The following is a 70,188-nucleotide window of genomic DNA, read 5'->3' on the forward strand; positions in this document are numbered from 1 at the left end:
GGGGTTACGGTTAGAGTTAGGGTTAGTGGTTAGGTTTAGGGGTGAAGGTTTAGGGGTGAAGGTTAGAGTTAGGTTTAGGTTTAGAGTTAAGGTTAGAATTAGAGTTAGTGGTTAGGTTTAGGGGTGAAGGTTAGAGTTAGGGTTAGGTTTAGAGTTAAGGTTAGAATTAGGGTTAGTGGTTAGGTTTAGGGGTGAAGGTTAGAGTTAGGGGTTAGGGATGCTGGTCTCCATAAAGTTCTCACAAGTATAGTAAGACTTTGCTGATTCAGATGGGTTGGGTCTCTGCTGTTCTGTAAAGAATGTATTAAATTTAGCTCATTTCTCATTTTCTAATGTTGGAAAATCCCCCCTCCCCCGCTCCGCTGCCACCATCCTCCTGCTGTTGCACAAGCAGAATCTACTGACACCTAGCGGTAGTATGAGTAATAACACACGGGTTACTTTCTAAGTTGTATGTCGTCTCTCACGGTCAGGGAAGGGTTCAATTAGACTGTTTCTCAAGTAGGCCTACAACGCTGATGTTAGCAGCAGAACAAACTCCAATCACAGGTAAAGAGTAGTTCAATAGTTACAACAGCAAAGCTAGCAGTTAGTTAACTAACTAGTTAGCTGATTTAGCCTACATCCTCTACGCTCAGCTGATAGCCCATATACTGCCCTCTCTGTGAGCAGTAGCTTAGGCTAGGTAGCTTGCTGACAGTGGGATGAGTGTCTTTGAACACCTGCCTCTCCAAAGGTATGTGCACAGCCCTGTATCCAGTATATGTACGCACCCACACACACACACGTGTATGGTACATGCTTTAAGCCAGACATCCCAATCATGGGACATTACATTACAGTGGTTGGTTGGGCACTCTCAGTGTTAACAGACCTGGTTCAATCTGTAGCCATGTTCTGTTCTGTTCCAACAGACATGGTTCAATCTGTAGCCAATGCCTGGAGCGGTTTGGCAGGTGACAACACATAGCGGGTCTGAGCATGTTACTAGAATTACTGACAATCTCTGGAATTAGGCTAGTCTATAACACTACATAAACATTGCATTTATTTACACTTCCAGATGATAACTATCTACGATAATCAAGCCAGAGAGATACAACTGTTTCATGTGTTCTGTCTCCCATGAAACAGGCATCATAATAAATAATCAAATGAGTATTCGACTATAGAATCCAGCCATATGTTCTGTGGGTAAATTATATGAATTATATTTCTATGGCCCCAAAAAATTCAAGGAACCACAATACTAAAAATCTTCGACAATATGCTTTTCTCTTGCCTCCTCACTTTTCCCTGCGTGTACTGCTTGTCCCTGTATTTTGAAAGTTGAATTGAGTCCCAAAACATCAATGGTTAATGTGTAGAGAGAGGAGAGAGAGAGAGAGACAGAGAGAGGAGAGAGAGAGAGAGAGAGAGGGGAGACGGAGAGAGGAGAGAGATTGGGCTAAAACCAACCCCCCTGGATTTTTCAGTTAGGTTCTGCTGCTCCGGTGTCTTGCTTGTCAGTTCTCTCTTGTGCGGTGGTTAGTGTGGATTCTCTTCAACGCATTGATAAGATCTCTACAAATAATATTCAAGGTAGGTTTATTTCACATCTGTATGCAATGTCGCAGTGCTAATCTATGTTAATAGAAAGAGTTTTACCAAATACGCAGTCATTGGATGCGTTGCTTTTACGCGCTAGAATTGCGTCTTACTTTATATCTGTTGTAAAAGATAAGGGTGTCTGTCTGCAGTGTGCTGAATCTCTTCTCAGAACATGTTTGAATTCGGTTGAATCCAATTTCACTTTCTGTTTATTAGATTTCGTTTGACATGTATGTAGCCTGTTGTGTGGAATGCACAAGCCGGTAACTTATTTTTGGTCTGTGGACCGTGGGAACTTTACAGACCATGCCCATCGCAATGAGACGTTATTGGGGTAATCAGCGTACGGCAATTAGGCTGAATTTAGACAGGCAGTCTTTTGACCAATTAGATCAGTTCTGATAAAGATCTGATGTGATTGGGGTAATTACCAGTCAATGGGCTGAATTGGAAATTTAGGCATATGAGCACAAGACGTTGAAAAAACGTCTGAACCAATTTTGCTTAGTGGGATGTGATTCCATGGAAATGTGCAGTGAGATACAACAACGGTCACTATCATATTTTTAAGAACAGTTAGACTTCTCTATATGTATCCTATTATATCCAGGCTATATTGTGGAATTTGTGTTGGCTATGCATTTTTTTTTTTTTAAACATATACATCCTATTAAATTGAGCATTCTAATTCCTAGCAATTCTATAGTTTGAACCTTGAAACGTCAAGTTTGTTGCCCTAATTTCATTGGCTACAGATTAGATTCGAGTTAACGTTTCCAGACAAGGCCATTTTTAAAAATCTTACCATATGACTCAAGGCAAGAAGAAAAAAAAATCCATTCTCAAAACACAAGACTCAAAGGAATGCGACCCGGTTGACACTTAATGGGTTTCTTACATAAACATTATCTGATCAAAGACATTCTCCACTCTGGTTTCGATTTCTTTTGACAAGGCATTATTTATGAAAGTATCTGCATTCCAGATTAAATTCCATACATTTTACATTGATTTCCTTCTGGAAACTTGAGCAACTCAAATTTACTCCAACCTACTGACATTTCACCCCGACTGTGCTATGACGAAGCTGGCAGGTGAAAGTGTCCGCGTGTGCCAACTTTACGCACGCACTGTTATGACGCTGAATGTCTAATATCGTTAACGTGATTAACTCACTCTTTAAACAGAATTAAGGTAGTTAAGGAAAGAGCTTGAAACATTTCACATGGCCTCTTTAGGTACTCGCTAACTCAGTCAAAACCTTTACCCCAAGTGGTCACTATGTGTTTTAAACTAAGCGCATGTGTCGCTATCTCAATGTCGACTCTGCTCCACACTTCCATAAGCCCAATGTTTTAATAAAAAATAAATCACTATAGCAAACGTTTTAGGGCAACGAATTAAAGATTGCCTTCAATAGGCTCATTTAATTAAAATTAAAATGTAGATACATGTTTTTAGTTATTTTTTAAAAATGTGTTTGTTTATTTGTTTTTCATGATGTGTTTGTAATTAGTCATACTGTACTGTTCTCACCATAATGTCCTCTGTATTATTTAATTCACAGGAGTTGGACAATAAGCGGCTCAGTCAAGACCCCTGGTGGCATTGACAAGCATAACACCTGTGATCAGAAACGTGGGGAAAGAAAACCACTACCTGACTCAGCTGCAACTAACACCTATTGGATTATAGTTCTGTCATTCTATGGAGCGAAACTCACAGAGATCCCCCATACCAACTGGTATTGATCGGTAACTGAAGCAAGACAAGTTAAACTATGCGTTAATTAATACCTAGAATAAGGTATTAAAAAGTCAACCAAAGAGTTCACTAAAGAAGACTTAACAAACAACAGAAACATGGAGATGGAAGCCTCCCGTGCTGCTTACGCTGGGACCTTCCCCACTGAATCTATAGGCTCTCTACCCACCAACACCTCTCCAAGCCTGCTCCAATTCTTCTGGGATTACCAGAACAATGATGTCATTGTGACGCACTACAACTACACAGGCAAGCTCCAGACAGACAGGTATCGTGAAGGGTTAAAACCTGAAGCCATAGCCTTCCTGGTAGTGTGTCTTCTTATCGTCCTGGAGAATGCTGTGGTTCTAATAGCCATCTGGACCAATAAGAAGTTCCACCTGCCCATGTACTATCTCCTAGGTAACCGTTGTTGTTTTTGTCCTACACCCACCCCCCTTTCTTCAGAGGACAACTTGACTATACTATATTGACTATACTTGACTATACGTTATATAACTTTTAATTTTTTTTATGTTACAATATAATTTTAAAAAATCCACCATATGCAATTCCATTAATTTTCTATATTTTCTTCCTAGGTAACCTGACTCTGTCAGACCTCCTGGCCGGTGTCACCTACATGGCTAATATCATCATGTCTGGTCCTAATACACTGAGACTAACTCCAATACTCTGGTTTCTGAGGGAAGGAGGCGTCTTTATCACATTAGCCGCCTCCGTCATCAGCCTATTGGCCATCGCTATAGAACGCCACGTTACCATGGTGACAATGAAACCATACCACGGGGCAAAGAAGGGTCGGCTGCTGGCTCTGATCGGGGGGAGCTGGGCGTTAGCAGGGCTGCTGGGGGTGCTCCCCGTCCTGGGCTGGAACTGTATGGGTCATCTGGACCACTGTTCCACGGTTCTCCCGCTCTACGCCAAGTCTTACATCCTGTGCTGCGTGTCCGTGTTCAGCGGCGTGCTCCTCGCCATCGTCGTTCTCTACGCCCGCGTCTTCCGTATCGTGCGCACTAACACCCAGCGCCAACGCCTCGGAGGAGCAAAGGGAAGCCTTCGCAAAGGCCTCGCCAGGAAATCCCAGAAGTACATGGCGCTCCTCAAGACAGTCACTATTGTACTCGGCGTCTTCATCGCTTGTTGGTTGCCGCTCTTCCTCCTCCTCGGCCTAGACTCATTCTGCCCTGCCCGCCGCTGCCGACTGCTCCTCAAGGCGGACTACTTCCTGGGCGTTGCCATGGTGAACTCGCTCCTCAACCCCATAATATACACCCTGACCAGCAAAGACATGCGTCGCGCTATTTTAAAACTGCTCTGCCGCCCGTGTCTCATGACCAAGGACGGGCAGGTGAAGAGGATGGGGGTGCCGTTCCTGGAGTGTAGCTTCAGTAAGACGGAGGTGGCATCGAAGAAGCTGGAAGGCCTGGAGACGACGATCTCCTCTGGGAACATCGTCACGGCTCAGTCACCCATAAAGACTCTCTACCCCAAGCTCTTCAAGGTTTAAAGAGCCTAATGTGGATAGCTCTGTGATGGACAGGGAACTAACTCCCTATAGAAGATGGACAACATAAGTGCTCCATATGGCCTCCTGAAAAGACAAGACCTGAGGGACCCTTTGGGCAGCTCTGTGTTTGAGAGAGTAAACCATAGAATTAGGGGCTTTGTCCCTTCCAGTAATTGTATTTCTATGGAGTGAACTTCATATTGACGTGGTGGACAACAGGAGTGCTCAATATGGCCATCTGAAAACTGCATCACTTCCTGTTTGGCAACTCAACTCCGATGGCCTCCGGCAGACTAGCCTACATCTATAGCTCTCTTCTGGCGAATGAACTAAATCTAAGAGCAAACCCTCAAAAAGACAGGTGAATGATCTATGATTGCGACAGATATATCTACAGGTGTTTTTGATGAGAGCATCAAGTTCAGACATATCTCTCTTCAGCAAGTCTGTAGTGGTGCACTTGCAGCAATATCACCACATCAAAAGACTGATGTTGTAAGAATGATGACTAAACATCAAGCCAGGTGGAAGAAATGAAAATGTGAATTAAGCAACTCTTCTGGTATTCACAAAACCTTCCAGAACTGATTTGCACTAAATTAACTCTGCATTGAGAGAGCATTGAAAGCCATGGATTAAGATTGGACATTCTGTTCTAGAACTAAGACTGTAAACTGGACATTCCAACCATGTTGAGTTGTTGTGGCGTGTGCGCCTCGGTTTACTTCACCCAACATTTTCTATGTTTTTGTTGTTGTTGTTTGAAATGCATTAAAGAAGGCATAATATGGACATAATAATAATATGCCTGTGGACACCTGGACTTCGCTGGCTCGAAGGTCCATGTTGTGCCTGTCTGTGTCCCAAATGACACCCTATTCCCTATACAGTGCACTACTTTTGACATTTGGGGTACACTCCGAGACGCCGGTTGTGATAACCCCATACAGCTACACAGTGTGCCCAAACAGAAGCCTATACAGGAAGTGGATGCTGTGTTCTTCACCCACCAGTTGCTCTTTGAAACACAAACACACAATGGAAACCTACGCATGCACCTAAACATTATGGTACCTGGATGTGGAGGGAGATGTCAAACAATATTAAGATCACAGGATGCTGGTGAGGGGAGGACGGCTCATAATAATGGCTGGAATGGAATAAATGGAATGGTGTTAAAAGTCATATAAACCAAGTGTTTTCTACCGTTCCATTAATTATGTTCCAGCCATCACTATAAGCCCCTCCTCCCCAATTAAGGTGCCACCAGCCACCCGTGACTAAGATTATAATTTGAGTAGAAAATCGCCCCACTGTTTTAGTGGCATTTTAGCTGTTGTTCTGGGCTTACTCAGTCAAGTGGAAACTACCTGTTGGTTCCTGATTGGAATTCATATTTTAAATGCCATCACACACACTACAATACAAAAACACTACTATAAGAATGTCACTATGAACCCAACTACCTGCAGCTCTAATCAGTGATGGACTTCTTCCCCAAGCAAAGGACTTCATGCAGTCCTTCGTGTTCCTCTTGTGTTATTGTATCGATAAGAACCGTCTGTTGCACTTGGGGGTCTCTGTTTTGAAGACCGTGTTATAACCGATGAAACAACAGATCACCAGGTAACAGGTTACCATCCTAACCTGCTAGTCGGCATCATCCAGCTGCATTGGCTGTTTGGTAACGTTAGACTAGAACGTGCTTGTCAGCTATAAATCAAGATCAAAGAAGGAAGATACACAGATGTATACAGTGCAATTCTAAGTTACAAACCCATTGACACATCTGTTATTTCTGGCTTTAGAGAGGCTTTTCCTATACAGTCTATGGACCTGAATGTATATTTTTCAACATTTAAACTGGTAATGTCATCTAGCAATTCCAAAATAAATCGTGTTCTGTATTTGGATGGATGAGAAGGTGCACCATACTTTTGTACTGTGTGGTGTGTATTGAGCAATTTATTTTTGTATTTCTAAAGGAATTTGTTAGGGCTTGTACTTTGTACTGTAAAGTATATGCTTTTTGTACTACCAAGGTTCTACCATTATTAAAACAACTGTTTTCTGAAAAATCTGATTATAAAGTTGGTGTTCACTCTGCAGGATTATGCACAGGTGTACAGAGCCTTCAGAAAGTATTCCAACTCCTTTTCCATATGTTGTTGTTGCAGACTGGATTTGTCACTGGCCTACAGACAATACCCCATAATGTCAAAGTGGAATTATGTTTTACTAATTAATTCCAAATGAAAAGCTGAAATGTCTTAAGTCAATAAGTATTTTACTCCTTTGTTCTGGCAAGCCTAAATAGGTTCAGGAGTAAAATTGAGCTCAACAAGTCACAGAAGTTGCATGGACTCTCCAATAAAAGTGTTAAACATGATTTTTGAATGATGCCCTTATTTCTGTACCCCACACATCTGGAAGGTCCCTCAGTCCAGCAGTGAATTTCAAACACAGATTCAACCACAAAGACCAGGGAGGTTTTACAAAACCTCACAAAGAAGGGCACCTGTTGGTAGATGGGTAAAAATAAAAAAACAGAGGAAAACCTGGTTGTCTGATTCCAACAGACACTGGGAGACACATTCACCTTTCAGCAGGACAATAACCTAAAACACAGAGAGTTGCTTACCAAGAAAACAGTCAATGTTCCTTAGTGGACTAGTTACGGTTTTGAATTAAATCAACTTGAAAACCTATGGCAAGACTTGAAGATGGCTGTCTAGCAGTGATCAACAACCAACTTGACAGAGCTTTTAATTGTTTAAAAAAATATATGTAACCTTTATTTAACTAGGCAAGTCAGTTAAGAACAAATGTTTATTTACAATGACGGCCTACACCAGCCAAACCCGGACGACACTGGGCTAATTTTGCTCCGGCCTATGGGACTCCTAATTACAGCCGGTTGTGATACAGCCGGCCGTAAAATATTGTACTATCCAGTTATTCAAAGCTCTTAGAGTCTTACCCAGAATGACTCACAGCTGTAATCACTGCCAAATGCGATTCTAACAGGGGTGTGAATGCTTATGTGACTGAGATATTTATGTATTTAATTTTCAATTAAATTTGCTAAAATGTTTGAAAACATGTTTTCACTTTGTCCTTAAGGGGTATTGTGTGTAGATGGGTGAGAAAAACAACAATTGAATACATTTTGAATTCAGGCTGTAACACAAACCGTAGAGTAAGTCAAGGGGTATGAATACTTTCTGAAGGCACTGTATGTGTGTGTGTGCAAACCTGCGTGTACTTGTGCATACGTGCGTTGGCGTGCATGTCCTCCCCTCGTGGAGGAGCTGAGTGAGTGAAATAGCATTTCTTAGAGAACTGTGGCAGGAAACAGTCTCAGACCCCCCCTCTCCAACATCTGTTAATAACATTGGTCTGGATACTGTATAGCTTCTGACATGATTCAAATATTTCCGTCGTCCAGCTCCTGTCTGACTGACTGCGAACACACAAAGAGCCTATTCTTCAAAGCCAGGCCCCTGACACATGGCCTTCCTGTCTCTCTTAACCTGTTATACCAGGGTCGTATTAATACAGTATCAAACAGGAAGAAAAAAGACTGTAACAGGAAGGGATGACCACCTGAGCTTGTCCAATAAGAAAGGCTTGTTTTCATGATCCTTGGCAAAAAAAAAGTGTGGTGCACTAATGAATACATTAGTTACATGTAGACATAATGAGGTGTTGTTTCACCAGGCCATAATCCCAGCTCGTAACTCATCCAAGGTACACTAGTCTTGTCCTCTGGTTGTGCGTCATAGATACGGTCCAGAAATGGTCCAGAAATGGACATACACATGTAAGGTAATAAAAGGGTTATAGGTTTCTAAAGCTCCACTCCAGTCTCCTTTCCAGTTCATTTGTTTACTGAACAAAAGGCATTTCTCAATAGGTGTTCCAGGGAAACTCATGACATGGGCAGGCAGGCCTTTCCTCTTCTGTTTTCCTTTGCCGATGACATCAGAGGGCACCATCAGACCAACTCCTTGAATGACCTTCTCCATGAACTTTACACTTGTGTCTAAAAAACCACCATTTTAAGTAGAAATTCTGTCTGTTCTATAGATTAGGGTCACAGTTAGGATCATTGAGTTGCCCCCTTTACAGTGAATAATATGTTTCACAAACAACCCCATGAGATCTATTTACTGGACATTTAAATCAATCCTAATAATCTACCCGGGTTTAACATGTAAAGATTATTAACCCCGTAGAGTGAAGTGTCTTTTGTTAGTATTGTGAGACTTTAAACACCTCTGGGTTATCTGTTTCTATAGCGATGGCTTTCAGGTTATTAGACGGTTCACAGTGAATAACACACACACACCAGACACGTGTGGATGATTTATGAGTCTACTATAGAAGCAGCGTAGTGTACAGCATACAGTAACATAATACCAGCTGGACTGAAAAAACAAATCTATTCAATACTAATACCACACAGTGTACTGTACATACAGTTTACCACAAAACAGATGAATCATCCCCCTCTGTCTGTCTCTGTCTCTCCCTCTCTCCAGTTGTTACTATGGCTCTTAAAACATGAGAGAAGTATTGTGTGGTTGTAACCTATGAGTTGATCTACGAACTTGGATACATAGATCAAACACATAATCCGACATACCGGTTTTCCACGATACGATGACCATATAGAAGACCAACAGCAAACGTAAATTTCGTATATACCGTAGGCATATAGGTTTCCCCACTTGTTAGCACCACACTTTGCCACTACCTCCATGAACATGAATGACCATGTTCTGAAAGATGTCAAAGGTCGGTGAACCCTAACGTTAGCCTCCTTCCTGGGGCACAGACCCCTGTGCTGCAGGACTGTAAAATCGATTCCCCGCAGCTGTTCTAAGGTCTCTTATGCACAACAAAGGAGCAAGTTGTACCCAGGGTAGATGGCGAGGTAGAGACTCCCATGAATCTGTCTCAGGAATACCCAAACACTGGCCCTGGGCTACCTTTCCTTCCTGCAGTGGAATGGCAGAATGGGCCATGGATAGACTGAATTCACACAGATGAGTTGCTAGTGTCACACAAATGAAAGCTGATTTCAGAATTGTCTCCCAAGGCTCAATGTGATGTTATTGGAATGAAGGTGTATTGTTCATCACTAATGAAGTGTGAACATTCATTTTCCTTCAAGCATAGACATTAACATTTGGAATTTGGACATGAATGAGTTTCAATATGGTCTCTGCTGCAATATTACGTTTATTAAAGGTCCAATGTAGCCATTTTTACCTCAATATCAAATCATTTCTGGATAACAATACTGTGATTGTTTTCAATTCAAATGGTCTTTACAGAAACAAAAATAGCTTCTTAGCAAAGAGCAAATTCTCTAGCAAGAATTTTGGTAGGACTGTCTAGGAGTGGTCTGAGTGGGGAGGGGAAAACTGAAAACTAGCTGCTATTGGCAGAGAAGTTTGGAAGTCTTTCTTAATGGTTTATTAACTAATTTACCGCCTGGCAGGAAAAAACTCCATCCCACCAAAACAGACTTTTCAAACAGCTTTTACACTAAAAGGGCATTATCCAAATTTTTACAACTTCAGAGTATTATTCAACCTAATATTGTTTAATTATATATAACACAGGGAAATCATGTTTTTGACTGCACTGGGCCTTTAAATACCTTCTCTGCAAAGAGTGGTTTCAATCATCTTAGCTCTGTGGTGGTTATTGCCAGTTAAGATGTTCTGTCTCTGAATGATCAACAGCATTGATGTGCAATTCATGTCTAAGACATGTTTTTTTCCCCCTCATAGATCCTGTTCCTAAAGGCCCCAGGTAATTGGAGAATGGAGATATGACATAATTGAATGTTAGGGACAGATCGCAATTTACTGGGGGGGAGGGGTGGTCGAAAATAGGGGTGGGTTGTCAAACTTTTGTTTTGCTTTGGGGAGGATTGTGTTTTGTTTTTTGGGCCGGGGGACGGGGGGGAGGGTTGTGTGTTTTCTCCCTGGTTTACATTCACTCTTTTGCAGGTTTTACTACATAATTTCTTCCATCCAAATGTCCTAATCTGCTTGCATGCACCTCCCCTATATCAAGGTGTTTTGGTACTTCCCTTATGCATACGCTTTTCCGTGTGCTAACTTTTACAATACCACAGCTAAGTATAGTCTACCAGCCTAACGCTCTATCCTGCCCTCTATCCACCATTCATAGTGAGAATAGTGGATTGTTTAGAACCCTTTCCACAGAGGGTTCAACATGGAACCCAAAAAGGTTCTACCTGAAACCAAAAAGGGTTGTTCTATGGGGACAGCCAAAGAACCCTTTTGGAACCCCTTTTCTCTAAGAGTGTAGACTCGCCTATAACACAATGAATAATTGCATTATTGTTTTCAAGTGAGTACAACATTCTAGCCTACTCTGTGATTTGAATGTTTCATTTGATTTGGATCAGTTGTGGGTCTACTCTGACAGTTTATAAGGTCTAGAAAGGCACAATAGCAGGCCAGTCTGGCTTTATTTTGTACTTCTGATATTGAATGCGCTGTCTGCTGCAGATCATCATTCTCCCAAGTCATCCTATAATAATGTGGCCACATATGCTCCCGGCAGGCCCAGTTATTCAGGAAAGTTTAACACATGTTCTGCCTCCTCACGAATCCAAGCTATTCCTTGCACACCTAGAACCTAACGCTTCAATATATTGTGAAGAATAGCAGGCTTTTATTTGACATTTTAGTGACAGAGAGCATGGCTAGGAAGGCCCCACTAACACACACACACTCGGGAAGAAGTTTCACTTGCACCCACGCACGGAGCATAAAGAAGAAGGAATATTGAAAGAAAATGGACAGACTCTAAAGAAGAAGAAGAAGAAGGAGAAAAAATGGTACAGATATTTATTAAGATGATTATTGAATGTTGAATGTTAAAGTTTGAATGTTAACGGTTGAATGTTAAAGGTTGAAAAATTATTAAAGGCGATAAAGGTAATGTAGTAAACTGGTTAATAATGTTATAATGTTGTTTGTTTCAACGTACAGCACATTTGGATTATGTTGAAGAGGCTTGGAGGACAAGGTTTGATAAAATATGATCATGATTAAATGTTATAAATGATATTTAAAATGTTGGGTGTTCAAGACATAACTGGAGTAATAAATTAGACTGGAGTAGGATTAGAATTGAGTGAAGTTAGAAGGGAATAAGAAAGGTTCATGTTTAAAAAAATAATGTTTTAAAAGGTAATGTTAATGAAGTATATTTAGGGTGGAAACCCCCAGGTCAGAGCAGCCAGGGAGGCAAGGAGGGGGGTGGGGGGGGGCATCCTGTGGAGGCGCACCTCTTGCCTCGGCGAGGATAAGGTGGGGGCTAGTGGGTGCTGAAAAAGCACCTTTTGAGAAATGGCCACATTAGGTGTCAACCACTGAACGCGTCATCGGGGCAGGTGTTAGCCACGATGAGCTAGCAGAAGATGAGGAGTATGGTATAAAAGAGGCAGGATTTTAGGGAGAGGTACGACTCTCTTTGAGCTTGCTAGAAGAACCTGTTGTCGGCTGGAAGAAGATGTTTTCTGTAGCTTTTTAGTTAAAGATAGATGTTGAGGTTTAGGTTACCTAATTGATAGAAGTGTTAAGAGTTGTTTAGACACCAACTGAGGGACTGATCATCCTGAGGGGGAGACAAAAAGATGTTTATAAGTTGTAGAAGGTAAGAACACGTTTTTCTTGTTATTAAACACTGCGCTTCTCATAATAAAAGACAAAAAAAGACAAAAAGACATTGTAAAAGACAATGTATTGGCACTCCAATAAGGGTTTAGTTAAGGGCGCCGGAGGCATCTATCAATTTAATCCGAGATTCATTTTCACTTGTCATTGATTGGTGATATTAATTTGGTATTTTTATGCCTGTTTCCGGAATTTTGAATAAACTTGCTTTATTGTTCTGAAACCCTGTGTCATCAAAGAGTCATACAAGTGCATGTCGTTTTACTCTAGGGGTCTGAAATTGACTTGATTAATTTAGGATTTTTAACATCTGGTTAATTAGTATATCGGGAACTCGAGTGGCTGTAATAAAGGAACCTGAGTGCATTGGTAGGTGTTGTAAGAGGGGTGTCTCTGGGCTAAACCAACCCAGAGGAGGTCGACCCGCTCATAGTGTGCTGAAGTTGAAGCTCTGGCCCGGACAATCCTGAGAAGGCACCGGGTTTATAGGCTCATGGTGAGGGAGCGTAAGCACTCAACTTTGGGGATAGCCCACTTTACTGTAGAGTTTAAAGAACTGTCCCTAGCTGTACATTAGCTCAGTGGTAAGGCAGAGCTGCATCTATCAGATCCAGAGGCGCAATTTTGCTTTTAGAAGTGGGATGGACATAAAAAAAATATATTTTAAATCCAGTCGGATAAACGCTCCAAACAGCCTACCTGACCGCTCTGAGGCGTCCGCTTGGTCCTAAAGCACACCGGTTGTATTCCATTGATAAAACTGGGGGGGACAAAAATGCCTCCCCAGTGAAAGTTGCGCCCCTGATCAGATCTGTAGGGATTCATGAGGAATAACTGCCATTGGGTAGGCAGGGGCAAGTTGAATTGTTGATCCTGCATAGGTGGTATTTTAGCTTCGACAATAGCCTAAATATTTATAAATAAACTTTTTAAATGTATTACCTTTTATATGTGGCATAAACACAACCAGTCACAATGCTTTAGTATGATTAGGCTACTTTAAAAGTCTCCTGTAGGCAGTATCCTGTAGGCAGTATCCTGTAGGCAGTATCCTGTATGTAGTATCCTGTAGGCAGTATCCTGTAGGCAGTATCCTGTAAGCAGTATCCTGTAGGCAGTATCCTGTAGGCAGTATCCTGTAGGCAGTATCCTATAGGCAGTATCCTATAGGCAGTATCCTGTAGGCAGTATCCTGTAGGCAGTATCCTGTAGGCAGTATCCTATAGGCAGTATCCTGTAGGCAGTATCTTGTAAGCAGTATCCTGTAGGCAGTATCCTGTAGGCAGTATCCTGTAGGCAGTATCCTGTAGGCAGTATCCTGTAGGCAGTATCCTGTAGGCAGTATCCTGTAGGCAGTATCCTGTAGGCAGTATCCTATAGGCAGTATCCTGTAGGCAGTATCCTGTAGGCAGTATCCTATAGGCAGTATCCTGTAGGCAGTATCCTGTAGGCAGTATCCTATAAGCAGTATCCTGTAGGCAGTATCCTATAGGCAGTATCCTGTAGGCAGTATCCTATAGGCAGTATCCTGTAGGCAGTATCCTGTAGGCAGTATCCTGTAGGCAGTATCCTGTAGGCAGTATCCTGTAGGCAGTATCCTGTAGGCAGTATCCTGTAGGCATGCACACACTCATCCAAAATAGAACTCCAGCATCCTCAAAATGGCTTGACATTGATAACCTTTACCTTTACTTTACCCTGCGAGTAAAGTAGCTTACAAGTCTGAGAAAATGTTTCAACACATCATGAAATAAGTTATTATGACCTTCACAGGGCGGTGAAAGTGCACAGAGACGAGGTTGGTGCTCCTTTTAATACATATCGAGGGTCTTATTCTGGTGACATGATGATCGATGCTTGCCATTTGACAAATAAAAATAATCTCGCACTTTGGTCCTTAATAATCTCATCATGTAGTAGGCTATAGCTGCACTGTATCTGCCAGCTGTTGGCTAGACAAAACCATCAGTATGCCTGGAGTTGAAAATGCAATGGAAACCCATTTAACTTGTATTTGCATTCAGTACATGGGAATTGAACCTCAAAAGGTATTTTTATGTGCATTACGTATTTACACTCAGATTTTCATCTGCAACAAGTCAATTTGGTGGAAACACAACTCTGATGGGAAAATGCTCCAGGTTTTTTTGTAAGCATCATAGCCTACACCCCCAAATGTGCTCTTCAGCACCATTCTCTCACGCCTTGCTCGCAGGTGCGCCTACTGCTGAGGAGAGAGAGCAGCAGAGGAGCCTTGGCCTCGGCTACTGTTGATTGTCAAGATGGAGGCATTTTTCATTGAAGTAAAACAAAAGTTAGAGGGAAAAGAGTATACCTATAGTGAAAAGCCAACAAGGGGAATTTAATATACGTTTTAATATTGGGGTGGACTAAGATGGGAGTAATACAGGCTACTGCGCAACTCCCTATTCAGGTAGGATGATATTTTGGAAGTTGCATTATTTATAATAATTTGTTTGATTATCATTATTATTATTATTATTATTGTATGTCATTGATATTATTGTAAGCCTATTCATGAATCAAAGCCAGTTATTTAAATATGCTAAACCTGTTTTGTTTAATTCTGTTGAGACATTTTCATTGGCTAAATTCAATTCAATCTGTCTTTTTAATTGTGTGCTCTGTATTTAGTTTAGATAGGTCATAAGTAGGTCTGTTGTAAAATATGTAACATTCGCTAATTTCTGTCATTTTTGGGTATTAGTAGGCACTTGTCTTTGTTGGTAATTGCTGAAATATAGCCTGTTCAAAAATGTTGTGAAGGTTTAAACCAGTTAAACCTGCAAGTGTTTTGTTTAATTCTGTTGAGCCATTTTCTTTGGCCAAATTAAGTTCCAACTATAATGCTGTGTTTGCCGCAGTACAACAGCCTGCTTGTATTTCCCCTATAAACAATGGCTTGACTTACTTTTGACATTTAGTAAGTTTAGAAATGTCTGTGAAGGTTTGGAGTGGCTATTATTAAGCTTTAGCCACTGCAAGCCTATGATATAAAGGCAGTGTGACATAAAGGCGCTTCAACTGACACCGACAGTTGAACTTGAGGTGAGGAAGAATGTTTCAGGCCTACTAGAGTTACTCCTATAATCTAACAATATTATGCTAATCTTTATACAAAATATTATAATAAAAAATGTAAGAATTTGCCTCCTTCTGTATGTCTATATCTGTATAGCAGATGCAATAGCCATCTGACATAAAGAAATGCATTGGTGTCGTAGCATGTAGCATAGCTCTCTCTGGAGCTAGGCCTAAACTTCTCTTCCTATATATAGGCTAGATATACAGTACCAGTCAAAAGCCGCCATTGGACTCTGGAGCAGTGGAAACGCGCTCTCTGGAGTGATGAATCACGCTTCACCATCAGAGTCCGACAGATGAATCTGGGTTTCGTGGATGCCAGGAGAACGCTGCCTGCCCGATTGCATAGTGCCAACTGTACATTTTGGTGGAGGAAGAATAATGGTCTGGGGCTGTTTTTCAAAGTTCAAGCTAGGCCCCTTAGTTCCAGTGAAGGGAAACGTTAACGCTACAGCATACAAAGACATTCTAGACTATTCTGTGCTTCCAATTTTGTGGCAACAGTTTGAGGAAGGCCCTTTCCTGTTTCAGCCTGACAATGCCCCTGTGCAAAGAGAGGTCCATACAGAAATGGTTTGTCGAGATCGGTGTGGAAGAACTTGACTGGCCTTTACAGAGCCCTGACCTCAATCCCATCGAACACCTTAATGATGAATTAGAACGCTGACTGCAAGCCAGGCTAATCGCTCGACCTCCCTAATGCTCTTATTGCTGCACGGAAGCAAGTCCCACAGCAATGTTCCAACATCTAGTGGAAAGCCTTCCCTGAAGGCAGTGATAGCAGTAAAGGGGGGACCAACTCCATATTAATGCCAATGATTTTGGAATGAGATGTTTGACAAGCAAGTGTCACGGTGTTCACATACTTTGGTAATGTAGTGTATTTTATATAATTGTAAATATGACATCAAAATGTTGGAAATCAGATTTTCCATAGCTGATCTTTCATTGTCTGCAAACGTAGTATGAGCATGTGCTACGACGCAATTAGACAATAACAACCGCCAATTCACTCTGTAGAACACCAGGCAGAATCAACTAGGAAATAATCGTGTAATGCGAGCGCCCACGTCCTGGGGTTGTGGATGCGAGGAATAAAATATTTGGGACAAGGAAATGGGGTAAGTGTATTGTGTGCCCAGCATAACAAACTAAGCTTTTAGTGCCACCTTGTGGCTCCGTTCTGGAATTTACAGTACTTGCTGGAATTACGTATTTTCTCTAGGCAGAATACTGCCCAGGGGAGAACAATATGTATTGGTGTGTCAGCACCTTCCGCACCTGGAACAAGTCGTATATATTACGTGTCCAGTTGTACAATAATCATATCGTGATATCGTGAAATTGAATGGAAAATGTACACAAAGGTTCAAATCCATGGGAATATGAAGTGAGCTATATCAGGTGAGCCATATCATGTTATTATGGGGTTGTTGAATGTAACAAAATGTATATTTTCATATAGGCCTATTCAACTGAACAGCTGTCTATTTCAGAATGACGTCATTCATTCAAAGAAAAATATGCATTGTCAGTGTAAAAGATAGCTCCATTCATTCAATCTACTGTAGCTTATTGTTATGATTCATTCCGTTTTCCCTGTGCTTTGTTTCTGTGTGAACTTGTAACTCAGCTTTATTGAAAAGTGCATAGCCAGCACTTCATTCAAAGCTTTATTCCTTATTTCTGTAAAGTGCACACACGTTTATTTAACAGATTGTACAATTTCGTCGAATACGGCTTTCTAATATATATTTTGAGAAAATTGGGCTAATTGTGTCAATATTTGATTGTCAGAAGCGCGTTTAGAACGACGCAGAACTAGTCCCGCTTCCTTTATTCTAAGAACTCCTCTTCCGTAAAAGTCCCCTCCCTCCACTCGCGGTTCACCGCTCATGCATGTCTATGGAGGCCAGCAGACTCGTATTGAGGCCCACTCTTATTTTGGCAGCGAGAATCAGTTTCGTACAATGCTTAGTCATGGTGAGTTACAGCTTTCCCCCGTTCCTATGTGGCGCACAGACAGCGATGGAACTATTCAGCTATGTGAGTCTATTTTACTATTAAGAAAGCAGATCACGATTGATTTTGAAGATATATAATATTAGTGATTTTGTTGCGAGAATGTTAATGAATGATGTTTCCCATTCCAATCGGCAACCTTTTTTTCCCCACGAATCGAGTCGACACCAATAATGCCAGGCAGTTACTGACAGCGAAGCTAATTTTGATTGTCTGACAATGTTTTTCACAGCGTTTGCTTTTAATAGCCGTGGTGTTTTGTTGCTATAGCCTAATAGTACATCGACTGGTTGCCTAATGGTCATATTTGTTGTGAACGAGTAGTGAAGTATTAACGTCCGTGCATGCCAACACTTCAATGTGTTTAGCTATAACAGTTACAAGTGTGACTCACCAAGCAAGCTAAATGTATCACTGTAGCCTATTTGATGGGAAATCGCCATCCCTTTGTCTGAAATCTGTAGCAAAATCATATGGTGCTATATAATTGCGCGGTAAGCACTTTCTTTATGTCCGTTTACATAAGGGACTCTTGACTTCTGGGTCATGTTTTGGTACACGCAGTTCCGTAATTTGCTCCCTCATCACAGTCAGTTACAGTCCACGATAAGATGAGTCATTGGCGAAGGCGCATTGCCAGTCCCTATCAATCTTGTTTGAAATAAGCCTTCGTTCTTAATACAGGTGGGCATTGTTTCAGATAGTTTAGGAAAGGTTAGGCTACCGGTAGTCGATCGGTTTGTCGTTCGTCTAGTGTCAATATATATCCAAATGTGCAATGTCTGTCTAAATTAATTATTTAGGAAGCGCGAGAAAGTTATGGGATCGAGTTACTAGTGTAACTCCGATTAAGCAACAATACAGATTTCCCCAGACAATCCAGCAATTTTGTAGTCTACTTTGTTGCATGTGCGTATCTCTCATGTCGTACATCAAATTGAAACCTATTATCGTTCTCTGTGAAGTAACGTTATCGTATTTGGCGCGGATAAAGTGACTACTTTAGGCCGGGGACTGTAGGCCCGTTGAGGGATATCTGTAGTGTAAATCCCAGTAATATGGATATCTTCCATACAGGGTTCCAGCGTGATCTGCCCAGAAGTGTGTAGCCGTACATTGACTACGAGGGCAATTTCTAATTTACAAAGCTGGTCCCATGAATTGCAAAGAGTTATGGGATATTAGAACCCCGTTGTCTTAACATTGTAATCTTCAACCTACACGTTAACTAGCTGGCTAGATGTTTTTGTTGTCTTGCATTAGCTTCAATTGCAATTTTTCACCAACCTTATGATCTGCTTCAGACCGCTTGCGTTCTGCCTAAGCAGCGAAGCTACTATGCTTGAGCTGGTCCCATGGTTGATTCAGAGCGGTAGACCCTTTGCATTATTGTGACTCCATTGTCTTAACCTTCCTATCTTAAACCTAAGCATGGGTACACTCAACATGTGACAATTAGTGGAGGCTCCTCAGAGGAGTGAATTTCATAAAAATAGAGAAACATTAAAGGTAACCTTTTTTAGATAACACTAAATATATTCACGAAAATGGATTAAAACACAAGGTTTTGCAATGAAGGTCGACAGTAGCCTCAAAAGCACACTGTAGAGTAGCGCCATGGTGTAACCGGAGGACAGCTAGTTTCCGTCCTCCTCTGGGTACATTGACTTCAATACAAAACCTAGGAGACTTATGGTTCTCACCCCCTTCCATAGATTTACACAGTAACAACTTCAGGTTGGAGGACCTCATCCGATCAGAGCTCTTGAAGCATGAACTGACTTGTTGTCCACCAAATCAAAGGATCAGATAATTAATCTGATACTGGAAGCATAAACTACAGCTAGCTAACACTGCAGTGCATAAAATGTGGTGAGTAGTTGACTCAAAGAGAAAGACAATAGTTTAACAGTTTTGAACAAATTCATTTCTTAAAAAAATGAATAAGCAAGCGAGAGCTAGCTATATTTTGTTGTATTTTCTCCACTTTCACTTACTTAGTTAGCGAATGCATCTAGATAGTTTAGCCTACTCAAGCACACAGCTCAAACAGAGAGTGATGCCATGGTAGCTAGCAGGCTATGGCTATCCAACACTGGAACGTTTTTCCAAGTCAAGGTAAGCTTTTGGTTTGATTAATTTATTGCCACTGGAGCCGGCAGGTGTAACTTCTAAACTGCTTGCTGACTGTACTGCATGATTTGTAGCGATTAATATGCGTTAGTTCTAGTAGCTATGTTGTTTATGAGTATGATGTTCGCTAATATGATGACAAAGATGTAAGCTGTGTGTAGTGGTTATGATGGTTTGGTTGGGAAAGGTTTTTTCACCTGGTCACAGACTGCTGATGTGTTGTGCACTGAAGTCCACAAACAAAGGGGGAAAATTGAGAGGAGGAGAGCGCAAAGATGTGAGAAGGAATTAACAAGCAAAGTGATCATGCTGATTGTATGTGGCTCCTTTGAAAGTGAACTGTGTTTGCGTGTGATCAGGGGTGCATTCATTCTGCCGATTCTGTTGAAAAACTTTTCTTAAACAGAAGCAAACGAAATGGGGATAAACACCTGAATTTCTCCAATAGAAACTCATTTGCAACTGTTGGAGTAATTATTACACCCTAAATCAGCAAGATGCAGGCAAGAGAGTGCAGGCTGTATAGAATGTCAATGTCTGTAACCTTGATTATTCCAATTTTTCTCTCGACTACGTTGTAAACTTTAATTCATAGGCTAGTGTGTAGCAACCTCATGATGGGTATAGGGACAATTTGAGTATTGTGTAGTAACCTAAACCTATCAATGTTATATTGAGCTGGGTGAATGTGAATGACAGTCATCCAATATGCTGTAATAGAAATAAGGCTATGCTCATAAAAAAAAAATGTGTCCTCCCTCATCATAAATGGCACTGACAGCCACTGCTGCCAGTCCACCCATTATGACTTGAATGTGGACGCCCGTTCTATTCATTCTATTTCTATGGTACCACCACAAGTCATGGGACTGATATTAGCTTTTTCTGCGCATAATGTTCAAATCATTTATTTATAAGTGACTTTGTTGAGCTTCACAATCAATTTGAGATATTTTCCCATGATGTGAATGGGATTTGTGCCACAAATACTAAAATGTGGAACCAGTGCCAGGGAAACTAAACTGAAAGCATGAATTCATGTCATAACTTGTCCATAGACTGCTTACAGGGTAAGGAAACCATTGTCATTTTATAATTTGGGTCAACTAACCCTTTAATGATTTCCCTTGTACCTATTGCTGCGTTCTCGTGCTAGTCGGATCAAAGAAACTGACATTTCCAACTTGTTAACTGCTTGAACGCGGCACGTGTATAACTACAACCAGTTAGCAAGTCGGACATTGTGGAGTTTCCTAGTTCCAACTAGCACGTGAACAGGGCGCATGTTTGTTCTTTTTAACTGCAGGCTTTTCTTTGGGTGCTGAAATCTGTCGTTTTTTGATTAAAAATGTCATTTTATGTGACGTCTGTCAAATTGCACCCCTTAATCGACCGTTTTTCAATGGAGTAGGAAGTTACGACTTCAAGTGTGCACCACAACACGATACTTTTATAAATATCCATTCTTTAGCGCTTACTGTGTACCTGTGCTTGTCCTGATTGTTATAGAGTTGTCAGTTGAATTTGGAATGCATATTTTGATAAAATTGCATTCAATACGTCCTCTTCCAAAACTGAAAGTCTGTCCTGCCATGATGGGCTGCACCTTATCAGTTAACAAATAGCTCCCTTGGCAGGGTTCATGTAAAATGCTACTTTTATAAATAAAATACAGATTTGAGTATTTCACTCAGTATTTTTGTTAAACAGAAAACCCAAACATATGGCAGCAGATCCACAAGGTCTGCCATGGAGGTGACTTAAGGAAAAGCACCTTTAGTAAATCCGCTTTCTCTGTGAGAGCTTCCCATGTCTGGAATACACTGCCATCAGACACACAACTGCACCACCTATCACACTTTCACAAAACGTATGAATACATGGCTAACGGTCAATCAGATTTGTGATCATAATCCCTAGATGTGTATTGCTACTTTCCATGTTGTCTGTAGCTTGTGAGGTGTTGCTTTTATGAATTTTGCCTTGCTGCTTTTTGTTCAATGTTGCTCTGCATGTATGCTATGTCTTGCTTGTCCTATGTTGCTCTGCATGTATGCTATGTCTTGCTTGTCCTATGTTGCTCTGCATGTATGCTATGTCTTGCTTGTCCTATGTTGCTCTGCGTGTGCTCACTGCTCAATGATTGTCTATATTGTAATTGTTTTTTTTTTTTTTATTAAATTTTTTTTAACCCCCTTTTTCTCCCCAATTTCGTAGTATCCAATTGTTGTAGTAGCTACTATCTTGTCTCATCGCTACAACTCCCGTACGGGCTCGGGAGAGACGAAGGTTGAAAGTCATGCGTCCTCCGATACACAACCAACCAAGCCGCTGCTTCTTTAACACATTTAACACACATCCAACCCGGAAGCCAGCCGCACCAATGCGCCGGAGGAAACACCGTGCACCTGGCCACCTTGGTTAGCGTACACTGCGCCCAGCCCGCCACAGGAGTCGCTGGTGCGCGATGAGACAAGGACACCCCTACCGACCAAGCCCTCCCTAACCCGGGCGACGCTAGGCCAATTGTGCGTCGCCCCACGGACCTCCCGGTCGCGGCCGGTTACGACAGAGCCTGGGCGCGAACCCAGGGACTCTGATGGCACAGTTGGCGCTGCAGTACAGCGCCCTTAACCACTGCGCCACCCGGGAGGCCGTAATTGTTTTTAATAACCTGCCCAGGGACTGCGGTTGAAAATTTGCCGGCTGGCTAAAACCGGCACTTTTACTGAAACCTTGATAACTGTGCACTGTCCCTGTAAAAATAAAATAAACTCACTCGATAGTAAACCAAGAAAAGCTTGCAGCTACACAGAACAAACATAGGTACAAGGAAACAATTAAAGAATTGACCATTTTACAAGTATCGACCTGATAGTGACTCGATGTAGTTGGAGGTAGCCTAGAGTCCACCTACACTCGTCGCAACTCAACTCCATCGAGATGTACACTGAGTGTACAAAACATCAAGAGCACCTGCTCTTTCCATGACAGATGGACCAGGTGAAAACTATGATCCCGTATTGATGCTGCTTGTTAAATCCACTTCAGTCAGTGTAGATGAAGGTTAAAGACCAGAAGGATTTTTAAGCCTTGAGACAATTGAGACATGGATTGTGTATGTGTGACATTCAGAGGGTGAATGGGCAATACCAAATATTTAAGTGCCTTTGAACAGGGTATGGTAGTAGGTTTGTGTCATGAACTGCAACCCTGTTGGGTTTTTCACGCTCAAGTTTCCCGTGTGTATTAAGAATGGTCCACCACCCAAAGGACATCCAGCCAACTTGACTCCAATGCTTCTCATAGTTTTGTCAACATGGGCCAGCATCCTGTAGAATCCATGTTTCCACAAATTACGGCTGTTCTGAGGGCAAAAGGGCAAATCAATATTAAGGTGTTCTTAATGTGTTGTGCACTCGGCGTATATATCATCGTTGAGTAAACTCCGCTAGTTGAGGGGGTGAGTTCTTCCATGATGAGTACACTATGTGAGTTGTCAGAGTGAGTGTTGAGCAACAGGCTACTATTAAACTGTGACATATCTTTCTCAAGGAACTGTGAGGAATAGGCCTTCCATGAGATTTCACACAACAGACACACAATATAGGTCTACTTACCACTAGGCCTACTACTGCTGCTGTGTAGCCTACATCTAGGTAGAACTCCTACATCTCCTCGTTAAGCTAGAACTCCTACATCTCCTCATTAAGCTATATTTCCTAGTTAAGCCAGAACTCCTACATCTCCTCGTTAAGCTATATTTCCTAGTTAAGCTAGAACTCCTACATCTCCTCGTTAAGCTATATTTCCTAGTTAAGCCAGAACTTCTACATCTCCTCGTTAAGCTATATTTCCTCGTTAAGCTAGAACTCCTACATCTCCTCGTTAAGCTATATTTCCTAGTTAAGCCAGAACTTCTACATCTCCTCGTTAAGCTATATTTCCTCGTTAAGCTAGAACTCCTACATCTCCTCGTTAAGCTATATTTCCTCGTTAAGCTAGAACTCCTACATCTCCTCGTTAAGCTATATTTCCTAGTTAAGCTAGAACTCCTACATCTCCTCGTTAAGCTATAATGGGTAACTATACATTCCTGCAATGCAGTGCCTTTTCTTACCCCAGGAAGTATCACTTCTTCTTTAGTGTAAAATGTAGAATCCAAAAGGATTTAAATATAAGGTCAGGTGTCCTTTTACCTTAAATATGGATATTGAAACTGAATTTGAATGCATTTGGAACTGTTTTCTTAGTGGATGTAGGTGTTTTGCCATATCTCTGGGTGTTATTCATCAACTTCCACAATAAATCTAGATAATTAATATTTTTTTTATAGTCCTAGTTAAATTCTCTCAACAATGTTTTTTTTCATGATTATTGTATTTTATTAAAGATTGTCTGTGTATCCCTGATATCCCCTTTTCACCCCGTCAGTTTGTTGTAATTCTCCATTTAAGAAAACAACCCCTTCATTTATTTGGTGAGAAAACAACAGCGCAAAGCTAAATAAATATAAACACTCACTTGGATCTATTTGTCCATGTTTCATGTTAGTCTGTATGTTCAACTCAAATGTCCACCCTGTTAAAATATGTTTGATGTAGAAGTAATTTAAGCTCAATCTTGCTCACTCACAGTGCGATGGCTAATTTAGGCTCAACATTTCCACCCTGTTAGGATTATGCTCCTAACCGGTTAAAAAATAATAATAATTAAGTGCCTGAGCTTGACCAATATGTTTATCTGAAAGTCAAAAGTCCTTTTTCTGAACTTTTTTCTAAAGTTACAAGGTCCAAAAGGCACTGCATTGTAGGAACGACCCAACTTGACTTTAGTTAGGCCAACACACTGTAATAATATATCAGACAGTGTCCAATGTAAGCATTGTCTTCATTACAGAGAATGGTCCAACCACATAATATTAGTCTAATCTTGGTTTCACTTCAGTGAGTTGTACAGGATTTCATGTGATATAGAGGGAGGGTAGTAGAATTACCTAGATAGAGCTGTAGGTAGGCAGACCATACAACTAAGGCTGCGCCCAAATGGCACCCTGTTCCCTACACTTTTAGGAAAAAAATGGTTCCAAAAGGTTAATTCAGCTGTCCCCATAAGATAACCTGTTTTTGGTTCCAGGTAGAACACTTTTGGTTCCAAGTATAACCGTTTTGGGTTCCATGTAGAACCCTTTCCACAGAGGGCAATACATGGAACCCAACATGGGTTCTTCAAAGTGTTCTCTTATGGGGACAGTCGAAGAACCCTTTTATGTTCTAGGTGGCACCTTCTTTTCTAAGAGTTTACATAGTGCACTACTACTAGAGTCCTATAAGCCCTGGTCAAATGTAGTGCATTATATAGGGAATAGGGTGCCATTTGGGAGGCATGTAGAACAGGTAGGCCAGAACTTGTCCTCCAGCCCTTCAGTTCAGCCAGTCACTTCTCTTATCTGCTTGTACAGGTAATCATTATGTGCAAAACGTAAAATTGCAGTTATGTTACCCACTCAGGCCAGAGCAGCTGCAATAACACGATAACAATTGTTGCTGAGTAACTATGACTCTATAGTGACTTTTTTTTGTATTGGCCTAGTTGTGAACGGACAGGCTTAACACCTGTATAGCCTGTAGCTTACTTATTCGTGTGTGTGTGTGTGAGGTTATTTTCCTACTCTCCACTGCTGTAGCCAGATTGGTCACAGGACAGTCCAGGGAAGAAAAAAAACACTCAGTCACGATGACTAATTCAATTCTGGCCTAATTTAAGTCACTCACTCCGTCTTCCTCAGTAGGAAAGTACGTCACTCGGATCAGACTCGACTAGTGGTTGGGCTATCTTACCCACTCCCCGCCAGAGCTGGGTTCAGACTCTTTTACAAACCTTTCAAATACGCTGAGCATTTGCTCTAGTCTGCCTGAAGAGCCAGATGGGTGGGGTTTGCACTTTTGAGACGTCTCTATTGGTTCCATTGCCGCAGGTACGCTCAATCAAGCATAGATGCAATATTTGAAATTATTTCTAATGGTATTTGAACCCAGGTCTGGGGAGGGACTCTGCATTCCCTTGTGTGGAATCTGTGGAGACACCCAAGCTCTCCTAGAGCTGTGATGTTGTCTAAAAGCACATTGACTCTAGTCACAGTGACTAAGAGAAACTGTGACCCCTCCCAAGAGGATCCATGGGTGTGACTGTATCCTCTTTGATTACCTTAAAGGTATATCTATCTATGTTGTGTATCTCTTTCTGTTCTAGGACACTTTTGTTCTGACTGGAGTGATTGAGGTTGGATGGCTTCGGAATGTTATTTAGCTGAGTCATTCGCTTGTCGTAGAACATACTAAATCACTCTCGAAAATGAAAGTTCTATCTCCAGACTCTCTGTTTTGATCAGACATGGAAATCAGTGCTAAAAACAAATTAAAGGAAGATGGTGAACAAGCTATGAAGGTAAGATACTGACATTTTGGTGCAGGTACAGCCAACTAGCGTAAAAATATTATTTAAATATTGTCAGTACGATATATCATCAAAATGTATATCCCGATATGAAAATGTATTGATTTCTTTCCCCCATCACTATTAGATAAACCCTGTCCACCCTAACACCTAACTGTCCTGTCTTTTCTCTCTTCTCTTCTAGTTGCCAACGGCGCCCAGACCTTCCCAGTAAATACAACAGTGCAATTTGAGATTCCAGAGCGGGGCGACTTCTGGGAAAGCTTCTAGAGTGGAGCAACTGATCAACCAAACTAAACTGAGCTCCCCCCCTCATTCCTGAATCCTCAGGGCTGCTAGCTTACGCTGACGACATTTTTGGCACCTGCTCTTTTTTTTTCTCCCTCTACAGAGTTTTAGGAGTTTCCACCCCTCTACTACCCTATCCTTGTCCCTCTTCTACCCAACTCCTGGCAGAAGTGTAGCTCCATGAGCTAAGTCCTGATTTATAATTATGACCACCATTGAAGATACAGTAGTATATCAGTGTCTGTTTTTTGGGCCTCGGAGCGAAAAAGGAAAACGCAAGTAGTTGGACTTGAGAGAAGATGTCAGAGTACTAGACACATCTGTCTGTTTTTCTGACTGTTGCAGACTCTCTTTTGTTCAGAAAGTTCCCCTTTAGGAGAAAAACATATCAACAAGCGGACGTGAATAACAGTCATTTCCCTACTGCGTCTTTTCGGACTCGCTGCATACCTCCTGCCAAAAAGACCATACATCTTGCTGTTCCTTTAATTAAAAGAGAAAGAGAAGAGAAGTTTACTCAAGGGCAGGTGGGAGAGAATCTAGAACACTGATGTCATAAATCGTGGTGGATTACGATTGGCCTGGTTATAACATACATAACCATGACTGGCAATTCATGTAGAAGAAGTCTTTTTTTTGTTGTTTTACAATAGCACCTGAATGTGCACTCTGGCTGGGCTTGTGTAATAAGTAAGACTGTACGAAAAACTCTTATAGACACAATGGCTGGAATTGAAGAATAAGAAGTAAGGGATAAGAAAACCGTCTTTCGGACCTTTCTAAGAAAGCCGATTTAGTACTCTCTGAACTCTACAGTCACAGACATACATTCAACCAAAAAAACAACAGAGGCCCTGGGAAAAGGGTCGTAGCCTTCCACAATCCCTCAAAAGCTCCTCCAGTTTTCAACATTTCCCTAGTGTCTCCTTGCCCCTCAGTGAGCAAGGATGTCCGGCAGCAGTCACTCCCAGCACTGTTCTTAGTTGTTGTCACAGCTTCAACAGAAGCACCAGGAAGGATCCTTCGTCAGTCAGGATGTCTAATGAGTGCCCGACGGAGTGCAAGGCGGTGGTGACGCCGTCGACGCGCAACGGCCACCGCGTCTTCAGCTACACGCTGGAGAGCCACACGGCGGCCGCCTTCGCCATCATGAACGAGCTACGGCTGGACGGCCAGCTGTGCGATGTGACGCTTCGTGTGTGCTACAACGACCTGGAGGCCGTGGACTTCGTGGCACACAAGGTGTGTAGCATTGTGTCCATAACGGTTATGCTGTGGATGAAGTCGGGTGTAGCGGTAACGCTCCTGACTTCGGACTACTCGTGCCCCCTTGGCCATAGGGGGGTCTGTGCCCTTCTCTTCTAGTCCTCATGCTTTGTCTATCCCCAGATTGGTTTCTGTCTGTGAAACTCCCCCCAAAAATGTCAGGGGAAAAATTATGTTTGGCACTCCGATCTTTAAAGCTCCAATGCAGCTGTTTTTTTATTTATTTATCTCAAATCGTTTCTGGGTAACAATTAAGGACCTTACTGGGATTGTTTCAATTAAAATGGTCAAAAATAAACAATAGCAAAGAGCAATTTCTCAAGCAAGAATTTTGATAGGACTGTCTGGGAGTGTTCTGAATGGGGAGGGGAAAACTGATACATCTGATATGTTTGAGATATCAAGCTGACAGTTCACGTCTACAGGTGGTGCTGGCATCGTCCTCTCCGGTCTTCAGAGCCATGTTCACCAACGGCCTGAAGGAGTGTGGGATGGAGGTGGTGCCCATCGAGGGCATACACCCCCGGGTGAGTGTTACAACACATTTTATAAGACTTGCCACGGGCATGTAATAAACCTTTCTAGCTGTTGGCCTAAAGTAAAGTGTTAACCAATTTTATAGAAACCAACTGCGTTTTCATGTGAGTAATAGTAGTGAAGACTGGGTAGATGAGGGAGACCTGCGTAAGTAGGAGGGTGGGAAGGCTGCCTTTCATCCAGGCGTGTCGGTAGAGCTGACTTTTAGAAGTCCCAGTTGTAATTATCCACGTTGCATTCAAGATAGGAAGGCAGTCACTCCACGTTTTCCTACGAGGGGCCAAAGACTGACTCCATAAGAAAGACAGTTGTATTTCAGTGGTAAAAATATGCCCTCGCACACACACACACACACACCTGCTTTTATCGCTGGCTTCTTTGTTCCAGCTGGTGCGTACAACCCCACTGAGTTATCTCCGAGAGATCGTAATCATGCCGCTGCCTTTAGACACGCAGACACACCAAGCTCACAGAGAGTGCAGGATTAGCTATGTTGACTAATGAGGGAACTGATAAACCAGCAGCTCTCTGACTGCTCTCTGTCATAGGCTAACTCAGAACTGTGCCATAGGCTAACTCAGAACTGTGCCATAGGCTAACTCAGAACTGTGTCATAGGCTAACTCAGAACTGTGCCACACTGCCACGGCTTTGATAGTATTTATTGTGTTACTATTTTTATTTGCGAATTGTCTTACTTTTTAACTGCATTGTTGGGAAAGGGCTCGTAACTAAGCATTTCACGGTGAAGTCTACACTTGTTGTATTCAGCACGTGACAAATACAATTTGATTCGATCGGTTTTATTTGATTGTGTAGTTCCTCAGTACTGAGGCAGATTGTGTCAGTCTGGAACCTCATGCAACAATAATGATGTAATTGAATCAACCCCTTTCTGTCTTCCTGTCTCTTCTAACTGTTCTAACTACTCTCGTCTCATTCTCTCTCACCTGCCCTCCACTCTCTTTTCCATCTGTCCCATCTCTTCTCTCCATCTCCAATCTTTTCTCTTCCTTTCTCTCTCTGCAAATCCCTCCTTCTCTCTCTCCACATCCCCCCCCCTCTCTCTCAGGTGATGGGCAGGCTGATAGAGTTTGCCTACACGGCCAGCATCTCTGTTGGGGAGAAGTGTGTGATCCACGTCATGAACGGCGCCGTCATGTACCAGATCGACAGCGTGGTTAAGGCCTGCTGCGACTTCCTGGTTACGCAGCTGGACCCTAGCAACGCCATCGGCATAGCCAGCTTCGCCGAGCAGATCAGCTGCACGGAGCTCCATCAGAAAGCTCGGGAATATATCTACATGAACTTCAGCCAGGTATGTGGTGTAGATACTGTCTTCTGCAAATATCTACTTCCCCAGGGTTGGAGGTAGTTTCGCAAGCCAAAGCTAACAAGCATGTTATGACCTCTAATATCCTTCATACTGGACACAGAGACATAAAATTCTATCCACGAGTTCATCTGACTCTGGGGAAGTAAATAACAAGCTTCATCACTTTAACCCCCTCACAACTGATTCAGGATCAGCTTTGCCTAACCTCGTTCTTTGGGTTTTGCGATTCTCCAAACCATAGAGAGAGAATCCCTTTAAACTCATGAGGGGAGTGAACAAGTACACACTTCGGAGAGAGTGATAGTCTCTTTTCTCCCCCCGAGTTGGAAAAGTCCAGTATCCAGAGCATGCTCACTGTTGATGGTACGAAGTGTTTCACCATGACACTTTGCTCCTTGACCTTTCGATATGCCCTATGGGTTCCCCCAGGAAATAACCACGTCGCCTGACTCCGATCAGTTGAAATAATTCAAGTGGATACTGTGCGTCTCTCCTTATCTTCATTTGATATGGATGAGTCATTCAGTCAACATTATCGTTAGTGTCACCGTCACCGTCAGGCCATTCAGCTGCTAAACAGATGAATGGCTTTTCTCAGATCTGTAGTCTCTTCCTGTAATTGGTGTCTTTGAAAAGTCAGAGTCCGTTTCCTCAACTGACTTGCTGTGTTTAGTTAAGGGAAACGTCAAGGCTTTGCTGGGGTGGAGCACCACCACCTGCACCACAGCGTGTCATCACTGTGCAAATAGTCTCAGCTGTTACTGTGCACCATCTTCGTTTCTTTTCTTTCTTTGGCCCTTGAACCCTCAATATGAATAATCCTACTATTGTGTGGTAGTGGGTTAGGTGAGTGTGTGTTGGGTTAGTTTTGTGTGTGGGCTCATGGGGGTTTACCTGTATGTTCAATGTACAGGCAGTCCGTCTGCATGACTTCACAGGGAGTCAGACTGAAACTGTAACCATGGAAGAGCTGGTTGGCTGGCTGGTTAACAGGAAGAGATGTCTCCTATATATTCTTCAAAGATCACTGATTGTCTCTCTCTCACACACACACACACACACACACACACACACACACACACTTCCACAACCAAAAGAATGATCATGAGTCATAATAAGATGAATACCAAAGGTGTGATTCAGCCTCCTTCTCCTCCTTCTCACCTTTAGGTGGCGACCCAGGAGGAGTTCTTCAACCTCTCCCAATGCCAGCTGGTCACTCTCATCAGCCGCGACGAACTCAACGTGCGCTGTGAGTCGGTGGTCTTTCAGGCTTGTGTGGCGTGGGTCCGGTACGACCGGGAGAACCGGCGGCCCTACGTCCAGGCCCTGCTCCAGGCCGTGCGGTGCCACTCCCTCACCCCACACTTCCTCCAAGCCCAGCTGCAGTCTCTGGAGTGGGACGACCAGTGTAAAGACTACCTGGCTCAGATCTTCCAGGACCTCACCCTCCACAAGCCCACCAAGGTGAGATTGGTATTCTGGGTAATAAAACCTGTTTACAGTTGAAGTTCTAAAGCCTCACCCTCCATTGTTTCTGATGTGCATCAATGGCCTTGCTGCTGTATCTAGCACTTAACGTCCAATACTGATGCCAAGAACCCTGATTAAATCAAGTTTTAAAAAATCTACAAAGCCGGCCTCCCGAGTGGCGCAGCGGTCTAAGGCACTGCATCGCAGTGCTTGAGGCGTCACTACAGACCCGGGTTCAATCCCAGGCTGTGTCACAACCGGCCGTGACAGGGAGTCCCATAGGGCGGCGCACAATTTGCCCAGCGTCGTCTAGGTTAGGGGAGGGTTTGGGTTTTACTTGGCTCATCGCTCTCTCCTTGTGGCGGGCCGGGCTCCTGCAGGCTGACATCAGTCGTAAGGTGAAAAGTGTTTCCTCCAACACATTGGTGAAGCTGACTTCCGGGTTAAGCGGGCGGGTGTTAAGGAGAGTGGTTTGACGGGTCATCGACCTTTCGCCTCTCCAGAGCCCGTTGGGCAGCGATGAGACAAGATTGGAATTGACATTGGGAGGGAAAAAAGGGGATATATAAATATATATATATTTCCAATGTATTTGTCTCCAAGGTAATCTCCTGATGGATCAATTGATTGATACATTTATGTGGTCCTCCTAGGTGATCTCGTGCCGCACGCCCAAAGTGCCCCAGCTCATCTACACGGCAGGGGGATACTTCCGTCAGTCCCTGTCCTATCTGGAAGCCTACAACCCCTGTACTGGGGCCTGGCTGAGGCTAGCTGACCTTCAGGTCCCCCGGAGTGGCCTGGCTGCCGTGGTCATCTCTGGGCTGTTCTACGCTGTCGGAGGAAGGAACAACGCTCCTGACGGGAATATGGACTCCAACACGTTGGATTGTTATAATCCCATGAACAACTGCTGGTTGCCTTGTGCTCCCATGAGTGTACCCAGGAACAGGATAGGAGTGGGGGTGATTGACGGGATGATCTATGCTGTCGGAGGGTCGCATGGATGTATTCATCATAACAGCGTGGAGAGGTTCGTAGAACTGAGATCTGATTGGGAGGTTTGATGAAGGGAGCGGGAGTTGCGTTTTTGTGTCCTTAGGTTGGGGTTATGATTGGTTAGGTATGTAGGATTGGAACAGTGCCCTTTGCGCCATAGGACTTGCTCTTTTCTGCACGGAGCAAAGTGATGTTATACAAGGAAGTAAACTCAGCAAAAAAAGAAACGTCCCTTTTTCAGGACCCTGTCTTTCAAAGATCATTTGTAAAAATCCAAGTAACTTCACAGATCTTCATTGTAAAAGGTTTAAACACTGTTTCCCATGCTTGTTCAATGAACCATAAACAATTCATGAACATGCACATGTGGAACGGTCGTTAAGACACTAACAGCTCACAGACGGAAGGCAATTAATTTCACAGTTATGAAAACGTAGGACATTAAAGAGGCCTTTCTACTGACTGAAAAACACCAGAAGAAAGATGCCCAGGGTCCCTGCTCATCTGCGTGAATGTGCCTTAGGCATGCCGCAAGGAGGCATGAGGACTGCAGATGTGGCCAGGGCAATACATTGCAATGTCCGTACTGTGAAACGCCTAAGACAGCGCTACAGGGAGACAGGACGGACAGCTGATCATCCTCCCAGTGGCAGACCACGTGTAACAACACCTGCACAGGATCGGTACATCCGAACATCACACCTGCGGGACAGGTACATGATGGCAACAACAACTGCCTGAGTTACACCAGGAATGCACAATCCCTCCATCAGTGCTCAGACTGTCTGCAATAGGCTGAGAGAGGCTGGACTGAGGGCTTGTAGAGCTGTTTTAAGGCAGGTCCTCACCAGACACCAATGTCGCATATGGGCACAAACCCACCGTTGCTGGACCAGACAGGACTATCAAAAAGTGCTCTTCACTGACAAGTCGCGGTTTTGTCTCACCAGGGGTGATGGTTGGAATCGTGTTTATCGTCGAAGGAATGAGCGTTACACCGAGGCCTGTATTCTGGAGCGGGATCGATTTGGAGGTGGAGGGTCCGTCATGGTCTGGGGCGGTGTGTCGCAGCATCATCGGACTGAGCTTGTTGTCATTGCAGGCAATCTCAACTCTGTGCGTTTAAGGGAAGACATCCTCCTCCCTCAAGTGGTACCCTTCCTGTAGGCTCATCCTGACATGACCCTCAGCATGACAATGTCACCAGCCATACTGCTCATTCTGTGCATGATTTCCTGCAAGACAGGAATGTCATCGTAGGCCATGGCCAACGAAGAGCCCGGATCTCAACCTCATTGAGCACATCTGGGACATGTTGGATCGGAGGGTGAGGGCTAGGGCCCCCCCCCAGAAATGTTTGGGAACTTACAGGTGCCTTGGTGGAAGATTGGGGTAACATCTCACAGCAAGAACTGGAAAACCTGGTGCAGTCCATGTGGAGGAGATGCACTGCAGTATTTAATGCAGCTGGTGGCCAAACCAGATACTGACTGTTACCCCCCTCCCCTCCCCCCTTTGTTCACGGACACATTATTACATTAGTCACATGTTTGTGGAACCTGTTCAGTTAATGTCTCAGTTGTTGAATCTTGGTATGTTCATACAAACATTTACACATGTTAAGTTTGCTGAAAACAAACGCAGTTGACAGTGAGAGGACTTATTTTTTTGCTGTGTTTATATACAGTATATATTTTTTTTTATCTCAAGGAAAGTATTTGTTGTTTGTGCCTAAAAATAAACCAGGAAGAAATGATTTTGTCACGATTTTCCAACCTCACACTAAATATAGTCCAGTTGGTTGATTTTGTGGGCGTGTCTCTATCCTGCCCCGCAGGTTTTGTCGGTGTGTTTGACTGACTGTGTCTGTCTCTCCCCTCCTCAGGTATGACCCAGACAGGGACCAGTGGCACCTGGTGGCCCCCATGTTGACACGGCGTATCGGGGTGGGCGTGGCGGTCATCAACCGGCTGCTGTACGCGGTGGGCGGGTTCGACGGCACACACCGCCTCTCCTCCTCAGAGTGTTATAACCCAGAGAGGGATGAGTGGAAGAGCATGGCTGCCATGAACACTGTGCGCTCTGGGGCAGGTGAGGAACAAAGGGACAGAATGTACGCTCTGATTCTCTACCCTTCTCTCGACACATGTACTTACACGCCCCTTAAGGCACGGACAGGAATGTGGTGGAAACTCTCCAGCCATGCTTGCACAAATCCAATGTTTTCAAATCGATTTTAAATGCACTTTCCTGGGTAAATGGTGGAGATTCAGAGTGAAACCTGCGTGTAGGCCTAAAGTCCCACCTGTGTCAAGAAGGCCCTTCTAATAATGAACTTTGACCCATATCAGGTGTGTGTGCGCTGGGGAACCGTATCTACGTGATGGGGGGCTACGACGGCACCAACCAGCTGAACACAGTGGAGCGCTACGACGTTGAGACTGACACCTGGAGCTTTGCAGCCTCCATGAGGCACCGGCGCTCCGCCCTGGGGGTCACCGCGCACCATGGGAAGATCTATGTACTGGGTGGGTATTGTAAAAGCAGGTTCTACTGCAACAATGCTTTAGCGTAGTTATGAGTCATTTGCTTCGGGGGCAAGAATTCTTTCTTTGAACACCATAAACAAAGCCCCGGAGTCCTCCCCAAATACCCATTTTGTATTTGCTAATACATTATGACAGAATCAACCCCCATAGGATGTGCAGTATTTAGTACCACAGTGTTTAGGTCTCATTTAGTTTTCCAGTGTCGAAGTGACAGAGAGAAGCATATCTTATTGTTTTTATTTATTGATTTATTTTGTTGAATTTTTATTTATTTTTTACCATTTGTCGAGAGACCTATCTGGTGGTGTCTCACGGAATTGCAGGACTGATTATTGGCAAGTCAGTTTATAATTGTCAGCTAGCTCCATTTGAATGATACAGCAGCAACACCTGGTCAACAGCATCGACTTTTAGGCCTCCTGCTCCGGCTCCTAGAGGGAAGCGGTGTGAAGTGATGCAGAGGCTCTCCTCGTAGGGCACTTTTAGGCCTCCTGCTCCGGCTCCTAGAGGGAAGCGGTGTGAGGTGATGCAGAGGCTCTCCTCGTAGGGCGCTTTTAGGCCTCCTGCTCCTAGAGGGAAGCGGTGTGAGGTGATGCAGAGGCTCTCCTCGTAGGGCCCTTTTAGGCCTCCTGCTCCTAGAGGGAAGCGGTGTGAGGTGATGCAGAGGCTCTCCTCGTAGGGCGCTTTTAGGCCTCCTGCTCCGGCTCCTAGAGGGAAGCGGTGTGAGGTGATGCAGAGGCTCTCCTCGTAGGGCGCTTTTAGGCCTCTTGCTCCTAGAGGGAAGCGGTGTGAGGTGATGCAGAGGCTCTCCTCGTAGGGCGCTTTTAGGCCTCCTGCTCCTAGAGGGAAGCGGTGTGAGGTGATGCAGAGGCTCTCCTCGTAGGGCGCTTTTAGGCCTCCTGCTCCGGCTCCTAGAGGGAAGCGGTGTGAGGTGATGCAGAGGCTCTCCTCGTAGGGCGCTTTTAGGCCTCCTGCTCCTAGAGGGAAGCGGTGTGAGGTGATGCAGAGGCTCTCCTCGTAGGGCGCTTTTAGGCCTCCTGCTCCTAGAGGGAAGCGGTGTGAGGTGATGCAGAGGCTCTCCTCGTAGGGCGCTTTTAGGCCTCCTGCTCCGGCTCCTAGAGGGAAGCGGTGTGAGGTGATGCAGAGGCTCTCCTCGTAGGGCGCTTTTAGGCCTCCTGCTCCTAGAGGGAAGCGGTGTGAGGTGATGCAGAGGCTCTCCTCGTAGGACGCTTTTAGGCCTGCTCCTAGAGGGAAGCGGTGTGAGGTGATGCAGAGGCTCTCCTCGTAGGGCGCTTTTAGGCCTCCTGCTCCTAGAGGGAAGCGGTGTGAGGTGATGCAGAGGCTCTCCTCGTAGGACGCTTTTAGGCCTCCTGCTCCTAGAGGGAAGCGGTGTGAGGTGATGCAGAGGCTCTCCTCGTAGGGCGCTTTTAGGCCTCCTGCTCCGGCTCCTAGAGGGAAGCGGTGTGAGGTGATGCAGAGGCTCTCCTCGTAGGGCGCTTTTAGGCCTCCGGCTCCTAGAGGGAAGCGGTGTGAGGTGATGCAGAGGCTCTCCTCGTAGGGCGCTTTTAGGCCTGCTCCTAGAGGGAAGCGGTGTGAGGTGATGCAGAGGCTCTCCTCGTAGGGCGCTTTTAGGCCTCCTGCTCCGGCTCCTAGAGGGAAGCGGTGTGAGGTGATGCAGAGGCTCTCCTCGTAGGGCGCTTTTAGGCCTCTTGCTCCTAGAGGGAAGCGGTGTGAGGTGATGCAGAGGCTCTCCTCGTAGGGCGCTTTTAGGCCTCCTCCGGCTCCTAGAGGGAAGCGGTGTGAGGTGATGCAGAGGCTCTCCTCGTAGGGCGCTTTTAGGCCTCCTGCTCCGGCTCCTAGAGGGAAGCGGTGTGAGGTGATGCAGAGGCTCTCCTCGTAGGGCGCTTTTAGGCCTCCTGCTCCTAGAGGGAAGCGGTGTGAGGTGATGCAGAGGCTCTCCTCGTAGGGCGCTTTTAGGCCTCCTGCTCCGGCTCCTAGAGGGAAGCGGTGTGAGGTGATGCAGAGGCTCTCCTCGTAGGGCGCTTTTAGGCCTCCTGCTCCTAGAGGGAAGCGGTGTGAGGTGATGCAGAGGCTCTCCTCGTAGGACGCTTTTAGGCCTGCTCCTAGAGGGAAGCGGTGTGAGGTGATGCAGAGGCTCTCCTAGTAGGGCGCTTTTAGGCCTCCTGCTCCGGCTCCTAGAGGGAAGCGGTGTGAGGTGATGCAGAGGCTCTCCTCGTAGGGCGCTTTTAGGCCTCCTGCTCCTAGAGGGAAGCGGTGTGAGGTGATGCAGAGGCTCTCCTCGTAGGGCACTTTTAGGCCTCCTGCTCCGGCTCCTAGAGGGAAGCGGTGTGAGGTGATGCAGAGGCTCTCCTCGTAGGGCGCTTTTAGGCCTCCTGCTCCTAGAGGGAAGCAGTGTGAGGTGATGCAGAGGCTCTCCTCGTAGGGCACTTTTAGGCCTCCTGCTCCTAGAGGGAAGCGGTGTGAGGTGATGCAGAGGCTCTCCTCGTAGGGCACTTTTAGGCCTCCTGCTCCGGCTCCTAGAGGGAAGCGGTGTGAGGTGATGCAGAGGATCTCCTCGTAGGGCACTTTTAGGCCTCCTGCTCCGGCTCCTAGAGGGAAGCGGTGTGAGATGATGCAGAGGCTCGCCTCGCAGGGCGCTTTTAGGCCTCCGGCTCCTAGAGGGAAGCGGTGTGAGGTGATGCAGAGGCTCTCCTCGTAGGGCGCTTTTAGGCCTCCTGCTCCGGCTCCTAGAGGGAAGCGGTGTGAGGTGATGCAGAGGCTCTCCTCGTAGGGCACTTTTAGGCCTCCTGCTCCTAGAGGGAAGCGGTGTGAGGTGATGCAGAGGCTCTCCTCGTAGGGCGCTTTTAGGCCTCCTGCTCCTAGAGGGAAGCGGTGTGAGGTGATGCAGAGGCTCTCCTCGTAGGGCGCTTTTAGGCCTCCTGCTCCTAGAGGGAAGCGTGTGAGGTGATGCAGAGGCTCTCCTCGTAGGGCGCTTTTAGGCCTCCGGCTCCTAGAGGGAAGCGGTGTGAGGTGATGCAGAGGCTCTCCTCGTAGGGCACTTTTAGGCCTCCTGCTCCGGCTCCTAGAGGGAAGCGGTGTGAGGTGATGCAGAGGCTCGCCTCGTAGGGCGCTTTTAGGCCTCCTGCTCCTAGAGGGAAGCGGTGTGAGGTGATGCAGAGGCTCGCCTCGTAGGGCGCTTTTAGGCCTCCTGCTCCGGCTCTTAGAGGGAAGCGGTGTGAGGTGATGCAGAGGCTCTCCTCGTAGGGCACTTTTAGGCCTCCTGCTCCGGCTCCTAGAGGGAAGCGGTGTGAGGTGATGCAGAGGCTCTCCTCGTAGGGCGCTTTTAGGCCTCCTGCTCCTAGAGGGAAGCGGTGTGAGGTGATGCAGAGGCTCTCCTAGTAGGGCGCTTTTCAGGACTACTGCTGAGGTGTGGTGGTCTTATTTGCGCTTTTACAGTCCCCGAAGCATGACCCAGGTGGGTGCTACCAGCCTGATCTAGAGAGGAGGAGCTGTGAACATCGACAGACGAGGTACTTGATGAAGAGCTCCATGGCCTGTCTTGTCAGATGTCTCTACCTCCCTGCCTGGCTGTTCCATCAATGCTTCCTCCGGCCATAATACTACCTTTCTGAACTGCCCATGATGAAAGACCTTCGCCCAATAACTACCAGATCCTCCTACATTTTGTTGTGAAATTGTTTTGTTTTTAAAAGCAACTTTGTGATTCAACGTGTAATGAAAAGCACTATATAAAATGCATGTATTATTATTTACATTTGAGATACAATTCTCGATATGTTATAAGTGTTTTAAATCCCATCCTATGCCCTAAAGAGTGCTTCTCCTCTCCTCCTCCGTTCTACAGGAGGTTATGACGGGAACACGTTCCTGGACAGCGTGGAGTGTTATGACCCGGAGACGGACACGTGGTCGGAGGTGACCCGCATGATGTCGGGCCGCAGTGGCGTGGGCGTGGCCGTTACCATGGAGCCCTGCCAAAAGGACCTGGCCCAGTGTCTGAAGCATGAGAGGACGGAGGTCACTGGCGGTTGTGAGGGTGTTAGTTTGGGGTGTTCAGGGACAGGAGGGGACTCTGGATCGCACCATAACTCCAGACACGGTGCCTTCGGCAAGGGGACTTGAGTCGTACGCTCTCCACCATCCCTGGCTCAGTCCTCTTCAGTCTTCCATGGAAAAGCGCCCCCGCCTTGAATAGAAGACAGAAACACAGGTCTTCTGAAAAACACAAGATCGCAGAGGCCCTCCCTAGCCATGTTGGTTTCACACAACTTCAGTCAAATGTGACAAGTTGTTTAATGATAAATTGTATATAGTTTATGATCTAGCACGTCGATTCACTCACTGGTCCCGTGATAACAATGCAGATGGGCAAAGAAATAGGAGTTCTAGATTGTTTAATCTGTTCAAATCTACTTCTATGTGCTCCATCCCATACCACCACAGTAGCACTATAGCGCCCTCTTGGACCAATGTTTCCCTGGTCTACACCAAGAGGAGAAAGGGCTGTACAATATATTTGAAAGGCTACTAACTAACCTCTGTCTACTAAATTAGTAGTCACTTTTTTTCTATTTCAAGACCAGCCTGTGCAGATAAACCAAATATTTTGGGGAGGGGAAGAAATATACAAAATTGCATACCTTCAAACAACAAGAAAGTGTAAGACAAAGTACCTTTTGCTGAGAATTTTCCGGAACAGCAGTAAATGCAAACTTGTAGTGTATTCAAGGTTTAAAAAGGCTTCTAAAGTTTGAATTTTCCACTGAAAATTTTAGATTTGATTTTACCTAACGAAAAATGTATCAACCCTACACAAAAATGTCCCTTAATTATAATCCACATAATTCACATTTCCTGTTGCTGAAGGATTATTTTCCTACTGTAGCAAACTGGCTCAAATTAAAGATCCTACATCTGTAGTACTTTTGGCAAAGTCTGTGGACAAATGGGGAATTTGAGGGTTTTCCTTATATAAGTGCCATTACTATGCCTGCTGGCATGATTACCACCATCAGTATACAGACCACTCTCTGGTGGCAAGAAAGCACGTTGGTGCTTGGGCCAAGGGTTGGAGACTTAGCCTACAGTGGTCGAAGTAGGCCTAGAGAGCCCCAAGACTGAGTCTAGATACTATCGGCTCAGTAGCGTCGCAAACCAATCATAAAGAATTTATGGGACGGGAATGTACTGAAAAGTGTTTAGAGTAGGGAACTCACAAGGACCGCCCATAAGGACAAAAGAAGTGTCAACTAATTTTCAAACATTACACACAAATATATCTCCAATCTCCCCCCTGCGATTGCTTTTGGGTTTTAACACTCGTACACACATCTGCCCAAACCACGGGTCAAGTGACCATTGTTGTGCATTAAGTCACATTTGATAATGTCACTAAATGGGAAGATGAGGAGAAAAGGACTGAATCCCAAATGGCACCCTATTCCCTATGTCGTGCACTACTTTTGACCAGAGCCCTATGGGCCCTTATCAAGCGTAGTGCACTAAATATTTCCTAATGACTCGTACTGAATTGAATTCCGCTGCTCTCTCGATGGAGAAGGAATGTCAGTGGGCCGGAGCCTGCCAAAACTAAATTGGGAATAGAGTGCTATTTAGTACAGGCTACTTAAAGAAATGTATTTGTAACAGCGGTTTAATTAAACTACAAAGGATTTTTAAGTGATGTTTTGTACATTGATATTATATTCCAATGGAGTCTTGTACAGAAGAATTTAAGACCTGAGGTTTTTTATTTATTCATTTTGTCCTTTTTTTTCTTGTTTGCTTTGACTGACTACGACTTTGTATTACAATTGGACTCTGATATTGTTTTCCTGCTAATGAGAAGCATGCATTGTATTTAGGCATGCCTGTTGAATGCCTACATTTGTAAAGAAAGGTTGCCTCTTTTGAAAGGGACTTTTTTCCTCTTCTTAGTAGTTAAAGAAATAGAATATTTAAAGAAATGCTTTGTACATTTTTCAGCAAACAAACACTGTACAAAACACATTGTATATTAAAATATGTTTATTTTAACAGTGGCATGTTTCTTTGTCGAAATCCCAGTTCTGGGCTCATATTCACACAGTCTGATTTAGAAGTGCTGATTATAGGATACGTTTTTGCCTTTTCGATCAAAATGAAGAGGGTGATCTGAGCCTAGTTTAGCAATACTCAAATTAGCATTGAGAGAACGGCACTTGGATCCGGTTCGTTAGAACCATCGATGAACTTGGCCTTACGATACTTTCGGGAAACCGGGCCCTGATCGGGGAGTGTCTGCACAAAGACAGTACAGTACGAGGATGGGCAGAAACTGCTTCTCCAATAGAAATCCCCGATCACGCTCCTAGGCGATGTCATGGCGACTTTGGCTGGCTAAGATCATGCGCAGAGACACGTAATCGGTTCTAACGGTCGTCTCGCGTCAAATCAAAGGCATGCCTTCGATATATTGTTTTTGACGAAAATGAGAACTTGTCAGTTTGTCACTTTCAGGAGGTTAGTCATAACATGCTCAGCTACTTAAGACACTGTCTCGAATCTCGGTTGTGCCTTTCAGATTTCGAAAACGTTTACAACCAAGGAATACTTTTTCCACTTCTCTAATTGACTTCTCTAACGCCAAACTCCGGCATGGTCTGCTTCACAAGCGTTCCCAGAAGTCTCGCAATATTGCACCTCTGGGTTTAGAAACTCTGTGGTCTGCATCACGTTGCCACAAGATGGCGCCTAAACACAGATTTTCGTCATACCACCAGATGGCCACGATATCACAAGTTATTGATGATAACATTGATGATGTGGATTTTTGATTAAATTTGCAATATTAAAATAATAGTTAACATATTTTACTATTAAGGGTTTGTTTCATATTTGTTCAATATTATTTCTTATTTTATAATAGCTGTAGGCTGTAAACCAAGTAATTAATTGTAAGTACTGGCCATTCATGATGACTTGACATTTCACATTCCCTTGGTGAATCTGGCAGCGGAATGCAAAATAGGGACTGGGCTACAGTAGATTTAGATAAGTAGCCTAAACTCAACTCCATATACACTACATGACCAAAAGTATGGGGACACCTGCTCATCGAACATCTCATTCCAAAATCATGGGAATGGATATGAAGTTTGTACCCCCATTTGTTGCTACATCAGTCTCCACTCTTCTGGGAAGGCTTTCAGATGTTGGAACATTGCTGTTGGGACTTGCTTCCATTCAGCCACGAGCATTAGTGAGGTTCGACACTGATGTTGGGCAATTAGGCCGGGCTCGCACTCAGCGTTCCATTTCATCCCAATAGTGTTTGATGGGGTTGAGGCCAGTCAAGTTCTTCCACACAGATCTCGACAAACCATTTCTGTATGGACCTCGCTTTGTGCACGGGGGCGTTGTCATGCTGTAACAGGAAAGGGCCTTCCCTAAACTGTTGCCATAAAGTTGGAAGCACAGAATCATCTAGAATGTAATTGTATGCTGTAGCATTAAGATTTCCCTTCAGTGGAAGTAAAGGGCCTAACCCGAACCATGAAAAACAGCCCCGGACCATTATTCCTCATCCACCAAACTTTACAGTTAGCACTATGCTTTGGGGCAGGTAGCGTTCTCCTGGCATCTGCCAAAACCAGATTCGTCAGTAGTAATGCCAGATGTGGAAGTGTGATCACTCCAGAGAACACTGCTCAAGAGTCCATTGGAGGCAAGCTTTACACCACTCCAGTCGACGCTTGGCATTGCGCATGGTTATCTGCGTTATTGTTATTGGGTGCTGCAATCTATAGTTTTTGCAAAAAATAGCATTTTATGTGATGCCTGTCAAATTGCGCCGCGAACTCCAATAGAGTTCGAAGTTTGCCACTTCAAGCATGCACTGCCAGTCTTATGGATCATTTTATAAAGATACATTATTTAACGCTAACTGTGTACGTGTTCTTGTCCTGATTGTTATAGAGTTGTCAGTGGGTGTTGCAATCCATAGTTTTTTATAAAATTGGCATTCTATGCATCCCCTGCCAAAACTAAGCTGTTCCTTCTCTGTTAACAATGGCTCCCTTGGTGGAGGTCGCGTAAAATGCTATTTTTATTTTTAAAAACTACTGGTTGCAGCACCCAAAGAAAATAACGCAGTTACACAAGCCAAACAGTTACAAGGTACACATTACAGAATGGGCATTTCTGCAAGTATCGACTGATACTGACTCAATGTAGTCGGAGGTACACTCTGCCGACCCGCAACTCGGCTCCATTGAAAAGTATGCAGTTGAGTTATATACATGACTATACAGACCAAGAAAGAAACAAAAAATGCTGAATAATAATGATGATGCACTTCTCTTCATTCTAGATCAATGTCAAGGTGACATTCCTATTTAATAGCCTATGTAAGCAAAAAATAGACACATCCGTAGATTTTTTTTTGCCACACTGTCACTGGGTGGGCCAGTCAAAGGAAGATTAAGCGTCAATGCGTCGTACGAATTTTAGGAGGCGGAAGGCTTGCATTACCTGTATGGACTTCGACAATCCTGTGTGGCGTGGTAGGCTACTGAACGACACCTCACACTCAAACAACTATCTCAAACTTAAACTTGGGTCCATGTTGTCATCGACTAAAAGCCGAAAACAATAAGTATTTCCCCGCCTCAATAGCCAATTGACTTGACTGGCAGCGATGGGTCAGAGTTCTGATACTTTTTGTTAGGAGGGCAACTCGCGGACTACCCCCCCGTGGATCTCGCACGAGCTCAGGTAAGTTGCCCGCTCTGAAACAATTCATATCAGAAATATTTGAGAACTGTTGGTTTTTTGAACGTATTCTTTTTATTTCATACATTTTAACGTAAAAAATAACTCTCATTAATTGTTTTGAAAATATATTATGTGAACTCATAGTCTAAACCTATACTTTTGTAAACGAAAATTGTGTATTCAATTTTGTCTGACAGATGCTTTTCTCACAAGGAATGGCAGGAGCCATAACGAACTGTGAAGTAAATTGTCTCGTGCAATAAGCTGTGTTTTCCTGATTCATTGTGCAGTGTACTGTAATACATGAGTCATAAAGTGTCCGTTTTTTTAATATAGGATAAGTTATAGGCAGGCTACCCAATAAAAGTGTAGGTTACTTTCACAAAGCATGTTGAAATGTTTATGGTTTTGGTCAATATAAGTCAAGTTTTCAGAATGAAATAGTTGCATTCTCAGTCATTAGCTAGGCAATTTGCTTTAAATACACTGACACGAGGGAGACAAAATTACTAAGCCTGTTGGGAAATGGTCATGAACCTCTTGAATTTAAAACACCCAAGATATGATTACCTCAACTGTATCACTTTCCTTAGAGACCTCTCTGTTGATCAGCCATTGTTGTCTTGTCATACTATGCCGAACAAAAATAGAAACACAATATGCAAACATTTCAAAGGTTTGACTGAGTTACAGTTCATATCAGGAAATCAGTCAATTGAAGTAAATGAGTTAGGCCCTAATCTATAGATTTCACATGACTGGGAATGCAGATATACATCTGTTGTTCACAGATACATTTAAAAAAAGGTAGGGATATGGATCTTGCCTAGTTAAATAAATCAATAAAAATTAAATAAGAAAACCAGTCAGTATATGGTGTGACCACCATTTGCCTCATGCAGTGCGACACATCTCCTTCACATAGAGTTGATCAGTCTATTGATTGTGGCCTGTGGAATGTTGTCCCACTCCTCTTCAATGGCTGAACGAAGTTGCTGGATATTAACGGGAACTGGAACACGCTGTCGTACACGTTGATCCAGAGTATCCCAAACATGCTCAATGGGTGAAATGTTTGGTGTGTATGCAGGCCATGGAAGAACTGGGACATTTTCAGCTTCTAGGAATTGTGTACTGCACATTTTAGAGTGGCCTTTTATTGTCCCGAGCACACGGTGCACCTGTGTGCACACAGGTTTAATCAGCTTCTTGATATGCCTCACCTGTCAGGTGGATGGATTGTCTTGGCAAAGGAGAAATGCCCACTAACAGAGATGTAAACAAATTTGTGCACAAAATTTGAGAGAAATAAGCCTTTATTGCATAAGGAACATTTCTGGGATCTTTTGTTTCAGCTCATGAAACATGGGACCAACACTTTACATGTTGCGTTTATGTTTTTGTTCAGTGTACTTTGGCCACTTTGGACTACAGTTCCGGCTACAGGCCGGCCCCTCGTTTTCCCATGCAAGGCTCATAGATACTGTAGGAGACACCTCAGGAGAAACATATTCTATTCCCTCCCCAACCCCTTTTGAAAACACAAAATAAATCTTTCTTCCTAAATTATAGGTTATTATCAGGTAGAGACATGTTGCTTATAATCCAGTCTTTGTGTCAGATGAGTTTTCTAAGTAAGTTGGCATTTAGTGTCATGAATCTTACCCTGGAGGTTAGTCACGGGACCTTGGCTTGCTGTATAAAGCAGGCAGACAGGCATTCGAGGCATTCAGTTACTGTCCGATTGAACATTAGAATGGGCAAAACGAGTGACCTAAGCAACTTTGAGTGTGGTATGATCGTTGGTGCCAGGCGCACCGGATCCAGTATCTCAGAAACGTCCGCCATCCTGGGGTTTTCACGCATGACACTGTCTAGAGTTTACAGAAAATGGTGCAACAAATAAAATGGCCCCATCCTGCCTGGTATCAACGGTACAGGCTGGTGGCGGTGGTGTACTGGTGTGGGGAATTTCTTCCTGACAAATGTTAGGTCCCTTGATAGCAATTGAGCAACAATTGAACGCCATGCACCGAAAAAGTCAGGCCGTTTGGAGGCAAAGCGGGGCCCGACCCAATACTCGATGGGTGTACCTAATAAATTGATCAAATTTTCACTGAGCAACTATCTTCATTTACTCCCGTTACGGCCGGTATGCAATTCCAAAAAAGGTTGCTTGTAAATGTTTACTTAGAAGAAGATAGTCGCTCAGCGAAACTCTTTGGTGAGTAACAAACATACTTTGACATTATAACTCTTGCAGAGTTGGTGAATGAGAGTTTGAATCGGAGCTTCCTGGGTGCTAGAGAGGTCTCTAACGCACAGATACTGGGGCACCCTGTAGGCAGCTCTGCAGAGTGGTCACTATCTGGCACAGCCACAAAGACATAAAATCAGATTTTAACCCTAACCTTGACCACACTGCTAACCCTACTCCCTAACCCTAACTTTAAATACAGACCAAAAAGCTCATTTTTGCAATATAGTCAATTTTGACTTTACAGCTTGCCCATATAGCAGAAATCGTTCGGTTCTGCCTCCAGGACAAAATTCATGACAGTAAACGTCAACCTGCATCTTCTAATGTGGGGCAGGCTTACTATAACCTTAAACATGGATATTTTGTAATATAGTGACTATAACTAAAGCCATACATTATGTTGCTTATGATATGCTTATTTTTGGTTTAATCCTCAACTGGTCACTTCGTCATTATTTCTGCATTCTCTTCTTCCACATTTTGCTACAGTGATCAGGATGATACCAGTAACTGAGTTCCGGAACTTTGCCTCATCACAGAACCCCGAGTTCCGGGTTCTAAAGCCATGGTGGGATGTGTTCTCGGAATACCTATGTATCGCCATGCTCATGATCGGAGTGTTCGGATGCACCTTACAGGTAAGACTAAACTCAAACAAACTAATCACCAATGAAGGTATACATTTTCATTGAACGAAGAGTAGATTTAAGTCAAAACTGGAACATTCACTGTCTTCTTGGTAAGCAACTCCAGTGTAGAGTTGGCCTTGTGTTTTAGGTTATTGTCCTGCTGAAAGGTGAATACATCTCCCAGTGCCTGGTGGAAAGCAGACTGAACCAGGTTTTCCTCTAGGAATTTGCCTGTTCTTAGCTCCATTACATTTATTTTTATCCTGATAAACTCCCCAGTCCTTAACAATTACAAGTTTACCCATAACATGATGCAGCCACCACTATGCTTGAAAATATGGAGAGTGGTACTCAGTAATGTGTTGTATTGAATTTGTCCCAAACATAACAATTTGTATTCAGGACAAAAAGTGTATTGCTTTTCCATTTTATTTGCAGTTTTACTTTAGTGCCTTGTTGCAAAACAGATGCATGTTTTGGAATATTTATATTCTGCACAGGCTTCCTTCTTGTCACTCTGTCATTTAGGTTAGTATTGTGGAGTAACTACAATGTTGTTGATCCATCCTCAGTTTTCTACCACAGCCATTAAACTCTAACTGTTTTAAAGTCACCATTGGCCTCATGGTTTCCTTCTTCTCCGGCAACTGAGTTAGGAAGGAGGCCTGTATCTTTGTAGTGACTAGGTGTATTGATACACCATCCAAAGTGTAATTAATAACATCACCATGCTCAAAGAGATATTCAATGTTTGTTTTTTATTTTATTTTTACCCATCTACCAATAGGTGCCCTTCTTTGTGAGGCATTGGAAAACCTCCCTGGTCTTTATGGTTGAATCTGTGTTTGAAATTCACTGCACGACTGAGGGACCTTAGAGATAATTGGATGTGTGGGGCACAGAGATGAGGTAGTCATTCCAAAATCATGTTAAACACTATTATTGCACACAGAGTGAGTCCATGTGAGTTATGTGACTTGTTAAGCAGATTTGTACTCCTGAATTTATTTAGGCTTGCCATAACAAAGGGTTTGAATGCTTATTGACTCAAGACATTTCAGATTTTCATTTTTACTTCATTTGTAAGAAAAATAAAACAATTCCACTTTGACATGGAGTATTGTGTGTAGGCTAGTGACCAAACAATCTCAATTTAATCCATTTTAAATTCAGGCTGACCCACCTGAGAAAGTCAAGCATTCGTAAGGCACCGTTCTAATCGGAGGGGGGGTATTTTTCTTAGAATATTTGTCGTTTTTTTGTTGTGATTTATCAGTGGGTGCTGTAGCACCCTCAGCACCTTTACTTCTTAAGGCTATGGAGGCCGATGACATCAGTCAGGGTAATTATTGAAGTTTGCAGTTTTGTCTAAAAAAAATACTATTTTGTTCAAAACATTAATTTTTTTTTACCTTTAAGTGTGTGTATATTACTGTATTTATTCTTCGGATATTGTTTTTCAACAGGAAAAAATCAAAAGATAGCTGGAGTGCGTCTTTAAAGCACATAGCAGATTAGCCCCCGGGGCATTATTGCAACAGCTGAATGTAAGCACCTAATGGAACTGTTGGATCTTGACAGATGTTGTCGGTGTGTAGCCTGTAGCGATAAGAATAGGAGTGCCTACAGTATATGAAATAAAAATACTTGGCATTACTTACTTTATGTAAATGAAATATACTTTTACCTGAATAAGTTTACCTGTTATTAGTGATATGTGAGGACAACTTAAAAAGTAAATTAATGTACAATCCCATATAGAAAGCATTTGGCCCTGGATAATGAAAACATTTTAGATTTGATTAGTGTGTCCTGTTTAAATCTCCTCCTGCCACGTAACAAAGCATTCTTATCAGTGGTGGTGACCTCCAAGTGGGAAGGGAAAAGAGAGACACATTAACTAGTGTTTTCCCTATATGTATTTAGCACTGCCGCTGCTAAATCGACCAATGTTTCCCCTGGAATCAGGTCACTAACTCCGTATTTAGTATGTCATCTTCTCATCACACGATCCTAATCATTGGTTGATATCACACCTGGGTTCAAACGGTATTTGAAAGAAAACAAATACTATTTGAACCCATGTCTGTTAGATATCAGCTGGAACAGGAAAGAAATAGATCCCAAAAATCTAAGCCTTATGTTATGTAGGTGGCTACTCTGCATGTTGTTCCATTGCCTAATCTTTCCAATAGCACTCACTCTTCTTCTCTTTCTCTTTTTCCCTCCCTCTCTCCATCATAGCTCACCCAGGAGAAGATCTCCTGCCTTCCCAGCCATTTCTCCAGCTCAACTCCAGAGGCCATCGATTGCAGCCACATCCGCAGCCACGGCGAGAACGAGACATGGGAGCACCATACCTTAGTCAAGCCCGTCAGGTAGGTAGCCTAGAGGTAGAGGTTAGAATCCTAGCTCCTAAGGTGGGAAATCTGGTGGCCAGATAAAGCAAAAAGACACATGTCTATTTGGATAGTTTGGATCTGTTGATAAGCAACTTCTTGCTAAGGTTAGGGTTAGGTTTAGAATAAGGTTTACGTTTAGAGTATAGTTTTTGGGTTAGAGCGAGGTCAGTAGATAGTTAGTTGAAATGTTACTGATAGTCTGTACAGCATCTACAGAGGGACTATCCAAATTCTTCTTTTACAGCCCTATCATCCGGGAGGTGTACGGACGCAAGAACAACCTTGACATCCACCAGTACATCTTCGTCAACCATTACTGCTACGAACGAGCCGTGCACTGGTACGGCAAGTACTTCCCCTACCTGGTGGTAATCCACACATTGATCTTCATGGTGGCCAGCAGCTTCTGGTTCAAGTTCCCTGGGACGTCATCCAAGATCGAGATCTTTGTCACCATCCTGGGGAAGTGTTTCGACTCGCCATGGACCACCCGGGCGCTGAGTGAGGTGTCTGAGGAGCGTGGCGAGGAAAAGATGGTGATATGGAGGAAGAACACCATTTCGAAGTCGATGGCATCGGCGTTCGCTGCCTCGCCGGACAGTGAGCCAGGGGCGGAGGAGGAGATGGTGGGACTTCTCCGGCAGTCGTCCATCAAGTCAAATCCAGAGAAGAAGAACCCGGAACTACAGCCAGCGGATTCACTCTTGGACAGGAAGGAAGGGGAGCAGGCTAAAGCTCTGTTCGAGAAGGTGAAGAAGTTCAGAACGCATGTGGAGGAGGCGGATCTGCTCTATCTGATGTACGTTCTCCAGACCTCCCTCAAGGTCTTCAAGTTCGTCCTCATCACCTGTTACAGCGCTGCATTGGTCCCCAACATTGAGATTGTAGTTCGTTGCTCAGTTCCTCCGGAGCTGACCGGCTTCGAAATCTACTGCTGCAACCACACCAAAGCCCACCTCTTCTCCAAGCTGTGCTACTGTTACATCTGCTTTGTGGGAGTCTACGGACTTCTGTGCATCTACACCCTCTATTGGCTCTTCCATCGACCTCTTAAAGAGTACTCCTTTGAGCATGTTAGGCTGGAGACGGGTATCAACGACATCCCAGACGTCAAGAACGACTTTGCGTTCCTCCTCCATCTCAGCGACCAGTATGATGCGCTCTACTCCAAACGCTTCGCCGTCTTCCTCTCCGAGGTCAGCGAGAGCCGTCTTCGCCAGGTCAACCTCAACCACGAGTGGCCAGGCAAGAAGCTGCGGGGACGCCTCTCCCGGAACGCCGACAACCGTCAGGAACTCCATCTCTTCATGCTCCCGGGTCTCCCTGACACCGTCTTCGATGTCCCTGAAGTGGAATCTCTCAAACTGGAGCTGCTAAACAACGTGACTATTTCCTCCAGTGTAATCCAGCTAGGTTCTCTCCAGGAGCTGTCCCTCATCCACTGCCCTGCCAAGCTCCAGCTGGCTGCCCTGACCCACCTCAGAGAGAACCTCAAGGTCCTCCGGCTAGCCTTTGAAGGACTGGAGCAGGTACCAATGTGGATGTACACACTTCAGAGTCTCGAAGAGCTCCACCTGAGTGGCACTTTGACCCACGAACTCTCCCGCAGTGCAACCTTAGACTCCCTGAGAGAACTCAAAGCTCTAAGAGTCCTGACGCTTCGCAGCCGCCTAACCAAGATCCCTCCGAGTGTTGGGGATGTGGCAGTCAACCTCCAGCGTCTCTGCATCTATAATGAGGGCCTCAAACTACAAGCCTTCAGCAGCCTAAAGAAGTTGACCAACCTGGCCTCTCTGGAGCTGATAGGATGTGAGCTGGAGCGCATCCCCAGCGCGGTCTTCAGCCTGTCAAGCCTGCAGGAACTGGACCTGAAGGAAAACAAGCTGACGACAGTAGAGGAGATCTTGAGTCTACAACATTGCCGGCGCCTGGTAACTCTTCGTCTCTGGCACAACGGCATCACCTACATCCCTGAGCACATTGCTAAGCTGAAGTCCTTAGAGACGCTGAACGTCAGTTGGAACAAGCTCCGGAAACTTCCGTCACGTCTCTTCTACTGCACCAAGCTCCGGCACTTGAACCTGTCCCACAACCAGCTCACGTCGCTACCAGCCGAGGTAGGGATACTCCAGAGTCTCCAGTTCTTCTCAGCAGCCTTTAACTCCCTGGAACAGCTGCCGGAGGAGCTGTTCTCCTGCAAGAGGCTCAAGACTCTGGCGTTGGGAAACAACTGCCTGCTCTCGCTTAGCCCCAGGGTGGCTAACTTGGCCCAGCTAGTGCGCCTGGAGCTCAAGGGGAACAGACTAGACTCTCTACCGCCGGAGATAGGGGACTGTCCCCTTTTGAAGACCAGTAATCTTGTGGTAGAGGACAACCTGCTGGATCTACTGCCGTCGGATGTACGGAGCAGGATGAAAGACAGTTGAGAGACAGTTACTTTGCTTACTTTAAAGGGCTTTTTACTCCTCCTGGTGCATAGGCCGCTGACAACAATTGAGAGATAGGCTAAAGGGTCAGGTTTGGTTGCACTTGATTGGTCAGAGATGTCAGCTCTGTGGGAAAGGATTGGACCTCTGGTTGGGTTTGCAGTTTTGAGGACATGAGGGATTCACTTTTTTAAAGGCAAATAAGAGCCCAAAAGTACGAGAGGACATGTAAGGACGGAACTATGGACATACCGTAGCATATAAGGTTCAAGAAAGGACCTTTTGGAGGGACATACAGTATAGCAATAGAATAATTAGCAAATATAATATATTTTGGTCAAATCCTCTTCAAATCATGTTCACCTACTTATTGCCATGACTGTACTTTTAAACATGTTTTTTAATACAAAGATGTCTATCAAATTGTCCTTGATGAAATGTCATCCTTAAAGCGTATGTCATATGATTCTCTTTGTTCATTTAACTTGCTGGTGGCTTGGACATCAGGCTTGTTAAGGGCACTATTCAATCTGTATCACTGAAGTGTATTGCACACTAGAAATACTGTAAAGGTTATTCCCGATTGAGCTGACCAATGCAAAGTTTACCGTGAATGCAGCCTCCACTAACTCTGAATTTCCATGATATGGATTGATTAGAGCCTTAGGTTTACAGAGATAAACTGGCAAAGTGAGTTACTGTTTTATGCCATAGAAAGGATGGAGGGTGATATGAACATACATGATACAAGGTAGTGGGAGGGAAACATCTAAGTATCAGTTTCTCTCTTCTCAAAGATTATACCTCTCTTGTTCAATTTATTTACCTGCTAGATTAGTGGTGTACGGCTAGAGGAATCATATATTTCTGAGATCTCTAAAGAGAGAACTTCAGTTGCATCCAGCCAGAGGGGAAAATGGATGGGGATCCTGTATCCTGATCAACTGGTTGTTTCATACAGCACAAAGGGTTCTTGTACCACTGTCATGGAGATGTGACAAACGCAGAGTGAAATCTTTTCAATGCCGGTGCCTTGGGAGTTTGACCTTTTCCCACATTAACTGAGTGACTTGGAGAGTAACTCATTGAATGAATGTTTTTCATTGTGTTTTATGCATATCAGTTGAAACTAGATGGAGGCCAATTCAACTAGCGAATCATATACAGTAATACTGTAAGCTTCATTATGATACACTGCAGTGCATTCACAAAGTGAAACGTGTTATTTTACAATGTAGTACACCACAACAACACAATGATGACACTGGTAGGCAATGCACAAATGTATTTCACAACGTTTTTACAATCCACCTGTAATGAGTGAATGACGTGGACCCAAGTGAAGCTTCCTTATTCCTTTGTTGTTGTCATCCCTTTTTTGACTACATTTTCAGCTTGTGAGTCACACAACCAACGTTAAGAAATAAACGAAGGCTGAATCTAAGGTCAGCGCTATAAAGGGTTGTACACAGTACTATACTGTAGTAATACTGTAGCAGTATGAGGAGTCAGCTGACAGTACTATACTGTAGTAATACTGTAGCAGTATGAGGAGTCATCTGACAGTTCTATACTGTAGTAATACTGTAGCAGTATGAGGAGTCAGCTGACAGTACTATACTGTAGTAATACTGTAGCAGTATGAGGAGTCAGCTGACAGTACTATACTGGAGTAATACTGTATCAGTATGAGGAGTCAGCTGACAGTACCATACTGTAGTAATACTGTATCAGTATGAGGAGTCAGCTGACATTACTATACTGTAGTAATACTGTAGCAGTATGAGGAGTCAGCTGACAGTACTATACTGTAGTAATACTGTAGCAGTATGAGGAGTCATCTGACAGTTCTATACTGTAGTAATACTGTAGCAGTATGAGGAGTCAGCTGACAGTACTATACTGTAGTAATACTGTAGCAGTATGAGGAGTCAGCTGACAGTACTATACTGTAGTAATACTGTATCAGTATGAGGAGTCAGCTGACAGTACTATACTGTAGTAATACTGTAGCAGTATGAGGAGTCAGCTGACAGTACTATACTGTAGTAATACTGTATCAGTATGAGGAGTCAGCTGACAGTACTATACTGTAGTAATACTGTATCAGTATGAGGAGTCAGCTGACAGTACTATACTGTAGTAATACTGTATCAGTATGAGGAGTCAGCTGACAGTACTATACTGTAGTAATACTGTAGCAGTATGAGGAGTCAGCTGACAGTACTATACTGTAGTAATACTGTAGCAGTATGAGGAGTCAGCTGACAGTACTATACTGTAGTAATACTGTATCAGTATGAGGAGTCAGCTGACAGTACTATACTGTAGTAATACTGTAGCAGTATGAGGAGTCAGCTGACAGTACTATACTGCAGTAATACTGTATCAGTATGAGGAGTCAGCTGACAGTACTATACTGTAGTAATACTGTAGCAGTATGAGGAGTCAGCTGACAGTACTATACTGTAGTAATACTGTAGCAGTATGAGGAGTCAGCTGACAGTACTATACTGTAGTACTACTGTAGCAGTATGAGGAGTCAGCTGACAGTTCTATACTGTAGTAATACTGTAGCAGTATGAGGAGTCAGCTGACAGTACTATACTGTAGTAATACTGTAGCAGTATGAGGAGTCAGCTGACAGTTCTATACTGTAGTAATACTGTAGCAGTATGAGGAGTCAGCTGACAGTACAATACTGTAGTAATACTGTAGCAGTATGAGGAGTCAGCTGACAGTACTATACTGGAGTAATACTGTATCAGTATGAGGAGTCAGCTGACAGTACTATACTGTAGTAATACTGTAGCAGTATGAGGAGTCAACTGACAGTACCATACTGTAGTAATACTGTATCAGTATGAGGAGTCAGCTGACAGTACTATACTGTAGTAATACTGTATCAGTATGAGGAGTCAGCTGACAGTACTATACTGTAGTAATACTGTATCAGTATGAGGAGTCAGCTGACAGTACTATACTGGAGTAATACTGTATCAGTATGAGGAGTCAGCTGACAGTACTATACTGTAGTAATACTGTATCAGTATGAGGAGTCAGCTGACAGTACTATACTGTAGTAATACTGTATCAGTATGAGGAGTCAGCTGACAGTACTATACTGTAGTAATACTGTATCAGTATGAGGAGTCAGCTGACAGTACTATACTGCAGTAATACTGTATCAGTATGAGGAGTCAGCTGACAGTACTATACTGTAGTAATACTGTATCAGTATGAGTCAGCTGACAGTACAATACTGTAGTAATACTGTAGCAGTATGAGGAGTCAGCTGACAGTACCATACTGTAGTAATACTGTAGCAGTATGAGGAGTCAGCTGACAGTACTATACTGTAGTAATACTGTATCAGTATGAGGAGTCAGCTGACAGTACTATACTGTAGTAATACTGTATCAGTATGAGGAGTCAGCTGACAGTACTATACTGCAGTAATACTGTATCAGTATGAGGAGTCAGCTGACAGTACTATACTGTAGTAATACTGTAGCAGTATGAGGAGTCAGCTGACAGTACTATACTGTAGTAATACTGTATCAGTATGAGGAGTCAGCTGACAGTACCATACTGTAGTAATACTGTATCAGTATGAGGAGTCAGCTGACAGTACTATACTGTAGTAATACTGTATCAGTATGAGGAGTCAGCTGACAGTACTATACTGCAGTAATACTGTAGCAGTATGAGGATTCAGCTGACAGTACTATACTGTAGTAATACTGTATCAGTATGAGGACTCAGCTCTTTCAACAGGTTGCATACCTTACTAAAGTATTATACTATAGTGATAGTACTAGAAGGCAGGGATGTAGTCAAGTCACTAAACCTTGACTGCAAGTTCTTTATACTTGAGTCACGAGTCCCTTGGTATTGCTAAAAGCTGCGGTTCAAAAAATGTTTAAATGTCAAATCTGTTAATATGTTTCACATTGTAAGGATAACTAGATAACACAGCTCTCTAACATTTGCTGTTGTAGCTAGTACAGTATGTTCAATTATGCAGCAAGATACTTTTTCTGACAGTCACTACTGGTCGAGTCCAAGTCCAATTCCCCACTGGTTGAGTCCAAGTCGAGTCACAGTCCTAGACTGGAGTACTACAACACTGCTAGGAGGTATCAGGGGGCAGTTTAGAACACACAGACATGTACAAAAGGCATCAGGCCATTGATCTGATTATTTACAGATGCAAGTTACTGCACAATGCCACAATGGACTGGGTCAGACAGAGCCATGTTAACACACAAACACCAAAGCGTTCCTATTGTCAGTGTGTTGTGTTTCTCCTCCTGTAGAAGGAGCCCAGTCTTGCCCTGCCTTTTGTCTCCATAACAAGCGTTCATATCAGCCAAGCCAGGAACATACATACCTCAGTAATACCTAATCACACAGGCCAGCCCACACACTCACAATCACAGACAAGGCCAATGGGGGAAAACTGCACTTCCCTGTTCATGCTGGAGCTACAGTAGGGGAGTAGGCTAGGTTGGAAGATGGGGGAGTGGATAGAGAGAGAGAGCAGCCAGTGGAAATTTCCAAAGGTGTGCAGACAGCACTGTTTGTCACACCAGTGTGTCCTTGGTATGCACATGCACACACACACGCGTCCCACTCTACTCTGCCAATCATTTCCTTTCCCTTTCAGGCAGTAGTGTCAGTTAAAGGTTGATCTGGAGTTTGGAAATGACGTCCAGGATTAGTCAGACACAACCCAGTTTAATAACCCCCGAGACAGAGCCATAGACAAGCCCTAACGGAGCCCTAACCTCTGGCCCAGACACTCCGGTAGAGCTGATAGAATTCGATAGGTGCACAAAGTATGGTAATTGCGTCTTCTGGCCTTTTGATAGGCTGGGTGGAGTTCTTACTGTATTGTTTACACCTAACAAATCACTATCAGATCTACACAGGAGGGGCTAGGGATTGTTCCTGGAAGGAGTAATAGGATGGGTGTTGACTCTAAACTGTGCTGCTTAGCAAGTAGAGCACGAGCAGAAGTCTCAATGCGTATCATGTTATGTTTGTTTCGGTGTGTACCAGCCAACAGGTCTGGTCATCCTAATGCAATATTTACACAAATAGGAGTTGATCTCATCTCCTCTAAGATACTTCCTCTATTTGCCTCCCAGCAATATAATTTAATTCCAGCAAACTTGAGAAATGTTTACCAATTGTGTGATTTAAGTTACTCAGCGTGTTGTATATCTGGGATAGCCTGGTTCCAGATCTGATTGTGCTGTGTTGTTAATGCCTATTGTCATTGGCGTGATAATGACCATAGGCGTTGGCAAGACGGCACAAACAGATCTGGGACCAGGCTATATCTGGGAGGCAATACTGTGTCAATGTTTCCTATCCTAACAGATGTGATAAGCTCATAATGACTCATTATATTACTTCATCATGCATGCTAAATATACAGAAATTGAACCGGTATGATGGAAAGGTCTAGCATGGGTACCAGTCTGTTTAACGTTCCACTCCTTGTTCTCTGTGTCATATGGCAAAGATGGTTTAGCATGACAAGGAGTTGCAAGGAGTGGAATGATAGCTTAACCTACTGGTAGACAGACTAGGAAAGGTCATTGTTATCATAACATTATCATTATGTCACCATACTGCTTAAGCACTATTTCAACCCAAAATACAGGTTAGCCATAGGCACAGGTCTAGGATGAGATTATTTCCCCCCATTCTCAAGAGAACAAGTGATAAGGATGTTTTGTTAGGTGAATTTTGGCTTGTGGCACACACTGTAGGAAAACAACACATCCATTGTGCCAGGCAGTGCCCTTCTATGTGCCCTTCTATGCCTGGGCTTGGGTAAACTGCCTGGACAGCTCTTAACCAAACAGGGCCTTCATTCATCCCTGTGTGCATGCGCCCGTGAGTATATGTCCAGGTATCTGCTGTTACCTTTGTGTTTTCTCTGTGTAGTACATTCCATCGTGGAGTCATTAGAAATGTCCTTGTTGACTCACCTTGGAGTTAACACTCATGAGTGCAAAACAGAATACAATGGACAATGTTACTTTAGGTAAAGTACTCGATCTAGAAGTGTACTCTATCTCTGTAACAGCCTCCTTAGCCCAGAGTTAAGAGAATGCAGTGTCAAAAGGCCTCATGTAAGATGTTTTTTTTAGAAATGCCAATACAATAGATGAATAACACAACTGACTGGGTTTACTATAGAAAGGCATGACAGTCATGAAGAGAAGACTCTTAAGCCTTAAAACATTTTCTGTCTATAATCATATGAATTTGTGAAGATTCTTGAAATTGCACAAAACCACCACGTTATCTCAAAAGTGTTATGGGGACACCTCCACCTAGTCAGGTTTGCCCGTAGAGATACAGAAGACTCATGGATATAACCCGTTTCAGCATGAACTTTGCCATTGAGGGCTCCCACCATTTTAAAGAAGTCAACTGGGTGGGGATTCCCATGGGCTGTAGCTTCAATAGCACTGCCACAGGTAGCCTAGTGGTTAGAGTGTTGGGCCAGTAACTGGAAGATTGCTGGATCGAATCCGCAAGCTGACAAGGTAAAAATCTGTCATTCTGCCCCTGAGCAAGGCAGTTAACCCACTGTTCCCCGGGCACCTTGGATGTCGATTACAGCAGCCCCCCACACCTCTCTGATTCAGAGGGGTTGGGTTAAATGCGGAAGACACATTTTAGTTTAATACATTCAGTTGGACAACTGACTAGGTACTCCCCTTTCCCTATCACAGACGCTATAATGACACAGATCTAAAGATAAGTCCATCTCTATGGGTTTGCCTCCCTTCTTGGCTCAACTCTAGTTGGATAGTGACCTCCTGTGGCCACAATAGAGAACTGCACTTGTCCTCAAATTCTTGAATATGGACTTCATGCTTGTAATAATATAGAAGATTCTTTTGATCAAGATTCTGAATTTTAATAGTCAGACATAATTCTAATTGTATAACCTGTTGTTGCTATTTTACCAACAGTAACTCTTTAGCTAAGTCCCATAGAATAGAAACAAAAAAGGTCAAGTTAAACACTTTATTTTGTGCTTCAGTCTTCCAAGAAGGAATGAATACTTAATTTTTTCATTTTCAATAGTATTTGTATATAAATAACATCTCAAAAAAACAAAACCGACAATGTAGCTATTTACAAAAAGTTCATATGAATATTTTCAATAAATAAATACATGTAAAATTCCCAAAAATTCTAAATATGCCTAATAAAAGACAAGTTTTCAAAGATAAACACAACTACCATGCAATGCAGTCATCATGGGATACACCATGTCAAGTCAAAATATCAAAGTTTGGAAAAAAATCATAAACAGTTCAATTTCCTTCACAGTGAGGAATAATAATGCAATATAAGTCATCACAAACACTCAATAATAAAGCCATGTACAAGTGTGCACTCCTGAATCAAAGGGGGGGGAAGAGGTCAAATTTACCATCAAAAGGTGCTTTGCTCTGTGCAAAAATGGTGTCCAAATAATGTCCACCATACTTATTCTTCCATAAGCTGCCAAAACAGGACGGTAAACACAAGTCAACCTCGACCAGTTACTAAAAATCATACTTTACATCAATGAATTCAAGTCACCAGGTTTTGAGAGGAGAGTGTAGAAGGGGAGTCTATGAACCATCCAATTTGGCATAGAGAGGGGGTGGGGGGTTGGTGGTAGAGCCCATCTAACTCCTAAAGAGGGAGAGGTGGGGAGTGAGAGAACACTTTAGACTCCAGCTGTCTCTCTAGAAGCTCTACCACGTCCGGTGTACATGACGATGAGGCTCGGGCGAGGTCAACAGCTGTCTCTCCACTGGTGTTGGGGTGTTTCAGGTTGGAGAGAGGTGCAAGGAACTCAATGACGTCCCGGTAGCCCTCTCGGACAGCGATGTGGATGGGTAGGGTGCCGGTGTGGTCTGGCCTGTTGACTGACGCGCCGAACTCCACCAGAACCCGGAGTGTGTCCACGAAGCCAGTGCGTGCCGCATCATGTGCCGGTGAGACTCCTCGCCGGTCTGTGATATTTGGGTCGGCTCCGTGCTCCAACAGTAAGCTGGCCACGTTGGAGTTGCCCATCATCATCACCTAGGGAGAACAGAAGGAGACTTGACGTTAGAGGGCGTTATCAAATGTTATTCATCACATGATGCAGTGTTTGATATAGGCCTAGTGGGAGAGAGTTCATGGGATTGTAACAATTTAATTGTATGTAGGGTAATTATAAAGGATATAAGTAGCTAGGTTAGGTACATTTGTCAGAACTGTTGTCCAACACTTTAGCTATTAATGAGCAATAGACAAGGTTGTTACTTAATGCTTCAAAGAAAATGGTTAAACTCTGGTTTTCACTGCATTTCATTCAAACAAGGTATAAGAAACCATTCTGAGGAAGCAACCATGGGCTGACAGCTCTGTTGTTGTCTCCCTCTCACACAGACTTAGTTAGCTACCTATACTACATTCAAAGCCAACACAGTTTGAGTCGAAATATTACAGGCTAGGACACAATGAAAGTTCAATGAGGAAGTTGGTTACCTGTAGAGCGGTCTTTCCAAATTGATTGACAGTATCGGGGTGCACTCTGCATTCCGGCCCTAGCATCCTCCTGACCTCGTCCGTATTTCCCTTGGCTGCGGCAGCGGTCAGGCTCTTGGCCGCATCACTCTGACTCAGGACCATTGTGGACGGATTTCTATATTTTCTCCCTAAAATATGAATAGAAGAAATAGCTAGCTGAGTAGCTACCCAGTATCTAATTGTAATCAACTGTTCTAGTCTATCAACGCTAGCCAGTTCGTCTCGTTAGCTAGCTCACTATCATTTATCCCCAACCAGCAAACGTTAGCAAGCTAGTTGCGAGTAGTTCAACTAACACATTATAGTGAGAAAAAATGCATATATATATATTACACACACTTCACAACGTTATTTCTTCGAAATTATGGAGCCCAATTCTAGCTAGTAGCACAGGATAAGAATGCTAGCTAGTAGCTAGCAGTCTCAAAGGGGAATCAAAACTCATATGAAAAGGTAGTTAGTTACCTTGTCTGATTTGAAATGATCCCGACCGTTACAGGCTCTTCTTTTCTGTCCTTTTTTCCGAGATACTTTTGAAATAAATCACAGCAGGTAAATGTTGAATAACTTTGAAGGCTGCAGGACCTTTAATTTGCGCGCTGAGAACTACGTTACCGTTTACCCAACCAACATTTACAAACATTGGACAGAACGTATCTCGACCAATCAGCGCGTTGAATGGCGAGGTGGGTGGAGTAATGACTTGGTTGCCACCATACAGTCACTGGTTGCTACAGTATCACTGTGGTAACAGTTGAGTCGACCAATGAGAAGCCATAGCGTAGAAGGCGGGCAATTTTGCGGACGTTGATGTCTTCAAAGTACATTCATTCACATTTCTAAAATGTTATAGTAAATGTCCAAAGTCAGACATTTGATAGTAAGTCTCCAAAGTCATGTAGAAAAAAAGGCGGGTTATTGAAGAAATCATTCTCAAATGCCCGCGATTGACAGTTGTGTCATTAAAACGCGGGTGTGAAAAACGTTTGATATGGGATTTTATATACTTTGGCTAAAATAGCAGCTAGCATTTTGGATGATATAAAACAATACATTCATAGCTAAAATGTTTTGTTCATTAAATGTAATAATACACAAGAAAAACAACCCCATTACGTATTTCAAGGCTATAGTTTAATATAAACATTTAACAATCTAAGAGACAATGAGTAAAGCAATTAAAATCTCAAATTACATTGCATGACATAAAAGTTAAAATCACAAACAATTTTATACAGTAACATTATTAAGTAGAGCATTTCAATGAAATTCAAAGACATTTTCCTTTTTTATGTGTGCAATTAAATTGAACAATGATCTCTGGACGCAAAGGCAGAAGTTAGCCACCATGGTTTAGAAGTTACTCCGTAGTTGGTAATCTAAATGAAAGAAAATAGAACAATAAAAATACTATAGGATAAATACTAGTTCTAATTTTAAAGAGTAAAAATAATTTTTTCCTTAAATTTCTCTCTCTCTGAATAAATGATGGGTCTCTTTTTGCTATACATGAGTAAGCTATATCTAAAGAGCATGGCAGTCCTACCTCCACTTTGTGTGATGTATCTGACCCAGGGCAAGGCCTGGTAACCACTCTTCTCTATAATTTTCATGTACCGCACCTTGAGGCATACAGAGTGACAGAGGAGAGGAGAGAGATCAGTGTAACTTGATATAATGGATCATTTGTTTTGCCTAACCAAATGAGGAACTTGTAGCCTATGCTAGTTTATGCTAAGTATGTTACCACTTTGGTTCCGCATAAGCTTGTTTTCAAAGGTCAATACAGTATACTCACAGGCGGGAGCACACACACAGCTCACCTGTATCCCTGACACTGTGAAGTATGGAATCTCAAAGTTGACAGTGATGGGAGGTTTGCCCTCCATCTCATCATTCTCCACACTGGGCAGGCCAAAGCTGGCCCGCATCAGAAACTCCTTACCGCCCTGGAGACAGATAGACAGAGAGGGAGAAAAAGAAAGAGAGAGAGGGAGGCGGAGAGATACAGAGAGAAAAATTACAGAAAGAGTGAGATGGTTCATATAGGGCCCTGAGTTTTTCATTCTGATGATGTGTCCTGACCAGAAAAAGAGGCTGGAGTTTTTCCAGGTCAGGAGCCTTAATGTTCTAAATTCTAGGGTTCATTGTTGACCCATTTCCTGGCCGACGTGTTTTCATGGTCATCACTCTCTCACTGTTAAGTTGGTCAAGGTCCCGACATCAGGGTTAGCTATCCTGCTTACAGAGCTTTTTGTTGCGAAGATGCGCGCGCTTCACTCGGACGGGACGTTTGCTTGTAAACAAAAAAAATGGCTCTATATATTTGGCCTTGAGTTTCGTCGACAGGGAAGAACGGCTGGAGACAGAAGTGCTGCTTGGATGAAACACTTACAGGGAAGGACTTGATAGTCCACACAGCCAGGTTCTTCTCAGGGACGTATTTAGCGTGGCCTGTACTGGTCTTAAACTTGGGGGAGTCAGCGTCACTGGGGACAGGAACCCGCACCTCCACGTTGTTGGCTACTGACTGCTTCTTGAACTGACCTTTAGCCTATGGAATTAGAAACAGGCAACTGTAGCATAGGACAATGCATAGATTCATACACTGAGTGTTACTATATAACACTACCTTAACCATGATCTCAACTCGACTGTGAGAGAACTTCTCGATGACAGACTCAATCCATATCAGAGGCTTCACCTGTAGGGATACAGAATGTAGTTAGTTCTACCGTCCACTGGAAAGCCATTATACTACTTTATCAGTGATGTAGTGGTAAGAAAATAGGTGGGTAAATGCTGATCGCCGTTCGCGGTGAGTCAAGTAATACTCCCATTACTTTCAATGCATTTTCCCCGAAAAATGTGGGTAAGTGCACACGCAAAATAAAAAATGGTGCATGAAGTGTTTACCCTCCACTACACCACTGGACTTGATACAGACAGGGCTTACAGCTCACTCAAGTATTGATTTCAGTACAGTAACAGTGCAATGGAAGGGTGAAACTGTATGAGGGAGGATGAGGGTATTTTAGGGAGGTCATGTACATTTTCAGAGATACAATATGAATGTATTAAAGGTAACTCACGTGAGTGTTGATGCGGTAGGACATGAGTTCAGACTCTCCGTCAGGAGGGATGAAGGAGATGGTGCGGTCACTCTCGAAACGGGACAGACGAACACACTGGTGAAACTTAACGTCCTCCATCGTTACAGTCTTCCCTTTGTCTCCTGAACACACACACTCATTTTCATCAACATCTAAAATGCAATTGCATCTGAGAAGCAGTGACTGTGTGTGTGTGTGTGTGTGTGTGTGTGTGTGTGTGTGTGTGTGTGTTCACTGCTAGCCTGTGTGTGTATTGTACATACGGCCAGTGAGGGCGAACAGCGCTCGGTCATTGAGTCCCAGTCTCAGCTCAGGCATGCCAGACAGCATGGTCTTCAGCTTGACAGTGCCCACGATGTCACTGCTCATCACACTGCCATTGGCATTCACCTGGGGTCAACGCATGACACAGAGGTCAACCTCTGATGGAGACTTTTTATACAGTAGCTAGTTGATTTATTGAGAGAATACTCAGTCAATTAAAGATCAAATCCACACTAGGGGAAACAGCATCAGTGTTCACCCCGGCCTCTTCGGTATTGTTTTTGTTTTGTTGAGGAGATACGGCAGAGAGGAGCACCCGGCAGCAGGGGGAAACAACTGCAGTAGGCCTACATATTCTGCTGTTTGCGCGTGCAGTGATGTCTGAGGGAAAAACTGTGTTGTTTCCCGTAACTTCTTTGTTGTTGTAATATCGCAAACAGGCGTGGCAGTTCCACCAATTAAGGATTCCAGCTTTAATCAATTAAATGAATCAATTATTCAGAAAGCAAAGGTTATTGGTATTTTCAGTGATCAATATTTTCCTATGGAGATTAAAGCATTATATACACTAAACCAATTATGACAATTATTGATATTGCCGAAACACAAGAAAATTAATTGCCGAATTGCATGTATCAAACCCAACATCCTTATGGTAAAACCACTCACCAGTAAGTTGATGGACTCGATGACATCGATGAAGACCTCATTCTTCTTGTACTTGATGCCCTCTGACCTCCAGGACACAGCGTTGGTGACAGTGGTGGGAACCTTAGTCTTAGCCACCTCCAGCTTGGTGCCCTCCTGCGTGATGTACCTGGAGAGACAGCCAGTATGGACATCAGTAGCTTGATCTCAGATCTGTTTTGTAAGACAATGAATTACAAGGACCAGGAATTGGCAAGACAGCACATACAGATCTGGAATCAGGCTAAGTCAAGATAAAAGTCAATGTACCTGTAGTAGAGACAGACAGTATGGAGATCAGTCTGATTGGACTTTCAGAAGTCCCAAAACTTGTCCTTGCTTTATGGTGTTGGGTCTAGAACCAGTATCTGTCTATTAAAGCTGCATCTTTATAATAATAATAAATATGCCATTTAGCAGATGCTTTTATCCAAAGCGACTTTCAATCATGCACGCATACCTTTTATGTACGGGTGGTCCTGGGAATCGAACTCACTAATCTGGCGTTAGAAGCGCCATACTCAACCATACTCAGTCCATTCTCTCCATTTACCCAGTACACATGTATGACTAATTTACTATATTGTAACAGAGAACATGTGTATCAGTGTGTGTTGTGAATGGCAGGCTCCCCCACTGCCTTCCTCTGCAGATCCTTTATGGTCAGCTGAAGAATGGACTGAGGTCTGCCAAGGGGCAGAAGAAGTGCATCAAGGACCACAGCAAGACCTTCCTGAAGCGGAGAGCCTGACAACCAACTGCCATACCTGGCGCCCTACCTTCCGCCTGGGTGTCACACACCTCCAGGACACAATCCCAGAGAGGAGAATCTAAACGTCTTGCACAAAGACACCAGCGTGCAGCGGGTACAGCCCTCTGAGGTGGAGAATTCACCTGCCCCTCATGTGGCAAACCACGCGGGTCTCGAATTGGCCTGCACAGCCACATGCAGTGGCACTGACGCAACTCCCCACAATTGGGAGCAGCGTCATCATCGAAGGACAGCCATAAGCAAGTAAGTAAGTGAGCGGGTGTCACTCACTCCTGCAGGATCTTGCTGTCGGTGGTCTGGGGGAAGCCAAAGTCCATGAGCTCGTCCAGTAGCTCATAGACCACCACAAAGTTGTCCTGTATGCTCTCCTCCTCCAACTCTGTAAAGTACTCTGTGAACACCTGGAAACAACACAACATCGATTGGCAGCCTCAGTAATAATATGTGAATTATGATCATGTTATGTCAAATGGGTAGGGAGAAACCAGTAGACACATTATGCAGGTCTTTTGGTAGTGAGAAACACTTCTGACTCAGCCATTGGGGTGAAAATGACAGCAATGGTGTTGTTAAGACAGCACAGACAGACCTCTGACTCACCTCAACCACTTTATAGAGGAAGGCATAGACCAGAGAGGCGTTGGAGTTCTTGTTGGTAGTGGCCACCACTGTGAGAGCGTCAAGGTAGATAGAACACACAGGCCTATTCTAAGGTCCTAGTGTAATATGTTTAAGAAGTTCATTATCATCTTTACTCTAGGGAAAAATACATATTTGTCTTTGTGTAGGTTTGACTAGCATCTCATTAGGAAAGCTAACATGATTTATACAGGCTACAAAATGGTAATGATTAACTTTTAGCTGGCTAGCGACTAAAATCATTATAAGGATACAGTACAGGTTGGTGTGCTTGATCCACAGGAAATGAACGTTGCCGTGCGACATGATTGGACAGGTAAGCCCCTCCTCTTCCTGTGTCATGAGCAAAGGCAGGAAATGGTCAATCTCAGCCATGTCCACGTCGCCCTTGTAGTTCCGACATATGAGCACCTGCAGGGTAAGAGGGGAAATTAATAGGGAAAGAAAAACAATAACCTATATGGGTCAAAGGTCACACCCTTAAGGCACCTGAGTTTTTCCTAAGCATGTGACGTGACTAAAAAAACTCATAGTCCTACTAGAGGTCAACGGGTGAGAGAGGTAATGAGGTAATGTAACGTAGAGGTCAACGGGTGAGAGAGGTGATGAGGCAATGTAACGTAGAGGTCAACGGGTGAGAGAAGTGATGAGGTAATGTAACGTAGAGGTCAACGGGTGAGAGAGGTGATGAGGTAATGTAATGTAGAGCAGATATGGGAAGAGTAGAACTAGAGATCATTATTCCAGCAACCTTCTGGATGTGTCAGGCGAAGAGGTCTCATAAACGTTACACAATATTTAATGTTGAGTCCTGTACATGTTCCATCGATTCCATATCTAAGGAATGCTAAATGAAGGACGAACATAAGGGCTTGACAACTCTTTGCCTTGGCAAGAGATCAGATGGCTGAGATTGGGCTCCAGAGCTACACCTGTCATTCAATCAAGATGTTGCAGTGCCTACAAAGTCTAGGTGTACAGTAGTACCATGCTACAGGCTTATAACGGTGGTTATTGTGGCTTGTCAGTTGTTGTGTCAGCCTAGGCCAGGGGTTCGGCAACAGGCGGCCCAAAACCGTCCCAAGTGATATTGTTTTTTAGTAAAATCAACATATAATATATATTTTTTAGGATTTTAGTTTTTGTTTAAAAAAAAGACTAAAATCAACAAGAATTCAGCTAAAATTGAGTTTACTTTAATGATCGTGTCTTAATGTAATCAAGGAATTCAAATATGTCTTTTTGGCTTTATTATTATAATTATTATAATTATGTTCTGGCCCCTCGAACATAATCGGCCCGGCTGCTGAATATGGTTGCCTTGGCCTACTAATTTGCATGTAGCCTAATACAACCTCTTGCTGTTGTGCCACCTGAAACCATGTCCTCTTTCCCCTCCCATGACTTCTAGGCCTATTGTAGAGGGGTGGAATCTTTTTATCAAATTACACCTCTAGCTGTGAGAGATTCAGGCTATACTGAATCTCTCACAGGATAAGAAACCTGAATAGAGCATTCTCTTCTGTTTATAACAGGAAGTACTGTGTTGTCTGCCCAACCACATGTGATTTATAATGTGTTAATCTTGGCACTATCCTTCTACAATGTACACAAGATGACAGGTGCCAGGCAACTTTGACTCACTTACTATATTCACTTTCATGTTTGGAAATGATATGTAATTATTTTGTGGCAGCTTTTTTCATAACACCTGGTATAAGAATTTGTCAAGTCTAAAAAGGATGCAGCCACTGGCCTTATGACCTGTTTTTATCCGCTTGTGTCCGGAAGTGACTTGTGCAAGGCTTGAATGGAACTGTCACAGGCAACGAATTAATCTTTAACGACGTGGCTATCTATTAATGTTTAATGGCAAGAGCAAACGTTGAACAAACTCGATTTCAATCCCAAACAAAAGCGAGTTAAGGTCAAGTCAAGCTAAAACTGACATTGTTTATAGCGTTATCAATGGCAACAATCAAAATGAGAAGTGATCTTACCTTTCCTTTCAAGTCCAGAACGAAGACAGCGGAGGCAGACATTATCAGCACCAAATGGATCACTCCGCAAGTATTTCAAACACTACACGCTTAAATTTTAAGCGTTTCCTTTCGCCAGTAAAGTAGTCTAAATGGGTATAAATGTACTCATGGCTTCCACGGTTCCTTTTCTTGAAGGGACACGTCAGATCTGACGTCACGGGCCTCCAGGTAAAACATTAACAGCATCGCACTCACCTGTATGGAAAAAAAATTGGCCTGGACGCACTGCTCGATTATTTCGCGAGATGGTGCAATAGATCCAGATATGCATGTTGGAACTTTTAGCGCAATATACTCACGACTTCCACAAGATGGCAGACGTACATTAGATAAGTAACGATTGCAAAAATCCACCGATCGATTCTGTACCATACAGCACAGGAGGCTGGTGGAACCTTAATTGGGGAGGACAGGCTCGAGGTAATGGTTGGAGTTGTATAAGTGGAATGGTATCAAATATATCAAACACATGGTTTCCATCTGCTTAATGCCATTCCATTTGCTCCGTTCAAGACATTATTATGAGCAGTCCTCCCCTCAGCAGCCTCCACTGCCATACAGTCTATAGACTCTATGGTCTGTAGGCCTGGCCTGCTGATAACAGTTTCATGTGATCTTGAATTTAAAATAAAAAATATATTTTCTGCTTCACATATCTAGAATTTACTTTAGATGGCTGGAGCTTTTCCCAATTAGATTTATTTTGACCTGGTGACCTTGACTTTTAACAGGCATTATGTCTGTCAAGATGTTTTGTAAGTTAATGCAGTGATATTTATTGCACTGACGTCACTTTTGGAATCTTGCAAAGAACTGGCTAACAACAAACTCACATGTTTCTCCTCAAAGTCAAACCCCCCCAAAATGATCTGACACTTCATTATTTCATTACAAAACCCCAGGCCTTTCAGCGTTTACTGGTCTCTTTATCTGGACATCTTTACAAAGGCCTATAAGGATTTGTCTAGACCTGGGTTCAAATAGTATTCATCTTTATATATATATATATATATATATATATATATATATATATATATATGTATATGTATGTGTGTGTGTGTGTGTGTGTGTGTATATATATATATATATATATGTGTGTGTGTGTGTGTGTACTCTGAGTGTTTGATTGTGCCTGCATAAAGATGACAGATGGACAGAATTAGTTTGGACTTTTGGGACTATTCCATTGGATCCATTCACTGTACCAGTCGAGCTCAATCAAGCCCAGCTAAAGTAATTGAATACTACTTGAACCCAGGTCTGGATTTGTCATGTGCACTCCCTTTACAGCTTCTTAATCTGTTATAACCCTTACTTTACAAGGCAACTCGCCTCCTTCCCCACTGGGGCCTCAGTCCCTCTGTAGGCGGCTTGGTGCCCTACATCTCCCTTCCTCTCTCTTCCTCTCCTCTCTGTAGGAAAGCTGTGTGTGTGTATGTGTGTGTGTATTTAGGCTATAGGAAGGCCATGGCCAACAACAGACTTCCATGTAGGAGTTGTGTATGTTATGGGAGGGTTGGGACATGTGTCAATCTCTGTCAGTGTATTGCTCATTTTGTCCAAAAGCTTTGTTTGCACCAGCTTGAAGTAGCCATATCCAACCCACAGATAGGATAATTTGTAGACCTACTGGAGCTGTAAACTAGACAGCAACGCCTTGGGGAAACACACATGCTACATTCACAAAGGCTGTGGCCTGGCTATCAAATAATAAAGGGTCAGATGTGGGCCAATGGGTGACATGCTTTGTGTACCTTTCAGACACACACACTGTTTGTTTTAGTCAGGTAGTGCAGGTCTGCTGCCATCTTTTCCAGCCACCCTTAACTTAACCTGTTTTTGGACAAAATGTGTCTAAAAACAGGTGACGTTATGGGTGACGAGCAAAGATGACAGTTTATCCAAATCAAAGTTTAGCATCCTCCACCAATGTTTGATTTGAAACTTGAAAAAATCACCCCCACACTCCAAATCAAGCATGGCCTACGGGAAGAGAGTGAAAAATGTAAACATCAACATCAACCCCACGATTCTTAATCGGACCTCTTCTTCCTCCCCTGTTGTTGTGGCCTGGATGTGAAGCCAGAAGGAAAGGCCATCTCCGCTGCAGCCTTGGGATGTGTCTCTAATGGCACCCTATTCCATACATTGTGCACTACTTGTCCAAAGTAGTGCACTATATAGGGAATAGGGTGCCATTTGAGATGCAGGCTTGACTGACTGCAGTAGCCTTCCCATATCCCCCATATGGGGTACTTGGAGGTCCAACAATAACATATGGAAACGCTTTGTAGGTCAGACAGACTCCAAAGGAAACAAATGACTTGTAGTTCAGACAGACTTCAAAGGAAACAAATGACTTGTAGGTCCGACAGACTCCAAGGGAAACAAATGACTTGTAGGTCAGACAGACTCCAAGGAAACAAATGACTTGTAGTTCAGACAGACTTCAAAGGAAACAAATGACTTGTAGTTCAGACAGACTTCAAAGGAAACAAATTACTTGTAGTTCAGACAGACTTCAAAGGAAACAAATGACTTGTAGTTCAGACAGACTTCAAAGGAAACAAATTACTTGTAGGTCAGACAGACTTCAAAGGAAACAAATGACTTGTAGGTCAGACAGACTTGTAGGTCAGAAAGGAAACAAATGACTTGTAGGTCAGACAAGGAAACAAATTACTTGTAGGTCCGACAGAAAGGAAACAAATGACTTGTAGGTCAGACAGACTTGACAAAGGAAACAAATGACTTGTAGGTCAGAAACAAATGACTTGTAGGTCCACAGACTCCAAGGGAAACAAATGACTTTTCCTCTACCTCT

The 70,188-nt window shown here is 43.5% G+C and overlaps 5 protein-coding genes across 8 annotated transcripts; 3 read left to right on the forward strand and 2 right to left on the reverse strand.

The window, feature by feature from the left end:
- Window positions 1-1,507: 1,507 nt before the first annotated feature.
- Window positions 1,508-7,253, forward strand: LOC139402006 (sphingosine 1-phosphate receptor 1-like). Its single transcript, XM_071146048.1, has 3 exons — window positions 1,508-1,581; window positions 3,158-3,756; window positions 3,936-7,253. Exons 2-3 carry the CDS (start codon window positions 3,453-3,455, stop codon window positions 4,862-4,864), a joined length of 1,233 nt encoding a protein of 410 aa, XP_071002149.1. The 5' UTR covers window positions 1,508-1,581; window positions 3,158-3,452; the 3' UTR covers window positions 4,865-7,253.
- Window positions 7,254-17,631: 10,378 nt separating this feature from the next.
- On the forward strand, window positions 17,632-40,811 carry LOC139402008 (kelch-like ECH-associated protein 1B). Of its 3 annotated transcripts, XM_071146052.1 has the most exons (10): window positions 17,709-17,742; window positions 26,104-26,298; window positions 26,492-27,837; window positions 28,287-28,388; window positions 29,470-29,715; window positions 30,904-31,200; window positions 31,860-32,239; window positions 34,091-34,296; window positions 34,557-34,733; window positions 38,620-40,811. In XM_071146052.1, exons 3-10 carry the CDS (start codon window positions 27,631-27,633, stop codon window positions 38,895-38,897), a joined length of 1,893 nt encoding a protein of 630 aa, XP_071002153.1. In that variant the 5' UTR covers window positions 17,709-17,742; window positions 26,104-26,298; window positions 26,492-27,630; the 3' UTR covers window positions 38,898-40,811. The 3 variants fall into 3 exon arrangements, with proteins under 3 accessions (XP_071002152.1, XP_071002153.1, XP_071002154.1); XM_071146051.1 differs by lacking the exon at window positions 26,104-26,298 and having other exon boundaries at window positions 17,632-17,742; XM_071146053.1 differs by lacking the exon at window positions 17,709-17,742 and having other exon boundaries at window positions 26,074-26,298.
- Window positions 40,812-43,252: 2,441 nt separating this feature from the next.
- Window positions 43,253-51,669, forward strand: LOC139402000 (volume-regulated anion channel subunit LRRC8C-like). Of its 2 annotated transcripts, XM_071146042.1 has the most exons (4): window positions 43,253-43,529; window positions 46,279-46,427; window positions 48,663-48,796; window positions 49,065-51,669. In XM_071146042.1, the coding sequence occupies exons 2-4, from the start codon at window positions 46,287-46,289 to the stop codon at window positions 51,244-51,246; spliced, it is 2,457 nt and encodes an 818-aa protein (XP_071002143.1). In that variant the 5' UTR covers window positions 43,253-43,529; window positions 46,279-46,286; the 3' UTR covers window positions 51,247-51,669. The 2 variants fall into 2 exon arrangements, with proteins under 2 accessions (XP_071002143.1, XP_071002144.1); XM_071146043.1 differs by lacking the exons at window positions 43,253-43,529; window positions 46,279-46,427 and adding an exon at window positions 47,885-47,965.
- Window positions 51,670-58,836: 7,167 nt separating this feature from the next.
- Window positions 58,837-60,444, reverse strand: LOC139402002 (cyclin-dependent kinase 4 inhibitor D-like). The gene is made up of 3 exons (XM_071146045.1): window positions 60,313-60,444; window positions 59,806-59,975; window positions 58,837-59,355 (listed from the first exon to the last, which is right to left on the reverse strand). The coding sequence occupies exons 2-3, from the start codon at window positions 59,947-59,949 to the stop codon at window positions 58,963-58,965; spliced, it is 537 nt and encodes a 178-aa protein (XP_071002146.1). The 5' UTR covers window positions 59,950-59,975; window positions 60,313-60,444; the 3' UTR covers window positions 58,837-58,962.
- A 515-nt stretch (window positions 60,445-60,959) lies between these two features.
- On the reverse strand, window positions 60,960-67,514 carry LOC139402001 (AP-1 complex subunit mu-2). The gene is made up of 12 exons (XM_071146044.1): window positions 67,323-67,514; window positions 65,577-65,733; window positions 65,284-65,351; window positions 64,954-65,084; window positions 63,894-64,041; window positions 63,224-63,350; window positions 62,940-63,082; window positions 62,480-62,551; window positions 62,243-62,401; window positions 61,671-61,796; window positions 61,394-61,469; window positions 60,960-61,226 (listed from the first exon to the last, which is right to left on the reverse strand). Exons 1-12 carry the CDS (start codon window positions 67,362-67,364, stop codon window positions 61,201-61,203), a joined length of 1,275 nt encoding a protein of 424 aa, XP_071002145.1. The 5' UTR covers window positions 67,365-67,514; the 3' UTR covers window positions 60,960-61,200.
- Between the last annotated feature and the right edge of the window lie 2,674 nt (window positions 67,515-70,188).

This window comes from Oncorhynchus clarkii, unplaced genomic scaffold (assembly GCF_045791955.1).
Source record: "Oncorhynchus clarkii lewisi isolate Uvic-CL-2024 unplaced genomic scaffold, UVic_Ocla_1.0 unplaced_contig_4448_pilon_pilon, whole genome shotgun sequence".
Classification (NCBI taxonomy): Eukaryota; Metazoa; Chordata; class Actinopteri; order Salmoniformes; family Salmonidae; genus Oncorhynchus; species Oncorhynchus clarkii.

Bases quoted from the DNA above. Each gene is read 5' to 3' on its own strand.
- LOC139402002 (XM_071146045.1), bottom strand. From the start codon at position 59,949: ATGGTCCTGAGTCAGAGTGATGCGGCCAAGAGCCTGACCGCTGCCGCA. The intron at 59,356-59,805 runs GTAACCAACTTC...TGTTCTCCCTAG, and splicing joins TTGGAAAGACCGCTCTACAG to GTGATGATGATGGGCAACTC.
- LOC139402000 (XM_071146042.1), top strand. From the start codon at position 46,287: ATGATACCAGTAACTGAGTTCCGGAACTTTGCCTCATCACAGAACCCC. The intron at 46,428-48,662 runs GTAAGACTAAAC...TCTCCATCATAG, and splicing joins TGTTCGGATGCACCTTACAG to CTCACCCAGGAGAAGATCTC. The intron at 48,797-49,064 runs GTAGGTAGCCTA...CTTCTTTTACAG, and splicing joins ACCTTAGTCAAGCCCGTCAG to CCCTATCATCCGGGAGGTGT.
- LOC139402006 (XM_071146048.1), top strand. From the start codon at position 3,453: ATGGAGATGGAAGCCTCCCGTGCTGCTTACGCTGGGACCTTCCCCACT. The intron at 3,757-3,935 runs GTAACCGTTGTT...TTTTCTTCCTAG, and splicing joins GCCCATGTACTATCTCCTAG to GTAACCTGACTCTGTCAGAC.
- LOC139402008 (XM_071146051.1), top strand. From the start codon at position 27,631: ATGTCTAATGAGTGCCCGACGGAGTGCAAGGCGGTGGTGACGCCGTCG. The intron at 29,716-30,903 runs GTATGTGGTGTA...TCTCACCTTTAG, and splicing joins TCTACATGAACTTCAGCCAG to GTGGCGACCCAGGAGGAGTT. The intron at 32,240-34,090 runs GTTCGTAGAACT...TCCCCTCCTCAG, and splicing joins CATCATAACAGCGTGGAGAG to GTATGACCCAGACAGGGACC.
- LOC139402001 (XM_071146044.1), bottom strand. From the start codon at position 67,364: ATGTCTGCCTCCGCTGTCTTCGTTCTGGACTTGAAAGGAAAG. The intron at 63,083-63,223 runs GTATGTACAATA...GTGTGTGTTCAG, and splicing joins GCTGTTCGCCCTCACTGGCC to GAGACAAAGGGAAGACTGTA. The intron at 61,227-61,393 runs GTAGGACTGCCA...TCTTTCATTTAG, and splicing joins ATACATCACACAAAGTGGAG to ATTACCAACTACGGAGTAAC.